The sequence below is a fragment of the Schistocerca serialis genome, chromosome 4 (assembly GCF_023864345.2).
Source record: "Schistocerca serialis cubense isolate TAMUIC-IGC-003099 chromosome 4, iqSchSeri2.2, whole genome shotgun sequence".
NCBI lineage: Eukaryota > Metazoa > Arthropoda > Insecta > Orthoptera > Acrididae > Schistocerca > Schistocerca serialis.
Window position 1 is genome coordinate 910,974,973 of NC_064641.1, and position 72,089 is coordinate 911,047,061.

Genomic DNA, 72,089 nt, shown 5'->3' on the forward strand with positions numbered 1-72,089 from the left:
GTTAATACAATGCTTTTGTGAAATCGTATCAAGAGAAATGGCAGTTTATAAATTGTGGATGTGCTGCACATGAAAAATATACACATGCTTCATCTGCATCTCTATCAGAAACCTAGCTTATGAATGGCAAATATTTCCCATTTGTTATACTTTAAATTCAAACTTAGTTAGCTTTACATTCCGTAGACCAACTGAGCGAATCGTTTAACGTAATGAAGTGGAATACGTCAATTTCTAAGATGTGTATACAACATTAGTGTTAACATTAATGAACGCCTTATTTTCGTCCTTGGAATAGAAGGAGTTGCCCAGGAGAAATAATTTGAGGTCTATTAGATATTTTTTTTGTGCAAATGACCAAAATATTTGTTACTGCTTACTAAATTTCTTTCTGACCCACTGACATATTTAATTATGGGCAATAAACGTTATTACTTCCGATAGAGTTGTACGTATGGAGATGACTATTCTTCTCAAACTCTTATAGAATATTTTAGACGAATATCAACAGCGAATGTATTTACTGTGACGGTGCAGCTAAAATGCGTATCTCCTACAAGAGATACCTCCGTAACAACTTCCGGTGAACACAACATATCATTGATACTGTTCGCGTTTCCGGAACCAATCCTTTCCCGGTAGTGAGTTAGCACAGAAAATAACTCCATACCACATTATTCAGTGGAATACTGCTGAATGTGTCAGCAGGTTGGTATGTTTATCTCCAAGACTAGCCGTCACATAATGTGCAGAAGTAGATGGACTTAATTGATTAAAATTTTCAGGAATATTTTTCCTCCATTTCAACTTTTTATCAGTATGTATAAACAAAATTGTGGATCATTACACCTTATTTACTCATTCCTTCTCACGTGTTACATCAGGCGCAGGTATGGCTACATTTTTGTGCAGAACTGAGCAAACTGTGTTGTCTCAAAATTCTTGGATGGCCCATTTTCAGGGCATATTTAATAATTCTTAGATAAACATCATTAAAAATTTCTTATGTTGCTTTCTCTGTAATGGGAATTACTTTTATACTAGCATTGTCTCCAAATAGCACCAACTCTGGTTGATGAATGTTAAGCAGAAGGTCGCTTAACATATATAAGGATGAGAAGTGGACCAAAAATTGGTGCCTCAGTGATTTACATTGTTATTTTTTCCAAATCAGCAAAATTTTCTACTTACTCAATATTTTTTGAATTGTTCAGCACAATTTTTAGCTTTATGCTTGTTAAGGGTAGTTAAAATCAGTAGTGTGAAAAGCCATGTGTTCCACAAAACTTGAGTTTCTCCGATAGAGTGATATGATCTGCACAGACAGCTTGGAAAGATCACAAAAGATACCAATTGGCGATATTTTATTCAGTGTTTACATTATTTTTAGGAGTTTAAATTGGTTAACGTAGGGAAAAATGGGTGAGTTTCCGATAATTGAATAATTGATAGACAATTTTAGAGAATAGTGACTCAATGGTGATGACATTTGTCCTAAAATCACGAGAGAGTAAAAGTTATAAAACATTTTAGTTGGATCTGAAACTGTTGTACTGAATGTGCATTTTGTACACCAGAATAGTAAGTGACAGGTACGAAAGACAGTAATTATGCCAAAACGGTTCATGCAACGCAGGAACGAAAGTTAACTCCACCAATTATAGAACACAATCAATGTTATGAGATGCCTTAAAAATACACATTAATACAATTAAAAGCAGGATAAAAAAAGGACTAGATGTAAAAGCATGCTGGAGAAGATCTGTTTTTATATAGGGATAGCAGAGGAACAAGAGAAACAGTTTTGGCCCAGCATGTACTATTGGCGAGAATAATGGCTATGAATGGATGGACTTTTCTTACATTCGCTCAGTTAGAAAAATATTTTTGCAATGTGAACAGGCAGCTATTTTTTAGAGCTATGAAGAAAACAGAAGTGGACAGGAAGAATACAAGAATGATTAATCAACTGTATCAGAGCTTTATCACAAGAAAACATTAATAGGATATAGGGACAGGCCAAAATTCGGATAGGTGCTTAAGAAAGAAATGTCTCCCACTTCCGTATTTATTTAATGTGTTCATTGAGGAATCGCCACAGGAAAAGGTAAATGGAATAATAGTCAGTTGTGGTGGGATACGTTGTATCAGATTTACTGATGTTATTGTAATAGCTGCAGTCTCCGAAAATGGAATGAATAAAATGCTGGAAGTCCTGTCAGACAATTGTAAGCAATGGAAATCAGAAAAGAACAAAAGCAAAACGAAAGTAATTGAACTATGGCAAAATATGTAAGAAATTTAAAGCGATTAAAAATTGATTACGACAGGACTGATCAGGTGAAACAATTATGTTATCATGATAGTTTAACAAAAACATAATAGACGCTTGAAGGAAGTGGACTGAATTGGCAAAACAGAAATTTATGATTGAGAAAAACATCTGTATGAATATAGATATCAGATAATCGTTTGCAAAGTCTTATGTATGGAATACACTGCCATAAGGAAGTGTAACTAGGACTTTGGGTAAATTGGAACAGAATCTGAGATATAGATACGGCAGAAAACGTCAATAAAGAGCTGGATGGAGGGAAAACTAACCTGAAAGTTTTGAGGGAAGTCAGTAAAGAGAGAAGATTATTAAAAGGAAGTGGAGAAGAGAAAAATAAAATTTATGGAACATGTTATCACGTACATTTTCGATAGCGAAAGTACTGGGGAAAGAAGGCAGAGGACGACATAGGAAAACGTATTTGGAAGAACAGGATAACATGTGAACATTTGCGTGGAACTGAAACAAAGAACCAATTACAGAAGAGGGTTGGTACATCGGCATTAGGACTGATCCCAAAAATATTAATTAGGAATAGTTTTACACTTCAACATCGATACGAATGACGATGGTTAACAGAAACATCGGCAAAGACAGTACTGTTTATATCGCAAAGTTATTACATCATTCGAAGGAAATTTTGTTTCCGCTTCATAAATATCTCATAGTAATCATCGCTAGGGACTATTAATACCTCCTCTCAGAAGCACAACGAACATCTAAGTTTTGAAGATTGCTATGTTTATGTAATTCTTGTCGTCGACCTCTCTCTCACATAACGCTACCTCTCAGACGACAATCGCATCCCACAATTCACCGTTCCGACCTGAGGCCGCTTGTTGCTGTATTTTAGTCACGGAGCGCGACGCTAAATGACTATCTGTGTGCCTCGGCGGTCGCTGCAATCTCTTCATCTCATTTCATTTAAGGTAAAATGGGTGGCATCGATCGCCTCGGGAACGGCGTTCAGGGTCTGCTGCTAGTTGTGGGAGAAAGGCCTTAGGCGATTCTATCGCGTCTCCCCCCTCAGACTCATAAATGGAACGTTGCACCCACCTGTGGCAATGCCAACTAAAGTAACAGCCCTTTTTGTGTGTAAAGATTGTGGTTATAGCTTAGTAATATGATATCCAGCTTCATGGATAGATGGTACACAATGGAAAGCCACAAATTTGTCTAACATTTTTTTACGTCTTCATGCTTTGGAAAAAAAGTATTTTGGATCAATATTAGATTCACAACAGTAAAGTAGATGATAACTGTGACTCATGAGAAGTATTTTATGGAAAAAAAAATTGACAAATGCCTGAAAGAAAAATGAGAAAGATAGTTAAAAACTAAGAACTTGAAATGTTCGAAGTAAATTAAAAACATTAGTGGTTTCGGTCACTCCTTCAATGATAGTTTTACAGATAGTACGAGAACTTCATACTAACTTGATACTACAAAAACGTGCCACATTTCTGCATACAGCTGATCGAAACTAGTATATTTCTAATTACTAACATTTAATGTAAACTGTGTTTCGAATTACAAGGAATATTTCGAAACAGACGTAAAAGCGAAATGGAGATATTAAAAACATGTGAGAGCGTCACATGTCCCCAAAGAATAACACTGTTGAGAATAATACGTAATCTGCGTAAATGTGAACTGCATCATCATTACCAGTACGTAGATAAAAACGTCAATACAAATGGATGAATAAACGTCTGCAGGAAAGTCGAAGAGAACACTCATATACCTGTAGCGAACGTGAAAGTGGACCCTTCTTACAAATATAAGCTTACAGCTTTGAAAACAAAATTTCTGTATTTCTGCGGTCGTTTCCCTGTAAAAATTTCAACAACAATATTTAAAAGTGGTGAGATCTACAAATAGTTTTTCTGAAATGGCATTAATGATAATCCCCACTAAGAACGTAGAACGCTAAATTCCGTACCCCTGTATCTATACCTACGCTGTGGGTGTTTGTAGTTCAGGAGATGACTGAAGAGTCCTTGACTTTAAAAAATAAGTACGAAGACATTGATCAATATTTTGTTGTTTTGCCTCGAAAATGAAAACTAATGAGATTCACACAGCTGCGCCAATTCACCTCCTGGAAAAACATTTTTCTGGTTGACCTGATGGACTGAGAATATGTTTCTCTATGACACATTTACTGGAACACTTTACACGTTGCTTGCCGACCTTGTATTTTCGAAAGGAATGATGCTCTAGCAGGCAACCTCAATATGGCATAATCTTTGACTGATCCAGTTTTCAAATACTACTGAATGTAGATGCCAAGGAAAAGAAATTATTTCCCATATAGTAAGTCAGGATGTTTAGTCTATAACCAGAGACCTGCCTGTGTTATGAGCAACAATATCGAGCCGTATGAAAGGGCGACAAAATTTTAATTTCGTCTCCGACTAGAAGTTTTCTTTATGGTTCGTTGCTGATGTTCTCAGTTGAACATAATTTCTAGATGTAAGAACAATGATGAACGGTAAGTTGTTGTAAACAAGACAAATTACCGAAACACTTTGTTGCTTAACCTATGATTCGGCAAACGAGAGCAGTGAGTCAGAGCAACACAACAAAGCGATGATTAATAAAATTTTATGTCTGATTTCGTTTAGATGCAACAAACCGAAATGATTAAAATTAAAAAAGTATATTTTTGTATCATATTGGCGTTTGCTTCCTCCCACAGACGTTGGTCACACTGAGACACTCTAATTGCTATACGCCGTACTGTGCATTTACCTCTCGCTATGTTGATGTAATGGTAAAACAGTATTTCTCAACTTTATTCAAACGTAGAATGAACTCTAATTGGCAATAAGTAAAATACTTTCCGCGCTATTGACTACTTCAGAGTTGTAATGAAATTTTGTTTATGATCTGTTCCTCAACAAATTTGGTGAATATGTATGAAAAGTCGTTTTGGGCAGGTCATTTTCTTTCAAGAAAAGAACAACAAATATATATAGTCAGTGCGTCTGTATACGTAATGAACGATAGTGATACTAGTGCCGATTGGATGACAGATATTTCACAACAAAGGGAAGGCAATTTATAATGGAATGTGGAATATATTTTGCAAGTCAAAATGGCGGTTGAAATGTACGAAGGAGGATAACTAGCTTTTTAGCATCAAAGTACTTTCAGAACTTGGAAAAAGGTCTTAATTACTAGGGAACAAGACTGGACAAGCATACTGGAGAGCAGTAATACGATAAGGAATAAGTGTGGTATCCAAGAGTATCATGGTCTACGACAAAATGGTGTTAAAATTTTGTGGACATGCAAGATACATAACGTAGAAGTAACAGAATTTTACAGCATCGTTCATACCAGTCTGAAACGGTGTGCTCTATATGTTGGTTACAATACTGAAGGATGGCCATTCCTGATAGCTTCCTCCCTTTCATTTTTGTAGCTGTTAGGATGTTTAATGAAATTGGTTCAGAGAGATTGCGTACTACGAGTATACGGCTCACCATCTAGTTGCAATATACACTACTGGCCATTAAAATTGCTACACCAAAAAGAAATGCCGATGATAAACGAGTATTCATTGGACAAATACATTATACTAGAATTGACATGTGGTTACATTTTCACGCAATTTGGATGCATGGATCCTGAGAAATCAGCACCCAGAACAAGGACATCTGGCCGAAATTACGGCCTTGATACGCCTGGGCATTGAGTCAAACAGAGCTTGGATGGCGTGTACAGGTACAGCTGCCCATGCAGCTTCAACACGATACCACAGATCGTCAAGAGTAGTGACTGGCGTATTGTGACGAGCCAGTTGCTAGGCCACCATTGACCAGAAGTTTTCAATTGGTGAGAGATCTAGAGTATGTGCTGGCCAGGGCAGTAGTCGAACATTTTCTGTATCCAGAAAGGCCCGTACAGGACCTAGAACATGCGGTCGTGCATTATCCTGCTGAAATGTAGGGTTTCGCAGGGATCGAATGATGGGTAGAGCCACGGGTCGTAACACATCTGAAATGTAACGTCCACTGTTCAAAGTGCCGTCAATGCGAACAAGAGGTGACCGAGACGTGTAACCAATGACACCCCATACCATCACGCCGGGTGATACGCCACTATGACGTTGACGACTACACGCTTCCAATGTGAGTTCACCGTGATGTCGCCAAAAACGGATACGACCATCTTGATGCTGTAAACAGAACCTTGATTCATCCGAAAAAGTGACGTTTTGCCATTCGTGCACCCAGGTTCGTCGTTGAGTACACCATCGCAGGCGTTCCTGTGCTTGATGCAGCGTGAATGGTAACCGCAGCCATGGTCTCCGAGCTGATAGTACATGCTTCTGTAAACGTCGTCGAACTGTTCGTGCAGGTGGTTGTTGTCTTGCAAACGTCCCGATCTGTTGAGTCAGCGATCGAGACGTGGCTGCAAGATCCGTTACAGTCATGCGGATAAGATGCCTGTCATCTCGACTGCTAGTGATACGAGGCTGTTTGGATCCAATACGACGTTCCGTATTACCCTCCTGAACCCACCGATTCCATATTCTGCTAACAGTCATTGGATCTCGACTAACGCGAGCAGCAATGTCGTGATACGATAAACCGCAATCGCGATAAGCTACAATTACACCTTTTTAAAAGTCGTAAACGTGATGGTACGCATTTCTCCTCCATTCACGAGGCATCAAAACAACGTTTCACCAGGCAGCGCCGGTCAACTGCTGTTTGTGTGTGAGAAATCGGTTGGAAACTTTCCTTATGTCAGCACGTTGTAGGTGTCGCCACCGGCGCCAACCCTGTGTGAATTCTCTGAAAAGCTAATCATTTGCATATTACAGCTACTTCTTCTTGTCGGTTAAATTTCGCGTCTGTAACATGTCATCTTCATGGTGTAGCCATTTTAATGGCCAGTAGTGTATTAAATACTTTCTGCGCTATTAACTAAATCAGAGGTGACGGGTCTTCCCTTCTGATGACTAAGATTTTGTGATGTGTGCTGCGGTAAGGGGAAGAGACGCGCTGGTCGTAGTGCAGGACCGACTAAATGGGCAGGAGTTCTGCGAAGCCGGAAGCGGCTGGTTGCAGGTGGAATGGTACGCAGTGTGCAGGGACTGGTGGCTGCTATTACTCACAGGGCGAGGTTTGTGCAAGGGCCGAGTCGACGAGGAGTCGCAAGTCACCAGCTGTGGCCGTCTGTTAACACAGTACGGTATATTGTTCCCATCGAATTTTACAGCCCTCAGGCCCTCTCTCTGGATGGAGCGGCACTCTACAAATTGTTCCCTGTTGAGAGAAAAATCTTTTTCAGCATATGCAGGTTCTTTTTGGGCCAAATGACCGAGGACCTTTTTCAGAGAACCGTATCTGCTATCATTGTAAAATGGTTCTCAGTCACAGATGGTCCCACACCACTGGCTGTTCGACAGTTTGTTGCAGGAGTATTGTTTGAGATATTTTGGTTCACATGCTAAATGATTTCCTTGCACACTGAAAATAAGCTTTATGACTGGAAATAAGATAGTAACTTTACAAGATGTACCAAGGATGTTACCTATGGCGGCAAGTCTCTTCAGGGGGAAGGTTTTTCTGCCGTCTCCTGGAAGGAGACGAAGCACAGACTTTCGACTACAAAATTTGCCTTAAGGAACTCCTGCCACGTGCAGTTAGCGGTTTCAGATTTTTCGAGATGCTTCACGGCAAGTGTTTTTTAGGAGATGTGGGGATGCCGATCTAGGGGGAGCTTTTTTCAGTTACGGCCTGGAATATAGACCACAGAGTTCACCTGGAAGCAGAGACTGAGCTTGAGTGCGACGTTCGAGTCTGAGGGCAAGCGCCTGGGTCGCAGACTGTCAGATTTCTGCACCACTGAGCACGGGGTTCATTAATGATAGCAGCTGTTTATGGTGAGCATATTTGTAGCTTCAGCACATCGGTAAGTTCCTGTGTTACTTTACACCTTCAGCAGCGTGTTATTTCCACCTGCAGAACCAGTTGTTTACTTAATGCACATAGAACAGCCGTACAATTTAGTGGTGCACCGTCACTGTCATATAAGATAGAGTCATTGAGATAGCATTGACCTCCATACTCACAGAGGGACACAGCACATAGAGAAATCCAAACCTTAAAGCCAACTTTTCCAGTTAACAACAACTACTAACGTACTTGTGATTTATTGGTGTTTTATTTGATATATGCTTCTTTTGAATTATCATGTTGGAACATCATACTCCATTCACGTCTATATTATAATAAATCGAGCTTTTCCATGAATAATCTTTCTCATTCAAATGGATTCCTTGACAGTCTTGTGGGGTACTTCATTTGTTTATTGTTTTATTACAACTTGACCATTTGTGTTTGACTCTTAGGGCTACATAGTATTAACGTGTATTCAGATAATTCACTGCACGTAGATTTTAGTAGTGCAGGATGGTTCTTTGTCAGTGGTCAATCAGGGCAGAAATTAATCACAGGTATTTACCACGTTACCTTACAACTGGGTCCTCCTGTAATACATTTAACAGACTTGTGAACCATATGTTTCATGGAATGTGCTGCAAAAGGGAGAAAACAAAATTCACCTCACAATATTTCAAGTAAGTAGTGTCGAAAAGACGTCACAAAACGGAATATCTAGTGCCTCAAAAGGTGTTTTTTTCCTATCTTGCACTGTTGATATGGATATCTATACTTATAAATCATCCATTTCATTATATTCAATTATATAGGATTTGCACATTGTTTATACAAAAAACTTAAATAATTTCGTCTGTATACAAATCATACAGATAATTAATACATAAACAGAAACAAATCATATAGACACAGTTACAAATAATGCAGGTAACGAAATAGATTAGGCAAAGAAATTATGAGCTTACATTGTGCCCAGTATATCCCAAAACACATGGCTACCTTTAACTTGTCTTATGAATGACCTTGAATTTATAAAATTCATGTTCTCATCAACATTGTAAAAGGTTGACTTATAAGCTGATATCTTCTTAATTCTTAAGGAAAGGATACTAAAAAGGATATTGGGATAGTATAGTATATTACACTACTATGTAACTGGGCTTCTTCTGTTCTGCGTCTAGTCTTGTACTCATGTTCACCACTGTTCTAAGAAATGAAATGATGGGATTTCAAAAGTGTATACTTTCATAGATGTATACAGATGGAAGACTCATAACATGCAGTTTTTGGAAAATTTCCCTACAGGACTTCCTAGGTGTATCCCTTTTATAATTCTTATTGCTCATTTTTGAATAGTAAAAGAGTGTTTTGCTAGACTTGAAATACTCCAAAATAAGACACCACACAGCAGTAGACTATGCATGAATGCATAATAGACACTCAGCACTGTTATTTCACTGCAGGAATTTTTGGGCATTCAAAATATGTAACAGAGTTTACAAGATACCTCGTGTGGGAGGGAGAAAGAGGTGTGAATCTTATTTAGATTTTATAAATGAAATGCAAGGAGTGCTCTTGAACATATACGTGGTTTATTCAGTGAAACTGCATAAAACTGCATATGCAACCATTAATGAAATTTTAACAAATTCGTTAAACATACACTCACAAATCATTCAAATAATGATAAACAAAAATAAAAAAATTTGGGTCGCCAGATACGTAGAACTATATATATATATATATAGGAGGGTGGTTCAGAAAGTAACCTCCGATTGGTCACAGTGCGGGTTGTGGGGTGAGTAGCGACGCCATCTGTGCGTCCACGCACTCAACAGGTCAGTCGGCATCAAGCCGTTGTCGAGTGAACGTCGTACCTGCGCTAGTTTAGTTTTTGTGGCAGTTTGAAATGTGTGCTGCAATAGAAAACCCCGCCAAATGTGAAGTGCGTGCTGTCATAAGGTTTTTTACAGCCAAGGGATATTCTGCAGCAGCTATTCATCGTGAGCTTTGTGCCGTGTACGGACCAAGAGTTATGAGTGAAGGAGTTGTCTGTGAATGGGTACGTTTATTTAAAAGTGGGCGAGAAAACGTTCATGATGAAGAGAGGAGTGGTAGACCATCATTGGTGACTGACGAACTCGTTGAGACAGTTGATGCAAAAGTTCGTGAAAATCGACGTTTCTCAATGTCGGAGTTGTCTACTGGTTTTCCGCAGATTTCTAAGACTCTCTTGTACGAGATAGTGACAGCAAGATTGGGTTACCGTAAGTTCTGTGCACAATGGGTGCCCAAAATTCTTACCGACCACCACAAAACTCAAAGAATGGACTCTGCGTTAGACTTTCTGTCACGTTATGAGGACGAAGGAGAACCATTGTTAAACAGAATCGTGACCGGTGACGAAACCTGGATTAAGTACGTGAACCCTAAGACAAAAGAACAATCAAAGATGTGGGCACATTCAAATTCGCCTACCAAACCAAGAAAAGCCTCGCAAGATTTTTCTGCCAGAAAACTGATGGCAACGGTGTTTTGGGATGCCAAAGGGGTGTTGTTGGTTGAATTCATGGAACGTGGTACGACCATTAATCAAGACGTGTACTGTGAAACAATAAAAAAGTTACGACGGGCTATACAGAACAAACGCCGTGGTATGATGACTTCCGGTATCGTTTTTTTGCACGATAACGCCCGTCCTCACTCTGCTCGCAGAACAACGGCCCTTCTTGAGTCCTTCAAGTGGGACGTTGCCAACCATCCACCTTACAGCCCAGACCTGGCGCCAAGTGATTATCACCTCTTCATGCATTTGAAGAAATGGCTCGGGTCACAGCGGTTTGATGACGACGAAGAGCTGAAAGATGCGGTCACAGGCTGGCTCCAGGCGCAAGCGGGTGATTTTTATGCAGAAGGAATATCAAAGCTTGTGAAGAGATATGATAAGTGCCTCAATCGCTATGGAGACTATGTAGAAAAATAGTGCAAAGATATAGTTGTAAGATGTATATATTAAAATATTTTTATTTTACTTTGTGTATTTTTTTAAATCAACCGGAGGTTACTTTCTGAACGGCCCTCGTATATATATATATATATATATATATATATATATATATATATATATATATATAAATTTAATTGACACCATTAGCTCTTAACAAGTGAATTATAAAAGCTGCCTGCCCTGGTATTTGCCTTTTAACATGAGCATTGTATGACTTCATTCAAATTTAACATAAATAAATTACATGAGACGGGTTGACCTGTTGTAATAAATGAGGAAGGAATAAAAAGAAAAACAACAGCTGAACATATGACTCTCTTAGCGGGCAAATGGTGAATACTGTGGCTTGCGTCTTTATGAGCATCTAACACATTGCAAGGAAATTGAAGAAAGCGAAAGAAGAATGCGAAGCTAGGAAAGGGGGCGTTTTCTGTGTTACCATGTTCATAGCGTGGTCGGTGTGGCGGTGGAGTCGGCTCATTGCGTACGGCTGCAACAAGACTCTGCCTGCGACGTACTTGATAGCGTCTAACATGCCCTACACTGAAAATAATGACCGAAACCTGCTACTGGAAGTTATCGTTACTGGACGACGGTATGCGTCCACCTGCAATTGCAAACCTACTTGAAACTCCATTAAACTAAGCTCAAAACTGTTCTAACAGTACTACTGTCATCGGTCATGTAGTAAATCAAAATGTGATCCTGAGTGAAGCTCTTGGTAACGTACACAGTGAGTGGAGCTCGCCTGCTTGAATCCTACATACTTTGCTCTCTACGCTGTTTGCGTCGAATGCAAAGTGCATTGTCTCATGGCAAGCGAGAAGAGAACCCTTGCGACACATCGGAAGCAGTCAAGAGTGAACAACAGCCTCCTCAGAAGCAATATTCGAAATACCCCATACTAGAGCACTCCTCGCACCTGGAGGGAGAGAGCCGCTCCCCTCCAGCGTCCTGTGTCCACCCTTCCGCAAAGTACGTAGTTCGTATTATTTTTCAAAGCTAATGTGGTGTCACCGCCAGACACCACACTTGCTAGGTGGTAGATTAAATCGACCGTGGTCCATTTAGTACATGTCGGACCCGCGTGTCGCCACTGTGTGATCGCAGACCTAGCGCCACCACAAGGCAGGTCTCGTGATACGAACAAGCACTCGTCCCCAGTTGTACGGACGACCTAGCTAGCGACTAGATGTACGAAGCCTTTCTCTCTCATTAGCCGAGAGACAGAATAGCCTTCAGCTAAGTTAATGGCTACGAACTAGCAAGGCGCCATTAGCCTTACAGTGATTGTAATTAAAGTCTCCTGTGTATCGTCAAGAGCAATGTACCACAATGATTGATTAAAGATAAGTATTAATCCAGCTACGTACTTTTCTTCATAGCATTAATTACGTAGCCTGTTCCAGTACTTCACGCCCGTCTGCGTTAGTCTAGCGTGCATTTTCGGCCATCTCGATCTACAAGGTGTTGGCCCAGCTGCCGACACATCACATGGCGACGAGTAGAAAGGTTTTTTCTGATTGCTCTGATTTATTTGTGTCATGGCTTCGCCACAATCTCCAGATGTACTGTCCGAATTTTATCGCTTGCAGAATCAGCAGACGCAAGCGTTATTGGATGCTCTTGGACAGCTCGTCCAGGGTCAACGTGCGCTGCACACCGATGCGGCCGCCGCCGCTTCATCGCTACCGCAGCCACAACATGCTCTTGCACCTCAATTCCGACCATTTGATGCAACCCACGAGTCCTGGCAAGAGTGGTCCCGTCAATTCGCCTTCCACCTCGCCGCCTACAGAATTCAAGGTAATGAGCGGCAGCCGTTTTTGCTTTCTTGTGTCGGTGTGTCAACATACCGTGTGATAGTGAAATTGTTCCTCCGGCGCGACGTAGCAACTCTGTCCTACGAGGAAATTTTGTCTGCTTTAGATGCCTATTTCAAAGAAACAGTTAATGTGGTTGCCAAATGGTATACGTGTTTTCGTACAAAACGTACGGCCGGTCAAACTAATAGGGAGTGGGTAGCAACATTGCAAGTACTTACTAGGGACTGTGCCTTTGACTGTGACTGTGGCCTTTCTTATTCAGATACAATGGTGCGTGATGCAATTGCACAGAACGTTTCTGATGTTCACATACGGGAGCAAATTTTGAAACTAGTTAATCCCTCCCTTCAACAAGTGATAGACATATTGGATAGACAAGACACACTTGACTGTGCTCAGGAATCTTTTGAAACTTCGCCAGCCGTGTGTAACATTAACTGGCCCGCCGGGCGAGCTGCGCGGCCCGGTCAACTGCCCTCGCGCAAACAAACGCAGCTGCCGCCGTGCGCTAAACCCGGTGTGCCGCGCCAGCCCACCAATGCAGTGAAATCATGCCCGCGGTGTGCTACTAGACATTCGCGTGAACATTGCCCGTCACGCCAAGCTATTTGCTTTTTCTGCAATAGGAAAGGACATGTTCAAAGTATTTGCCAGAAAAAGCTCCGATCAGACAATCACAATCATTCCAGGCCCTTTGCTTCGCGCCGGAATCGAACCAAGGACACTCAGGATCGTGGACCTTCGCCCATGGACATTCATATAGTTAATTCCGATTCGTCCAGTGCCACTTTCTCTAACAGTGACTGTGTTCGTCCCACAAAAACTGTGCGTCGACGTCGCAGGAAATCACGTCAATTAGCAAGTGATTCTGTACCAGTGTCTATTCCTACTGCACAAAACAGTCGCTCTTGTCGTCAGCAGGACAATAAACTTTTTGTGGACTTAGACTTTGCAGGCAAAGTGATACCATTCCAGCTCGATACCGGAGCTGCAGTTTCATTGCTCAATCACGACACGTACAAACAACTGGGCGCACCTCCATTGCGTGCCGCAAATGTTAAGTTACATAGTTATTCAGGACAGACAATACCTGTGTTGGGACAGTGCACTCTTTTTGCAACATATAAAGGACAATCAAAACTTGTGTCATTTTACGTTCTTCGTTCTTCTACTGCAGTGAACTTGTTTGGCTTAGATTTATTTCAGTTGTTTAACATGTCTATTGTAAATCAGGTCCTATCAGTGAATCAAACTGTGCCTTCAGACAGTGTTTCTCGCTTATGTGACGAATTTGCGGACATTTTTGCACCGGGCTTAGGTTGCGCTAAAAACTATGAAGCACATTTGGAACTGAAGGTCAATGCGCAACCGAAATTTTTCAGGGCGCGCAATGTTCCCCACGCATTGCGTGATGAGGTCGCAAGAACATTAATCGATCTAGAATCACAGGGTGTAATTGAACGTGTGCAAGCTTCTCTCTGGGCCTCACCCTTAGTAATTTTGCCAAAACCTTCCGGCAAATTGAGACTTTGCGTGGACTTCAAGGCCACAGTGAATCCACAACTAGTGACTGCTACTTTTCCTTTGCCCCGCCCGAAAGATCTTTTTGCTAAACTGTGCCCGGGAAAATATTTTTCGAAGTTGGATCTAGCCGATGCGTACTTGCAAATACCTGTGGGCGACGAATCCCAGCGTATTGGTGGTTAACACGCATCTTGGATTGTACCGATTCAAAAGACTGCCATTCGGGTGTGCCTCCGCCCCTGCATTGTTTCAGCAATATTTACAAACTATTTGTGCGTCGGTCCTTACTGCAGCAAACTATCTGGACGATATAGTGATCTCCGGACAGACAGAAGAAGATCATCTTGCGAACCTACGAACATTATTTCAGGTCTTGCGGCAAAATGGTCTTCGCTTGCGGAAGGACAAATGTGTGTTTTTTGCTCGTGACTTACCATACCTGGGCCATGTCATCAATGCCCAAGGCATACATCCGAGTCCAGAGCACCTCCGTGCCATACAAGATTTGCCTTCCCCTCACAATGTGAAGCAGCTACGGAGTGTGTTGGGTAAAATTAATTATTATCATAAATATGTGCGCAATGCCTCTTCCATTTCAGCTCCGCTTCATCGCTTACGCCGTAAAGGTGTTCCGTTCGTCTGGACGACGGAATGCGAACGCGCCTTTCGCCAGTTGAAATCGGCGTTGCTTTCTAATACTTGCCTTACGCCTTTCGATCCCCAGAAACCCCTTTTGTTGATGGTAGATGCATCGGATTTCGGGATCGGTGCTGTGCTTGCGCACAAAGTTGGCTTGCATGATCGCCCTATTGCCTTTGCGTCCAAATTGCTCTCGTCTGCGCAAAGAAATTATTCCCAGATAGAGAAAGAAGCTTTGTCTCTCGTGTTTGGTGTTACTAAGTTCCATGATTTCTTGTATGGTCGTCACTTTACCATCATCACAGACCACAAACCTTTGACATCGCTTTTTCATCTGACCAAGCCTGTACCTCCACGTACAGCGCAGAAATTCATTCGCTGGTCTATTTTCCTCTCGCAGTACCGCTACGGTATCTTGTATCGGTCCACTGCTAAGCACGGAAACGCCGATGCGTTGTCCCGTTTGCCTGTTGCTGAGGATAAAGCATTCGATTCTTCCGAACTTGCTTGCATGTTCATTGATTCGGAAACCGATGAAGTGGTCGAATCGTTTCCGATTGATTTTCGTCGTGTAGCTACAGCCACAGCTGCTGACCCTGTCCTTGCTACTGTTTTACGTTTTGTTGCTACGCAATGGCCTTTGTCAAAGTCTCGGATCGAGGATCCGTTGGTTCGCCGATTTTTTGCTCACAAGGAGAGACTTTTTGTTCGACGTGGTGTTTTGTTATTGCGTTCTGATAATGATCAGTCCAGAGTCGTGGTCCCACGTTCGTTATAGTCCTCTGTTTTACGTCTTCTCCACCAAGGACATTGGGGTATAGTGCGAACGAAACAACTTGCTCGTCAGCACTGTACTTGGTTCGGAATAGATGCTGCGATTACGAATATGTGTTCTTCTTGCCCGGCGTGTGCCGAACACCAATCCGCACCGCCGCGGAAAGTCTTTGCATGGCCAAAAGCCACTTCCCCTTGGCAACGCTTGCACATTGATTTTGCTGGTCCATTCTGGAATGCTCAATGGTTGGTTCTGGTCGATGCCTTCAGTAATTTTCCTTTTGTTGTCCGGATGTCTTCCATAACGTTCTCTGCCACCATCCAAGCGTTGTCTGCTATCTTTTGCATAGAAGGTTTTCCGCAGACTATTGTTTCCGACAATGGCCCACAGTTCATGTCCGCAGAATTTCAGTCATTCTGCCAGGCCAATGGTATTCAACATCTGACATCCGCGCCGTTTTCGCCTCAGTCAAACGGTGCCGCTGAACGATTGGTCCGGACTTTCAAGTCACAGATGTTGAAATTGAAAGAGTCGCATTCTCGGGAGGACGCATTGTTGCTCTTATTGTCTTCGTATCGATCTCAGCCCCGAGATGGTCGCTCGCCGGCTGAGTTGCTCCATGGTCGTCCTCATCGCACCTTGATGTCTTTGCTGCATCCGCCGCATCAGGTTCCTTTGCAGCGGCAGACTCCTGCTTTTGCTCCAGGCGACGTTGTATTCTATCGCACCTATCGCGGTTCACGGCGTTGGCTCGCAGGGCGCATTCTTCGCTGCCTCGGCCGCGCGATGTATTTGGTTTTGGGGGCCTCTGGTGAGGTGTGTCGGCATCTCAATCAGCTGCGCCTCTGTCGTCGCACGGGTTCTGCCGCTCCCCGTCTGCTTTCAGCGACGGTGCCGTCCGGTCAGCGCCCTGGGGACCCATCTACTGGCTCGCCTCATCCCCAGGTGTTACCGACGATGCCTTCCATTTTGCCCCATGGCGACGCGCCGCCGCAGCAGCCGCCGCCGCCGCCGCCTGTTCTCCAGCCGGCGCCGCCCGCATTCGACGCTTCGCTGCAGCCGCCAAGCGCCTCCCTGGGTCACGCGCCGCCGATCGCTTCCCGTGACCAGCTGTCCTCCGCCATGGAACTCTTGCCCGCTCCGGACCACATGACGTCATCGCGCGTCGGCTACCCCGACGCAATGGAGGTCGACCCTTCGGCCCCTCCTGTCTCTTTACGGGCGCATATACCGCATGTTGACGTGCACCCTGAACTAGGTTTTCAGGCGTTTCCTAGATCCCCTCGGACCGAATGTACGGGTGCGGGTGGTAGAGCCTCGCCTGTTGTTAGGCTCCCCACCTCATCGCATACGTCAACATGGGGTCCTCCCCACGGCGGGCGGAAGCCTTATCACACGACCGTTCGCCGATTTGCGGGGGAGGAATGTGGTGTCACCGCCAGACACCACACTTGCTAGGTGGTAGATTAAATCGGCCGCGGTCCATTTAGTACATGTCGGACCCGCGTGTCGCCACTGTGTGATCGCAGACCTAGCGCCACCACAAGGCAGGTCTCGTGATACGAACAAGCATTCGTCCCCAGTTGTACGGACGACCTAGCTAGCGACTAGATGTACGAAGCCTTTCTCTCTCATTAGCCGAGAGACAGAATAGCCTTCAGCTAAGTTAATGGCTACGAACTAGCAAGGCGCCATTAGCCTTACAGTGATTGTAATTAAAGTCTCCTGTGTATCGTCAAGAGCGATGTACCACAATGATTGATTAAAGATAAGTATTAATCCAGCTACGTACTTTTCTTCATAGTATTAATTACGTAGCCTGTTCCAGTACTTCACGCCCGTCTGCATTAGTCTAGCGTGCATTTTCAGCCATCTCGATCTACAAGGTGTTGGCCCAGCTGCCGACACATCAGCTAACATTAGATTCTTGCCAATGAAGATGTCCCTTTCAAAGTTTTATTCCTCCTTGCCGTCGCATTCCGCGAGGAAAAGAGAGCGATACTCTGTGTGAGACGGAGTATACACATAAACCAAGACTTCTCCTTTTAAGTATTGCCGCTACGTTTCCAGGTGTTCTGCTCGCGGGAAACGGCCAAAATTCCCCGAGGCACTTGAGATTCTTGGACACCCAAGTCGTGCTGTTGCTATTCAACTCGCCGCTCTGTCTGTGTTACCCAGAATCGTGACAAAACTGTTTTTCGCTCTAAGTTTGTAGTTTCCGCTGCCTCGGGCAGAAGTGCAAATGTTCACGGCTTCCCTTCACAGCGTGTTGATGTATGCCTGTCGCTAATCCTCTGGGGGGAGAAGAATCTTAGCCCCTTACGGACGCTTAATGACACAATAATTCACCTATATCACACTTCATGTATTGCAATAAACTAATGACTGATTTTAAAAGCAAGTATCTCCTTTAATTATAAACATGGAAAGCTTTGACGCTTTTCATCACACTCCCGTTTAAAGAATTTTTATAGGGTTATGGCTTACTTCATGTGTAGTAAGTCATACGTACGAATAAAAATTTTAAACCACCTATCTTTTAGTGTGTAAGACGAATTTCTATCACAGAACTGCTTTTATTTGCGGATTTGGAAAGGATTTACACCTGGCCAACACCAGAATAAATAAATACCTACTCATCTCCCACTCAAATACCGCATTCATACCTTTACAATGACATCCTATCAAAATTTTATTATGTGCCTAAGTGATTCTATTGAATGTCTAACAGAAAAACATATGAAATTTCTTTAAAACTGGCAGAAATGCTTTCAAAAATGTGAGCATCTAAAGCTTACTTCCTATCGTCACCACGACATAAGGAACTTCTATCCATATTTACGTTTGTATTAAAAACTGAGTTTCTTGGCCAATGCCTTAAGGAAAAAATATGATATGAAAAGCATGTCTATTATTGACTGACCAGAAAACTTTACCTTCTGCAAAAACATTAAAATTCAAATTGCACTCTTCAGTGCTAATAAAGCCTAAATTGAAACTGAAGCAAACATAATAGAAATGCAGCAGAGCGCCTAATATTGTATTTAACAGATTACGAACATCGTTATTAGTATTTACATACGATGACATGAGCAACACTTGTTGTATGTCGTACGCTTACAGCATCCATACCAACTCTGCATTCTGTTTGCAGTAATTTATTAATTATAATTTTTTTCAGTGTAGACAATTAATCACATATACTACACCAAAACAAAAAACTTGAAAGGCCCCCTTTGAAAAATTGTACAAGACTTTGCTTAAACTGACACACAATATTTTTTAGCGCAACGCAATCTGACTTTCAAAAATCCCTACAAAAGCATGGCCCTGACTAACATTAACCTATACGTTTCACAAATCACTTACCCCATAAAAATCTTGGTTACTCGAACTACTGCAATACAGCGAGCGCCACTACTGCCAGCTAAATAAAAGATTCAAACTACGAAAGGCACTAACTACTGATAGGCATAGTTAGCAAATGAAAGATTTTAATAGAGAACAAACAATGTAGCTACCTTAATAGTCATCAAAAGTCATAATATATATAGCAGTTCATGACATACAGTCTTACAAATTTCAAAACTCCGTCATTTCTCTCCCCACATCCACCACTGCTGGCGGCTCACCTCCAACTGCGCAACGCTACGCGCTGTTAACAGCCAACAGCCCAACACTACAATAGCGAGTATTACAATAATGCCACCCAGCCACAGACTGCACATAGCACAGCCAGTGATTTTCATACAGAGCGCTACGTGGCGTTACCAACATAAAAACCTAGACAGCCTACTTACAAACTCTGCACCTCACTTTTAACTATCACTAGAACATACAAAAACATCATATTTATGAAAGAAAACTCTTAACTAAACACATAAAACATATGGAAAACATAGTAGGCATCAATTACATATAAACACATAATCGTCATACCAATATAAAAACTTAGACAGCCTACTTACATAGTCCCCATGCTCCCCACAAAAAATTTTACAAATTGTTTTGGGCAGTGGCTAATACATATTTGTTAAAAATTTTTTCACAATTACAATAACAAAGAAATCATATGCACACACTTATTGATACAATGTTGGTCAAATGCTAAAATTTTCTCACAGTCCATAAAGACAGTCCTGATCATTCATCACAGTGAAATAGCTGTGTTTTTCTGAAAATCTGAGCAGTAAAAGAAAATGCACATGGAAGTAGTGGATTTCCATGCAGTCATGAAGAAGTAGTGTTGTCCTTCCAACGGAAAGACAGTGCTGACTCTCGACATGCTGACAGGTAATGGGCCACAACAGAGCATACCCACAGCAGAGTCATTCGACGTTTTGAAGAATATTGGTAGGTAGGTCATCACAGAGCAGACCCACTGTAGTCCTGGTAGAGATTACCGTATTGGTGGCCACCAGAGGTGCAGACCCACTGCAGTCCTTGTAGAAATAATGGTATTGGTGGGTCATCAAAGATGCAGACCCACTGTAGTCCTTGTAGAGATGGCCAGCAGCCATCTGTTGTAACTGTGCAGGTGCACAATCACAATTGAAGAGTCTTGCGGATAATACAGCAAGTCCATAACCACCACTTGTGCACTCACAAAGTTTTTGGATTTGTCCTTAGAACCAGCAATGCTGTTATCCAGTCCCTTGCTGAATTATTAACACACGTGCAAACACTAACAGTCCCAATTTCTCATCTAATGTGCATATACTATGACCAACAGAAACAGTGTGCAGTGAAATGCAACTTAATTTGATGAACTGGTGTCTATAGAATTATAAATTTATAACATAAGGATACAATTACAAAGGTACAAAATACATAATTAAAAACAATAATACAGATAACATTTGTAGTACAGGCTTTACAAAAGAATCGAAATAACATATACATCAGTGTTACAGGAATTATGACATGAGTACATACATAAATGATCAGAATAACTTTCGAAACATCAACTTCACACATGAGCATTAAAACAGACCGGAATAAATAATGTCTAAACATCTTTAAAAAGAAAATAACAAATCAGAAAAATTCTACAACATAACTCTTATTAGCTAAACACGCTAAGACAGGAAAAAGACAAATACACAAGAGTACACAAACACGTAGGGGGTTTACATAAGGAAGGAAAGGACAGAGTTTGTTTTACTGCAGTATTTTGCTGACAAAACTTTCTTTACTTCTTGGAGATCTCCCTTCATTCTTCATTATTTCCAAAAAAGCCCTATCCAAACATGCTTTCTGTATTTTGTTCATATCCTCTTTCAAAAATAGTTTTTCTCCACTGTACAGTACTTTTTTTTGCCAAACCATTTTCTTATAGCTTCTCAATGCATTTCTTCCAGTTCATTATAGTTAGTTTCTTATATAGTCTACCCCCTCCTAAGCTAACTTAAATCTACTGAGCTCAGATATATATACCAAGGGACGAGGCAATGCAGCAGCACATAACCAATTAAAACAAACAGCAATGACAAGAAAATTCAAATTGGCAAAGCAAGCAGCACTAAAATAAATTAGCAGGGCAATTGCAATATTACAACTAATATAAGGCAATGTGCAGCAAACAATAAAAATAAATCAGTAGTAAAACTGGCTTAACAGAGTAATACAAAGTCAAATTCCGTGACACTATGCCTGGCAACCAGCAGCAGGAAATGAAATAACTTATACCTAAACATGATAAAGCTCAAGCAGAAAAAATATTACACAAAAATGGCCATGTCTAATACCTATGTTAAATCTTAGCACTAGAGTGATGCATCACAAAAACTTACTCCAAGAAAGTTACCAAGTCATTAAAATAATTATTAATGCAATTCCTGTGAAGGGAAATGTCTATTTGTGCTCTCTTTCCTAGGAAAGTACTTCATAAACGTATTCTTTACTGGGTCTGTAGACAGAAAATAGTGATATTAGTACATCTAATAAATTTTATGATAACCAATGCTGCAGTGCAGCTAGAAACTAGATATTAAAGAAAATGAGCAAATATGTACAAAGGAAGGCATGAAAGATCATTCATTAGCCATATGGCATTTCATAAGGTAGTAAAAAAATCTCTCAACTAGAAAGACAGTAGTCATAATCAGGTGTGTAGACATAAAAATATTTCTCGTCATTTCATTAGGCATTTCAGTAAATATCATAAATTAAGAGCTCCACAGTGTTATCAAATGTTTTCAAGTTTGAGCGTGTTGTATTTGCGATGCTTTCTACAAAGGAATGTCAATGGCGAGAATAATGGCCCCTTTTTTTCTCTCCACCTGTGCCTCTGAAAGGCACACACTAATGGCTTTTTTCCAGGCGACTGTTGCGCAGGTGGATGCTTACAGTTACCTACCTTCCTTACCGAAATATTTACAACACCAGTTTGCACTACAGTAACAGTCTCATATAAAAAATTTCAAAGGTCGAGAATTTGCGTTGCAAATGTGTAGAAACAAAATCCTATGAATATAACAGTGTTCAAAAAGTTTTTGTCGGCATTGAGATACATTCGCACATTTACACGCATTTGATAACTCTTGGTTTCCAACATCCTTTTCCACAAATCAGAGTCCCTAACCACTACTCATTATTCATATACATGTTTGTCGACACTTCTTCAATATTTCATCAAAATAAATACGTAGCATAATCAGATTCCCCATTTGCGGTAGCATCATCTTATTGATCATAAACATACCTCAACAGCATAATACACATGGTCGTTGTAAAAATAACATCATAACACCTCAGTCAAATCTCAAGAACATCGTAGCTTTCTGCAAAAATGTCAAAACTTAAAAATATTCTCTGCTCATTTCAATAGTGTCATCTACCTCAAACGTACTTTAAAATCATGCTCCCTTACCAAATACATCATTCAAAGCTCTCATAGTATCACAGTGGCTCTGAAAAAATATGAACAGTTCACAAAGTACAGACAAAATACAATTTCGTAAGTGTAAAGTTACCCAACTGTGTAATTGCGTAAACATGTGTCACTGATGTAGTAAAAAAATGTTTATCTCTCAGTTAAATGATCAGATAGTTGCGTAATTTGTGTGTTAGAGAAATATGGTACATATGTGTAAAGTTGTATACGCAAATACCACATTAGCTAGGGCTCGTTGTGCTTGCCAAACACATGGTACACAAAGTAAGCGTGTACCCCCTGAGGATTAATGTAATTATACCCTCAGGTGTTATAGATTACAGCAATGGAATAAAATGTATCACGGAAAACTTTCTTTGTAATTCAAAAATCTTTAAAAGTAAATGTCTTAAGTACAAAATTAATCACTCAAATGCGTCTTCTGTAGCGCTAAACTGTGCTCTTGTTGTAAGATAATCTCTGTGGAAGTGTTGTAGTTATCGTCCTCCGAAAGGTAAGTTCTGCAGAAGTCAATGTACTTACCTCATGATAAACAAAAGTGAAATGCTTTGCAAATAGATATCGTAGTTATTACGTACCTTACCGTGATCAAGAAAGTACTATAATGTAATGTATTGTTGTGCTATGGAAAAGGCTGTCTCACTGTAGCTATACCACAAAAGTTACTACTAAAACATGTTTTACTTTCCAAAAGAATTCAGAAAAACTAAGGAGATATAAAACAAATACACCGCAAAATCAACAATGTAAATCGTATCACATATTAGTAGCGTCGTGATATAATCGTGTAGCTGTCAAAGACACCAAATACTAAGTCATTGGTAATCTCACATAAAGTAGTTCAAATAAAGAATGTCTTTTCAAGTAAACCAAAATGTTGCATTAAAATCTCATTAACAGTGTATGTTCTAAGTATGTAAGCCACATATTCGTTACATAATCATGCAACTAACAAGGAAGAATGTACAAATAACAACACTGTGTCGTCTGTTCACTATAACAATGCATTTGTAATTACTTGTCTAATTTCCCTAGGTTCTTGACTGGATATTTAACTTCAAACATTTTTGCATGTTAACAGATTCTAAGTCTGACAAAGCATACTAGTAACGTAAAGTGAAAAGTTATATGGCAAAGACAAAGTTAAAAAGCAGATTATCTTTCAATAAACGGTTTTACATGTGAAATGTGGTGCAATCCTTTACTCTTCACAGTACTCAGAGTTTCAACTTGAACGTAATTATCATGCAGTATACGTCGGTAAAGAATATTGGAATTTTTCTCAAGGTTAGCTATGTTATTTTTCTCTGAGCCAGCCGGCGCACGCGGCTGGCTGGGATGCGAGTCATTGTCTGTTCCTTTGTTGGCGCGCGTCGTTACTGGGATTAGGAGACCTAACTTCTACAAATTCACCTTGTCGAGAGTGCCCTGCTCTGTTTGAATCTCGCAAGTTCTGATGCAATTCAGGTCTGTCGTTACGATTATATCGTCTGTCGTCATGTCGGTAGATTCCATAATTTCTTTCTTGTTGGTCACATGGTGGAGAATGTCTCCCTGAATCGTAACTGCACTCTGAACTGTTGCGTCTGAAGTTATTCTGTCTCCCATGATAATAATTGTTTAGGTTCCCATATTGTCTGTTTCTGTGGTTACCTCTGTCATATGAATTACTACGGAAATGCTATCTTTCTCTGTAACTATTATTCTGCCAACGGTTGTCATACGGGTAGTGTCTGTTTTGGTCACGATTTACGTTGTAAGAATAGCTTTGTCGTGTCCAGTTATTATTTCTTTCGTCATGGAATTGTCACGGATGTGACCTGTAATTGTTGTGTTCCTGTTTTCGCGTCCTGCGATTGTCAGTGTCGATTTCCAATTCTTGTAAGAGCCCCTGAAAAGCTTCAATGTCATCTTTGCAACGTCCTGCCAAAATAATATGTCGTAAATGTTCAGGTAGTTTGATTAAGCAAATGTGGATGAGTTCTGAGGGGCTGTATGGGTTTGACAGGTACTGATTCCTGTGCAACATGTCTTCAAAATATTTCACAAGAGTGGAAAATTCAGATAGTTCGAAATGTTTCATCATTATGATGCTATGTTTTACCCGGTTTTGTGTAGCTTGAGACCAATATGCTGAGAGGAAGGCATGATAAAGTTCTCCTTCACTGTGGCAATCATGAATGACCGATCGCATTATTACAGCTGGTTCATCTCTAAATAGCCACACATAAATTCTAATCTGTGCCCTAATGACCAGTTGGGAGGAAAACAATGAGAGAATTGATGAAGCCACGCTTGTGGATGAATTTTGTTGCCGGAATTCTTAAATGTTTTGAATTTACATGTAGTAATGAACAGCTTATAGTCAAAATCATCGTGTCGGCGAGTAGGATATCGGTCATTGTTACGTCGTGTCGGCGGTTCCATCTCAAAATTCGGTGCACCTTGCCAATTTCTTTCATAATTTCGGAAATGCCCTGTGTTATTATTTTGTAGCTTTTCCGTATTTCTAAGTTCCTCTTCCCGTGTTGAAGCGCAAGTGTCCTCTGAAATATGTAATTTTTTTATTACTTGTGCCAACTGATCTTGTACTTCCCGGATTTCTCTTTTGTACTGTGTATTGATTTGGTTTTGATTTTGTTTGAATTTTCTAATTTGTTCATACTCTTCAATGTCAGTGAAGGCTACAGGTCTTGTGTCATTCAGATCATCATCTACCTTTGTGGATAAGTTAGTGAGCTGAACTGAAAGTTCGGCCACTTTTTCTGATAGTGAATTAATTTCCTCCATGTGTCTTTTTGAACCAATTTTCAGAGTATCTACTGTGTCCTTTAAGTTTTCCTGAGTTTTTGCAAGTTGCGTGACCGAATCAGTATATGGAACTGAGTCAATTTTAGCTTGCAAGGGCTCATGATTTTCATGAACAATAGTTTGCAGTTCTTTTATGGCTGCTTCGTGGTTCTCTAATGCATTTTCATGCCGCGAAAAAATAGTTTGAAAATACTCATAAATTTGTGTTTTTACGTCATTACAGACTTTTTGAAATTTCTATTCAATGTTATGTAACTCAGTAGTTATATCTTCACGTGTTTGTTCAAGCGTGGTGTCTAACTTCCGAAGATTTTGTTCCATTGTGTCTAACTATTGAAGATTTTGTTCTATTGTGTCTAACTTTTGAAGCTTTTGCTGTGTTTGTTTTTGATTTTGTTCCATTGTGTCTAACTTTTGAAACTTTTGTCCCATTTGTTGCATTAATTGTGATAACAATGCACTGGTGTCTGAAACATGTTCCTGAGTGCTTTTCGGCAGTGAATTTACACCGGCAACATTCACATTTTGACAAGCAGCAAATGTGTCTTGACTCATTTGAGAAAACGGTGAGAACCCGAAACTTGGGTCTACTGTATTTGCAATATTGTGTTCTGTCATTCCCGATTCCTGAGGCGAGCTGTTGCCGACCGATCGATCGATAATGTTTCCCTGTTCACTACCTGTTTCACTGTCTACACCATTATTTGACGCCCGCTCCATTTCCCTATGCATAGTTACCAAATTACTACTTTGAATGCCTGTTAATTCATTACACAGTGGTGTTGGTAAGCTACGCTCGTCGTCGCTATTATTTCTCAGTTTACTTTGGAGCCTAGTGTTACGTTTTTCACACGCCATTATTGTCACAATATTTCACAGGATAACATAGAAAAGCACAATTTGAAGAGAAAAATAAGAGAACACATTAACATAACATTGAAAATAGTATCTCGTTAGCTGCAAGCGCAGCTGCGAAATACTTTGTGCAAATCTACATGCATGCCACAACTGTTTTACTGTACAAGAGTGAAAAACTACAACTACAAAGGAAATTCTCTCTACAATTACGCGCTAGCAATAAACAAAGGCTGCACTAATTGCACAAACTACAAGAAAAAATCAGAAGATTCCAGTGAGGTGTCGTCGGCTAAGGGTCGACATATGAAACGTCCCCTTTGAACAATTATAAAAGACTGTGCTTAAACTGACACACAATATTTTTTAGCGCAACGCAATCTGACTTTCAAAAATCCCTACAAAAGAATGGCCCTGACTAACATTAACCTATACGTTTCACAAACCACTTACCTCACAAAAATCTTGGTTACTCGAACTACTGCAATATAGCGAGCGCCACTACTGCCAGGTAAATAAAAGATTCAAACTACGGAAGGCACTAACTACTGATAGGCATAGTTAGCAAATGAAATATTTTAATAGAGAACAAACAATGTATTTACCTTAATAGTCATCAAAAGTCATAATATATATAGCAGTTCATGACATCCAGTCTTACAAATTTCAAAATTCCGCCATTTCTCTCCCCACATCCACCACTGCTGGCGGCTCACCTCCAACTGCGCAACGCTACGCGCTGTTAACAGCCCAACACTACAATAGCGAGTATTTCAACAATGCCACCCAGCCACAGACTGCACACAGCACAACCAGTGATTTTCATACAGAGCGCTACGTGGCGTTACCAACATAAAAACCTAGACAGCCTACTTACAAACTCTGCACCTCACTTTTAACTATCACTAGAACATACAAAAACATCATATTTATGAAAGAAAACTCTTAACTAAACACATAAAACATATGGAAAACATAGTAGGCATCAATTACATATAAACACATAATCGTCATAAAAGGAACATCTTAACTAACACAGGAACACATAGAAAGAGAACACACAAACAAATTAATGCAAAACTCCATGTTGGCAGTCCTATTTGTTGCCTTAAGTGTAGTTCTTTGGGTTCTTTGATACCTCTGTGGGTAACTGTAGTGCACATATGAAAAAAAAATGTGTTCTCATATTTATTTCACTTTTAACGGTCACCTGGTGCTGCTGTTGCACTAATCAGGGATCACTGTTTAGAGGGAGAGGGCCATGAAGCAATCGCAGACTGCTAGGTAATGGTGCAGTTGGTTTTCTGCATCGATGGTACGCCACTCAACTCTCCTGTGGCTCGCTGAATGTTGAATTACTTTGCCTGGCCTCTTGATAGACAAGCCAAAAGCATGGTGACGTTGTGCTGCTATGATTGGCCTCTTGATAGACAAGTCAAGTCATTGGGACGTGCCCAGGGTGGCAAGCATACCAGTCTGTGCTGTCCGCAGCTGTACGACATCTAAGTGTCACCATCATGCCTGTTTTCCACGCTCTTCTTTTCTTCTTGTTGACGCCCATAGTATGGCGTGAATTGGGCGTTTTCTTGATGCGTGAGAGGACAATTTGGTAGGCGCCGATTGTTCCCACTTGCGCGGTATGGCGCGCGAAAGGTACATGGGATTTATCGCATGGTTCAAGATTTCCGATGGCAGATAGGAATACAGGTTGACAGACGGAATATTAGGTGAGGTTTTCGCTTTCCAGTTCTCCTGTGATGTTGTTCTGTGCCTTCGCCAAGAATTCCTTGGACAATGACGTGCGTCAGCTGTGTTTGTCTGTCTGGAGCGTTGAACTGGCTGCGCGTGGCTGGGCAATGCCCCCATCGGTGTCGCCCATTGTGCTATGCTGTCGCGGTAACCAGATTACAAGGTGTTTACTTGCCACCGCTCGACCCTTCTGCCCAGGCTCTGCGAAGTCCTCCTCGTTTGTCAGTCTCGTCCTTTGTGACCAGTAAGCTCCCCTTTCTCTCTCTATGTTGTGTTCAACCTCCCAAAGTTCCTTGTCGTTTCTGCGTACAGAACTTTAAAGTACATTTTAGAAACAAATACGAATCTCCCCTACTTACATTCATTTATATGTTATACAGTTAAGCCCTTGTTGCTGGTCACCTCCCGTGACCTTTCCATACATTACAATTTACTGTGGAACTTGTCAATCGTTTCATCGTTATTCTCATTTAAAAGGACTGAGTTACTTTACTCAGTTCAGTTATAAAAGTTACATCCACTGTTATTACATTAATAAACAAAACAATATAAGACACGAAGAAGAGGAGAAAAAAAACAGGAAAACATACAACCAATCCCAACCTAATTACGTAGGGCTTTGTATTACAAAACTAAATATCTTTCTATGAAAATATACATTTACACTCTTCTTTTTTTAACAATAATATTCCAGCTGGAATATCGTTTTACGTTATTTTCTATCTTACTTTTACGTTTGGGACAAGTGGGTGTGCTGACGAATGGAGGTTGTTGGTATTCTAATTACATACCATGGCATTCTTCCATCTAGCGCTAACTACAATTTACTTTCCCCCTGCATCTAACTGCCTTCTACTTACTACTTTCTACGTAAACCTGGTAGTTCCGTTGCCCTTATTCCATTTCTTCTGTGTTCTTCCCTATAAATTGGTGGAAATACATGTACGTTAGATGTCGCTTCCAGTCCACTGCAGACTGGTACGAAATTTTCGACTCTCCGTTTCTCGCTGCGATATGGGGCTGTTATTAAAAGACAATTACAACAATTGGCGCTGTTGTTTGGCTGCAGTACTCGGGTTAGTCTGTTACTAGATGTTCTTTGTCTCCCGGCTGTAACATTAGAATACATTCAATGGATAGTACCTCAGTGCGTCTTTTTACTTACATCCGTGTGTTTACACTCTGCAGTTTATGTTACCATTTTCTCTAGATTTAGGCTTTCTTTATCAGTCCTTCCTTATGTATCTTTTGGTCCGATTTTGTCTTCCTTTGATCTTCTTTGTCGTTAAATATCCCTTCTTTCGTTCCCTATCCTAGACATAAAAAAAAGAATATTTAATTATTAAAGGTAACTACTTTAACCTAGCATCAATTTTCCATCGCGTGACTTGGATGTTGTTACACATCCTAGAATTATTGTTCGCCACGTTGAAGGTTTGCCCTACAATCCATTTCTCCCCACACATTACGTGCTCCTGAAATCTATCTTTCGAGCCTCAAAACTCGCCCTTGGCGAACGTCACAGAGCCGTGACCAAAAATCTCTCTCTGTCGGCGACCGATAAAACTCACAAAACTTCGTCCTTCAACGCATGTCTGCGCGGACCACTCAAAAACGCGCCCCCTCAACGCCGCTAAAGCAAGGCTCCACTTCTTCTCGACTGAAAAAAAAAACAAAAACAAAAATAAGAAAAACAAACGATATTTCATTTCGGGAACGCATCATCCTTTACTTGGCTCAGTAGGACGCTTTCAACCACTCTACATCCCATAAGCTGACTCTGCATACGCTTAGGCGGTTAAATATCTTCCTTATCATTGCTCCTCCGTTTTCTTTGTCGGAACGTACTTTTCCGTTGCGGAACAATCTTTTACGAAACATGCCCTGTTACAAATTTACCATTGAACAATCTGCTGATCTCTTGTATCGAAGACAAGACACAAAATAAGACACTACGCAAAACATGATATACCTGATACACTAAATCCTAGTCATTTCAGAACTTATTACTAACGCAGCCGGCCGGAGTGGCCGTGCGGTTCTAGGCGCTACAGTCTGGAACCGCGTGGTCGCTACGGTCGTAGGTTCGAATCCTGCCTCGGGCATGGATGTGTGTGATGTCCTTAGGTTTGTTAGGTTTAATTAGTTCTAAGTTCTAGGCGACTGATGACCTCAGAAGTTAAGTCGCATAGTGCTCAGAGCCATTTTAACCATTTGAACTAACGCAACACAAGAAACACAAAGGCAAACAAATTACCATTTCTAACCAATAAAAGGTTTCATATGATGTAACCCTAATGATAGTTTACTCTTAATGTACTGTGACTGGTATGAGTTCGGGTGGGCCGCCCTTCTTACTCTGAATGGTCCATCACAAGCAGAGAAACATTGCTGGCAGAGCCCTTTTTGCTTGCATGACAGTCGTTGCGATTTCAATAGGACTTTCTGTCCAACCTCAAAGTGTCTGACCTTCGCCCCTCTGTCTGCGAACCTTTTGCGTTTTTCTGCCGCCGCTTTTATATTTTCCAGTGGCGTGCTTGATCACCCTTGTACCATTCGAAGGCTGCCTCTGCAACAGCCAAGAGCTGACTTCAGCTATCTACCGGGTGTAGGTCATTCGAGGTGTTTTGTTCGTTTCTGTAAGCAAATCTTCAATCACGTCCACATAGTCCAGCATGTGCGTGCACTTTGCACCGAGTTTCTGCGCGGCTGTTTTAGAGTTCTGTTCTGCGCGAGCCACCCGTCACTGTCGGGACGACTCCGGTTCTCTGTCCTGTGGTCTCGGATTCGCCGGTCGTACCTCGACAATTTCGATTTCCTGTTGTCTCCGGTCATTGTTTTCCATACGGCCGCCATTTCGACCATTATTACGATCGTCGTCGCCGTCTTACGACTGACGCCATTGCCTGCCGTTGTTCCGATACGATGGTCCGTTCCTACCATTGCCTCCATTGCCGTTGTAATTGCTATTACGCTTGTACGGCTGTTAGCGCGGACCTCCTCCGCTAGAATTATTAGAATTGTTGTTGTCACGCCCACGGTTCCTGCGCTGCTCTCTTCCCGTTTGCTCAGCCTGACTGTTCGCCTGTACTTGTTGCCTTCTGCGGTTTCTACCTATCTCACTCTCTAACGCAAACTCTAATTCTCTGAGAAGGTTTTTAAACTCCTCAATATCACTGCCGCATCGTTCTATCAGCTACTGTTGGTAATTCAATGGCAGTTATCACTACATGGTGCATCGAGGAAGACATTACTTTTAGTTAGAACCACGAAGAACTTGACCGGGCTTGTGAATCCCAAGTTCTCAAAGTCTTTACAGAGAATAATCTCCTGCTTGATACGTTCTTGGGTAGCCTTTGACCAATAAGTGCCTAAGAAGATCTCCTTAAATTCCTCACAGGAGGTGCAATTATCTGCGGCGCCTCGCGTTCGCTCGGCTACGCTACCCTTTAAAAATCCGCAAATAAAAGATAGTTTAAATTTGATGGGCCAATTTGATGGCATTGGCACTTCAAATTGCTGTAAAAAGGCCCGGGGATGCAGAACGTTTCCACTATCTTTATAGTGGTGAAAATTCTGCACAGAGAGCAGGTGTTGGTAATCCATGTCGGTGATCACTTGCGCTCCCGAATTCGATTTCGCGCTGACTACAGTGGTTTACTTTCCTTGTGGCGTGTTGCACGTTTGGCTTGCAATAACCAGATTGGCCATTTCGCCGACAGTCCGCCTACTATCATCGTTGCTGTCTGCTAATTCTTGCCTGCTTGGCGGCGCAGGTTGCAAACATGTCCCGCTCGCTGCTGGAACGACTTGCCATCTCCTTCTCGCTAAGGTGTTTACTAATTAATTCCTGCACGGTTTCCGTGGTTAAGCGATCGCGCACTTCTGTCGTCACTTCCACAGCCGCCTCAGTCGTCAAATTTGCCTCCTCCTGCTGGCGCTGCAGCTTCGTTTCGATCGACCTTTTATTGCTCTCTTTGAGCTTGACCTTTGCGTCTTTTTGTTCTTTTCTCGAGGTTTTTCTCGATTTCTTTTATTTTTGTACTCTCTCTTTCATGCCCTTGACGGTCTTAGTTACCTCCGCCTGCAATACCGGAAGTTGCTCTACGGATACCGCTAATTTAGAGATTTTTGCATTTTTCGTAGTCTGACCGGCGACCTACTCAATTTCCCCACGCAGTTTATTATACATGTTTTCCTGAGAGTCCTTGATCTCCTTTAACCGACTTTCCAGATCCTTCTTAATGCTTTCTATGCTTTCATTCTGTTCCTTCATTTGACGTTCATTACCTTCCTGGATGTTCTTTATATCGCTTTTGATTTTCCTTCCCAGGCTTTCGTTATTTTCCTTCATTTGACCTTCAATGCCTTCTCTCACATGCCTTATTTTGTTTTTGATTTGACTTGTTAGTTCATCTTTGATTTCCGGCATACATTTCAACAGCATTATAAATATATCTGTTTTTTTTCTGGCACTGCTCCAAGATTGTCTAATTGGACACCTATGTGGTGCTGTTGCGGCGACACTGCCCTATTTCTTTCGTCCTCGCTGTCTTCTTCCTCGTAATTCACAAAATTAACGACAGCCTCAACGTGTTGTGGGGCCCCCGTTTCAACGTCTTCATTCTGAAGTTGCGGAGCGCCTATCGGAGCCGAGATGTCGACATTCGTGTTTTGTACGTTTTGATTTTTCATTTGTTCGAGCTCAGCCGTCGTTAGCGGCTCATGACCTATTAATATGATTTAATTTACGTCACCCGTTTCTGACATATCGAAAGAAGAATTTGTTACGTTATTAGCCAGAAGTTTAGCCTTGCCTCTAGTGAACATTGACTAATTTCCGCTTGCATTTACCCCCAAAATACGAAACAAAACCTATCTGGAATATATGAAAGTTGCCTGATTTGCACACAGTGAAACAACTTACTTACAACCTCAACGCTGGAAAACAACGAATTGTAGGACAGAACCTACAACAGTTCAGACTGAAAGAGAAGATTTTAGAGTTATCACACAGCGCTAAGAGATTAACAGAGAGAGAGTAATTCACCGTTGTCGCTGAATTAATTTCTTTAGAATGAATGATAACTCACGTAAAAACAAACAATTTGTGGATAACAAAATCCGACTACTTCACAATGGAACCACGTAATTTCGTATCCTCGCAGGGTCGTACATTTTCTTGCAAGATACCACGTATGGGAGGGAAAAAGAGGTGTGATTTCAATTTAGATTTTTATAAATGTAATGCAAGGAGTGCTGTTCAACATATAAGTGGTTTATTCAGTGAAACTGCATTAAACTGCATATGCAATAATTATTGAAATATTATCAAATTTATTAAACATTAACTCACAAATTATTCAAATAATGATCAACAAAAAAAAAAAAAAATTTCGGGTCGCCAGATACTGTAGAAAGTATAAAAAAAACTAACAACAAATAGAACTGAATTGACACCAAGAGCTCACAACAAGTGAATTATTTAAGGTGCCTGCCCTGGGATTTGCCTTTTAACATGAGCGTTGTATGACATCATTCTCCTTTAACATATAAATAAATTACACGAGACGGGTTGACCTGGTGCAATAAATGAGGAAGGAATAAAAAGGAAAAAAAAACAAGTGAACATATGACTCTCTTAGTGGGCAAACGGTGAATACTGTGCCTTGCGTCTTTATGAGCACCTACACATTGCAAAGAAATTGAAGAAAGCGAAAGAAGAATGCGCAGCTAGGACTGTGGGCGTTTTCTGTGTTACCATGTTCATAGTGTGCTCAGCGTGGCGGTGGAGTCGGCTGATTGCGTGCGGCTGCATCAAGACTCTGCCGGCGAGGTAGTTGATGGCGTCTAACATGCCCTACACTGAAAATAATGACCGAAACCTGCTACTGGAAGTTATCGTTACTGGACGACGGTATGCGTCCACCTACAATTGCAAACCTACGTGAAACAGCATTAAACTAAGCTCAAAACTGTTCTAACAGTACTACTGTCATCGGTCATGTAGTAAATCAAAATGTGATCCTGAGCTCTTGGTAACGCACACAGTAAGTGGAGCTCGCCTGCTTGAATCCCACATACCTTGCTCTCTACGCTGTTTGCGTCGAATGCAAAGAGCATTGTCTCATGGCAAGCGAGAAGAGAACCCTTGCGACACATCGGAAGCAGTCAAGAGTGCACTCCTGCCTCCTCAGAACCAATATTCGGAATGACCAATACTTGTGCGCTCCTTGCACCTGGAGAGAGAGAGCTGCTCCCCTCCAGCGTCTTGTCTCCACCCTTCCGTAAAGTACGAAGCTCGTGCTATTTTTCAAAGCCTACGTTAGATTCTTGCCAATGAAGAAGTCCCTTTGAAAGTTTACTCCCTCGTTGCCGTCTCATTCCGCGAGGAAAAGAGATCCATACCCTGCGTGAGACAGAGTATAAAAATAAACCGAGACTCCTCCCTTTGAGTATTGCCGCTACGTTCCCAGGTGTTCTGCTCGCGGGAAACGGCCAAAATTCCCCGAGGCACTTGAGATTCTTGGCCAGCCAAGTCGTGCTGTTGCTATTCAACTCGCTGCTCTGTCCGTGTTACATACACTCGCGGCAAAGCTGTTTTTTCGCTCTAAGTTTATAGTCTCCGCTGCCTCCGGCACACGTGCGAATGTCCACAGCTTCCCTTGGCAGCGTGTTGACGTATGCAGCGTCTTCGCCTGTCGCTAATCCTCTGGGGGCCTGCCCTCTGTGAAGCGTGCCGACATGGGCGCGCGACCGCCGCTCGCCCGTGGGCGCACTACCTGTGTCACCTGGTCGCCGGGCTTCCCAGCTAGGAACGAGTGAGAAGAATTCCCTTCATGCACAAAGTGTACCAAGTTTGCAAAAAGAAGAATCTTCGCCCTTTACCGGCGCTTTACGACACAATAATTCACCTACATCACACTTCATATTTTGCAATAACTAATGACTGATTTTAAAAGCAATTATCTCCCTTAATTTTAAACATGAAAAGCTTTGTCGCTTATAATTGCATATTTTAAATTAATGGAGTTCATATGACATGCACACGTAGTATTACATTCACATGTTTACTCATAGTAGGGATGCATGACAGCGAGAGCGAGGAGATTGTCGGCCACATGGATGACTCTGGCATTAAATGCAACATTTCATCCGAAGTAATGGAAAGAAAAAGCAAGTGAATGGAGCTGTCGGGTACTGTGTTTGGCCGTAATAGTTATTGTTTTAATACTGAAAAAGATGTGAGTAGAAACGTCACAACAAATTCTCAGACTTGTGCAAAAAGCAAACGCAGAGAATCTCATGACTACGACCCTACAATGACGAGGCCCCTGCCCTTCTGCGCTCGGTGAACCACAGTTCCACTACGCATGATCACATAACTTCCTTTGCAGACTGTATCGCCGAAAACAATGAGAAAAGTGGGAGGCATTCATCTCTACTTCCAAAAAAAAAAAAAAAAAAAATAAATAAATAAATAAAAAATACGAAAAGAACTTTTCGTTTTGGAAACGAAGTCAGAAACGGAAGATCTAAAGTGTTGTGCCATTGCATCCCTAGCTGCCTGCCAGATCCAAACAATAGCAAACCGTTCCTCCTGTGCTTCAAATTAACAGATAAGCTTGTTGATCTGGTGATTCTTTAATTTTTTCTTAACGTTAAGCTTTCTTTTATTTATGATTTATCATTACGGCTACACGTGTTGTGAATACCGAAATGAAACATACTTTCTTCCGCATTCTTGACCTGTTTATTGTAAATATTCTGAATCTACCAAACGTTTTGTTCTCCACGGTGAGTCTTGTAAGGAATGTTAGCTGGTTTTCAGCCAGATATTAGCTGACAGTTTTAAACTGCATCCTCGCTGCAGCACATTGCCAGCACATCTGGTTCTGATGCTTTTAGAACAACACTACCGATCCCACACGCATTTCACCTACAACCGGAGCTGCGCCCAAGCCAGCAGCGATCACTTTCGCAAGGCAGAAAGTTCCATGGGCGAGCCTGCAGCATGAACACACGCCTTTAATTTAATCTTTCAGGGATTTCATCACAGCCTCATGCATATCTGTGTGCATTAAAATTCGCCTTTTGTGTTCAATTTTTGTAATGACTGAAGTCTGCAGAGACTTTTACGAGTTTTAGATTTTGAATATCAAGTGCTGAGAGTGGCGCAGCTACTTTTCTTAGGTGAATATTACTTGTAGGAGCAGTACTGTTTGACTTAAATACACTTGCCTATTCTCACAATAAAATATAAAATAGTTAACCAAAAACCGTACTTTATAAAAGTCTAGCTTTTTTTATAAGTAGCGTTACGCAAATTTGTCTTCCCAGGCTACACGTTCGTTATCAGAAGTAAGGTAATTCACACAGTTTTCTCGGAAAGTTCTTGCATCAGAACTGGCGTTTCATGGAGTTCTTTGTAGACCGAGAACTCGCAAGATACTCCCAACACCTGTTCTCCATTTTCCTGATATTACTCTTCTTTCTCCGGAATTTTCACAGGAAGGTAGTAGAGATGTGACGAACCTACACTTCTTCGAAGGAATTTGTGTAGAGAAACATAGCTATCGATATGTCCAGGATACAGGTGACTAAGCTACATTTCTTCGAAATAAGTTATGTGGGGAAACACATACGCGCGAAATAAGCTCTGTTGTATCAGTATTCACATTCCTTGGTTTTATAAAAGCTCTCCATTCAGATGATAAAACGCCATACGTGTTCGCTTCTATACACCGTGCTCTTGACTGTAACTGTACACACGCCATGGCGACCCTGCATTCAATTCACCTGACAAAATGGGTCGCGGAAAGGTATCACCTACGATGAATACATATGGTACTGAGTCAGTACGTCCTGGAAGAGACTCTTTCTCAGGGATATTTAACTATCCACTTTCAAAAGCGGTGGGTAGTGACGCCTGGAAAATTATCCCACCATCAGACCTTCGGCCTGGAAACGTACGTTTACGTACCGAAACAAGCAGTTTGCGTCGAAGAAAGGAAAAAAAATTCTAAAATGTTGCTTATAGCTGAAATAGCAGACTCCAGCATTATGTGGGGACTATAGACCCACATGTTTGCCGTCCAAAGCCCCAAAGAGCGTGGAAAATTAAAAAATAAATGGTTCAAATGGCTCTGAGCACCATGGGACTCAACTGCTGTGGTCATAAGTCCCCTTGAACTTAGAACTACTTAAACCTAACTAACCTAAGGACATCACACAGATCCATGCCCGAGGCAGGATTCGAACCTGCGACCGTAGCGGTCGTGCGGTTCCAGACTGTAGCGCCTTTAACCGCTCGGCCACTCCGGCCGGCCGTGTGGAAAATTACACATTTCAAAATCTGACACGTCTTCCAACCGCTCATCTGCGTTTGGAAGCTGAAAGTTAAGAAGCAAAAAAGACAACCGTTCCTCCCTCCACACACACATACACACACTCACAGAGACACACCCACACACACACACACACACACACACACAAACAAACAAACAAAAACGCGCGCGCGCGCATCCCACCACTACTGATGGAATTTTACTGATAAATATACACTCCCAGAAATTGAAATAAGAACACCGTGAATTCATTGTCCCAGGAAGGGAAAACTTTATTGACACATTCCTGGGGTCAGATACATCACATGATCACACTGACAGAACCACAGGCACATAGACACAGGCAACAGAGCATGCACAATGTCGGCACTAGTACAGTGTATATCCACCTTTCGCAGCAATGCAGGCTGCTATTCTCCCATGGAGACGATCGTAGAGATGCTGGATGTAGTCCTGTGGAACGGCTTGCCATGCCATTTCCACCTGGCGCCTCAGTTGGACCAGCGTTCGTGCTGGACGTGCAGACCGCGTGAGACGACGCTTCATCCAGTCCCAAACATGCTCAATGGGGGACAGATCCGGAGATCTTGCTGGCCTGGGTAGTTGACTTACACCTTCTAGAGCACGTTGGGTGGCACGGTATACATGCGGACGTGCATTGTCCTGTTGGAACAGTAAGTTCCCTTGCCGGTCTAGGAATGGTAGAACGATGGGTTCGATGACGGTTTGGATGTACCGTGCACTATTCAGTGTCCCCTCGACGATCACCAGTGGTGTACGGGCAGTGTAGGAGATCGCTCCCCACACCATGATGCCGGGTGTTGGCCCTGTGTGCCTCGGTCGTATGCAGTCCTGATTGTGGCGCTCACCTGCACGGCGCCAAACACGCATACGACCATCATTGGCACCAAGGCAGAAGCGACTCTCATCGCTGAAGACGACACGTCTCCATTCGTCCCTCCATTCACGCCTGTCGCGACACCACAAGAGGCGGGCTGCACGATGTTTGGGCGTGAGCGGAAGACGGCCTAACGGTGTGCGGGACCGTAGCCCAGCTTCATGGAGACGGTTGCGAGTGGTCCTCGCCGATACCCCAGGAGCAACAGTGTCCCTAATTTGCTGGGAAGTGGCGGTGCGGTCCCCTACGGCACAGCGTAGGATCCTACGGTCTTGGCGTGCATCCGTGCGTCGCTGCGGTCCGGTCCCAGGTCGACGGGCACGTGCACCTTCCGCCGACCACTGGCGACAACATCGATGTACTGTGGAGACCTCACGCCCCACGTGTTGAGCAATTCGGCGGTACGTCCACCCGACCTCCCGCATGCCCACTATACGCCCTCGCTCAAAGTCCGTCAACTGCACATACGGTTCACGTCCACGCTGTCGCGGCATGCTACCAGTGTTAAAGACTGCGATGGAGGTCCGTATGCCACGGCAAACTGGCTGACACTGACGGCGGCGGTGCACAAATGCTGCGCAGCTAGCGCCATTCGACGGCCAACATCGCGGTTCCTGGTGTGTCCGATGTGCCGTGCGTGTGATCATTGCTTGTACAGCCCTCTCGCAGTGTCCGGAGCAAGTATGGTGGGTCTGACACACCGGTGTCAATGTGTTCTTTTTTCCATTTCCAGGAGTGTATAAATAGAAGTGTATAATCCTTTCATCAGAAATAATAACATATTGGCGTTTTCTTATCAGTAGACGTTAAGCATCAACTAAATTGTTCGTTTTTCAGCGAAACAAACGTGAAGTAGCCGTCAACTTACCTTAATGTATCTTTCTAGCGATTTCACCTGAGCCTTGCAAACGTCTGGTATTACGCTACAGATGGATGCAGTAGAGATCTTCAACTGGAACATTAAACTGGGATAATTGTCCCCAGTAGCAAGAAACCGAATGTTGTGGCTATTGGTATAGCCTCTCTATATTTCGTACAGTCCTTCGCAATGAATGGCCCAACAAAACGTAGTATTACCTCTAAGTCACTCGATGACATAACACTGAAGTTTTTAAACGTGACATAACTTGTCACTTGTATTTATTCCACCCACACTTAAGCAAACATTGCGACGCAAAACGTAGTCGTTAATCCAACATTTGCACTTATTTCTGCGGTTTCGTTGTTTTGTCAAAATTATTCCGGCTGCGGCGGTAGCTGCTCCTAGCAAAGCACACATCTTGTCACGCCAGTAGCGTGTGAAAGCAATCACGCATCAGCATGTGTCCAGAAAGAGGTTTGCACCAACAGCTGTCTGTTTCACGTATTTTAACTTACAGTCCATCTGGCTTACAAGAACTCTGTAGAAATCGGATTTTTGTAACTTTTTAAGTTTATTGTACTTGACGTTCAAAAGCAAACATCAGTTTTCCAAAGCAGTTCGATGCAATTCTGAAAAATTCTGGAGAAAATAGACTTTGAAGTTTTCCGAAGACCTTCAGCTTTAATTCTCTAAAATGAACGTGGTACGCATGACAGACACCGTAGCTCATTCGCTAGCGTCGGATAGTGGTAAACTGGTAACCCGTGGATCGGTGGTTTGAATTTTACTGAGGTTCTCTTCCCATTTTATTGTTTTTCCCCATTCACGTCGAATACCTCCATCGTTTTTTATAAAATTCATCAAATATGTGCTTAATAGCAAATATATCTTCATTATTTTTATGAATAATGTCCTTCTTCTTTTTATATCGCACGCAAAATTCTAATTTTAATTACCGTTATAAAATCTTAATTAGTATGTAAAAGATTCTTTATAAATGTTGTCAGAATAAAAAAAAAACACAATTTTTTTTTCACAATCTTTCATAAAATGTCGATAATTAAGAATTTGTCTTTGCATTGAAATCTGAAATTTTGTATTTGAAATCTAATTAGAAAGAAGAAGACGTTCATTTTTCATAAGAGTGACGATTATATCTGTGTTAATTAGCATATGTTTGATGACCTGTATACAAAATTATTAAGATATTCGAACTGAACGAAAAGAAAATCCTGTAAAAAGCTGTATACTTACATATGATGCTGTGTATATCAGTTTCGCATATTAACGACGTTCCAAAAGACTCTTCTTTTTTTGTGCTGCTTTTGCCCAAAATTCGTTTTGATATCTTGAACCATTTATGAAATATGTTGGATTTATGAATGATTCACTACAGTTGTGTCGTTCCTTGGATAGGCATAAGTAAGTGTTTTTTGGACAACATGGTTGTGGAGAGAAGCAGCGATTAGTATGATTAATCAATAATTCAAGAACAGTCTTAATCGCATTTATTATTATTATTATACCACCAACCGGTTTAAGCCAGACGTAGGGGTCATCCTCTGGGCGTTTATACCGTGAAATTATAGATATCCGTCAGAAAGGCTCTATTATACAACAGCTAAAATTCCGTTACCCATTGGTCGACTGCTGGTGGTGTCACTCCTGTCTACATAACGGCAGCAAACTATGCGAGTCTAACCCTTCGTATGGGCTTAAATAGCGTACTGAGATCATGTAATAATTTTTAAGCCTATAAAGAACAGAATAATTACTGAGTAGTTTCCGTAATATCGTTTGAGAAAGATTTTCGAGCAGCCGATGTGCGCTCGCCTTCATTCTGCGAGAGTGGCCCGCCGAAGGGAGCAAAGAATCTAGACGTGAGTGTGGTCACTCGTGCACACAGACTTAAGAGACAGGCACGCGCCTACACGCTTGCCTCTGCTTGCCTGTTTGGCAAGCACAGGCGCACCGGGACTAGCTGTAATGGCGCGTTACGACACTCGTGCGGCTTCCTTCCTCAGCGCTGTGGGGACAGGAAGATTAGTGCTTACGTCTACTGCAGAATGACAGTTTTCCCAAAGATGAATTTTAGATGTTATAACAGCAGTAAAAAAACCATAATACAACGAAATATTTTCACACACAAACACATACACATATACAAAGATCTTTATTGTAACTCTGTACTCCTTGTGAATGAGCGATCACTCAAAACCAATAGCAGAAAACAAAATACAAGAAAGTGCCCTGACGGATATTATAAGCATTGTTTGCATTTTATCGGGTGTTTGAAGCATTCTTCGTATCAGTGAAATGACAAATGCGAAGGCACGTAATTTGGACGATTCTGAGGCCCTCGCACAAAGCCTAATTTATGTGGTGCCCACAGCTTATACTGGTCACCAAGTTTATTTCGGCAGTATGAGAGGTACACTATCTCTTCTATATCTGTATTGTTCCTATTCTTTCTTAACAACAAAGAAGCAACAAACGTAAATATAAAATTTTAAAAAAGTATTTGGTACTGTGTGAATTAAGTTTTGTTCATAATATTAGGGTTGAACACACTACAATCACAAAAATGACACTGTTTTATCTGAGCAGTTTTTCCATCGCCGACTCGTGTAGTCATTGTTTCTCTTCAGTACTAAAACTAACGCATCAACAGTAATGTCTACATAAAATTTCGAACTTTTTTTATGTTTTAGGCAGCGCTTTGGCTTACTACACCATTTTTCTCTTACTGAAATATACCGTTTATTTTGCTTATTTCTTAATAAGTAACTCCTAGTCTTCAAGAACATCATATACCTTGTTTTTAGTTCTGGTTTCGTTACGTTTCTGTGGTCCTACACTGAAGTGCCCAATAAACTAGTATGGCACATTCAAATAGAAAGAAATGTAAAGAGGCAGAATACGGCGCTGCGGTCGGCATAACCTATATAAGACAAGTGTGTGGTGTAGTTGTTAGATCGGTTACTGCTGCTGCTACGGTAAGATCTGAAGATCTGAATTTGAACGTGGTTTTACAGTCGACGCACGAGCGATGGGACAGAGCATCTCCGAGGTAGCGATGAGGTGGGGATTATCCCGTACGACCATTTCACGAGTGTTCTGAGAATATCAGGAATCCGATAAAACATCAAATCTCAGACATCGCTGCGGCCGGAAAGAGATCTAGCAAAGAACGGGACCAACGACGACCGCATAGAATCGTTCGAAGTGATAGAACTGCAATCCTCCGCAAATTGCTACAGATTTAAATGCTGGGCCGTCAACAAAATGTAGGGTGCGAACCATTCAACGAAACATCATCGATATGATCTTTCGGAACCGAAGGCCCACTCGTGAACCCTTGTCGAGTGCACGACACAAAGCTATGCTCCTCGCCTGGGTCCTTCAACACCGACATTGGGCTTTTGACGACTGGAAATACGTTCCTGGTCGGACGAGTCTCTTTTCTTATTCTATCGAGCAGATGGACGTGTACGGGTATCGAGACAACCTCATGAATCCATGGACCCTGCATGTCATCATCGACTCTTTAAGCTGGTGGAGGCTCTGTAATTGTGTAATACGTCTAGATACCCTCTGACTGGTGATATATACGTAAGCGTGCTGCATCTATTCATGTCCATTGTGCATTCCGGCAGACTTGGACAAATTCAGCGGGATAATGCGATACCCCTCACGTTCATAATTGCTACAGAGGGCTCCAGGAACACTCTTCTGTGTTTGAACAATTTCTCTGGCCACCAACTACCCAGACGTGAACATTACTGGTTATCTCTGGGACGCCTTGCAACGAGCTGTTCAGAAGAGATCTCCACCTCTTCATACTCTTGCGGGTTTATGGACAGCCCTGCAGGATAGCCAACCGGAGTTGCCGAGCGGTTCTAGGCGCTGCAGTCTGGAACCGCGCGACCGCTAAGGTCGCAGGTTCGAATCCTGCCTCGGGAATGAATGTGTGTGATGTACTTACGTTAGTTAGGTTTAAGTAGTTCTAAGTTCTAGGGGACTGATGACCTCAGAAGCTAAGTCCCATAGTGCTCAGAGCCATTTGAACCATTTTTGAACCCTGCAGGATTCATGGTGTCATATCCCTCCATTTCTGCTTCAGTCATCAGTCGAGTCCATGCCACGTCGTTTTGTAGCACTTCTGCGTGCTCGCAATTGCCTGTACGGTACTAGGCAGGTACACCAGTTTCTTCACTCTTCAGTGTTTAAAATGATGGCCAGGTAAATTATCAGTCGAAGATCTATCGTTGCACAATAACATCTTTTCCTTCACATTTTTTTTCTGTAAAACTTTGTTTCATTCTAACTAAACAGATATATTTATAGCAAGTCTCTCCTTTCCACTATTGACAGAAGCAAGTTTTTCTTTTCTTTTTTTGGTTTCATATATCTCGTGCACTTAACGCGAGTGAATTACGCGTCTAGTGTATTCCAGAAAAGAATGTTAACGCAAAGAGAACTATCGCTGGAAATTCCTGGGGTGCAGATCCTCGTATTCTTTTGATCATGTACTATTATGCACAACAAAACCCGAACGACCCGATCTGCGTTCCGCCTATTTTGTATGCAACCCACATAACGGAACATGCTTGAAGGTCCTCTGATCTCATTTCGGTAGAGCTGTTTGATCCTAAGAAATAGTAAGGGAAGGAACACTACGGCTTAATGTCCCGTCGACTTCGAGAACATTAGAGACGAAGCCCAAGCTGGAAATATTCGAAAAGTGGGGTAGGAAATCGGCCGGGCTCTTTAGTGGAAACATCACGGCATTTATCTGGGACCATGTAGAAAACTCACGAGAAACTTAAGTGTGGTAATGTTCTGACAAGAGAGCGCTGAGTAATAACGCTCCGTATTGGTGTCAGTGTACATGAAAATTAAAACCACAATATTGCAGTATCAGGAAGCACGTTATTAGAGACGACACAGTCTTCAGCGCTTGTAAACGCAACGTAATAGCAATAAACTATTTTTCAGGAAGGTGGCACATACTTGAAATTACTTGGTACAGATTTTTGTACTAGACCACGACCCAGGACTCCTGTCCAGCATCTATTCTCCACGTCAAATTTCGCTTGTATATAAACTTGAAAAGGCATGACGTGAAGTTTGTGTTGGACGGGGATTCGACCCAGTACCTAATGTAACTATTAAATAAACACAGTCGATTGATAGATATCGAATTTACTGACCAGTAGTCAGATGACTGAAACTAATATGACGAGACGAAAAAGTTTCGCCTTACCAGCATTCGAATCCAGCAGTATTCGTCATTGTTTCTAGTCACGAATATAAATTAAAAATCGGTTTAATTCACCAACAGCGAGATTTGTTAATGTCTAAACAGGAAACAACGAACCGCAAACTTCTGTGCTGGATGGGGATCAAACCCCATCATTGTGCACATGATGGACTTTAACTATGGAATTCAGTGTCACCAGTAACAGGAAGTGAAATGTTTGGCACCTGTCAGTATTGATCACAGCGCTCGAAGTCATTTTAAAAAATTATAATGACTTTTATGTATGTAGCTTGGTGTGAAGAGACATTCTAAAGCATGAAATGACATGGCGAAAATAACTGTGCAGGACTAGGATTCAAACCCAGACATTCACCTTTCGTGGAGCCCCAGACGGGTATGGAATCATTGAATAAAGCAGAACGATGCTCGTCTCGAAGCTGTCCGATCTAGCGAAACGGGAAATTTGTTTTGAATCAAATACCAGCATTAATGTTTTCAACATCTCAGGTTTCGGATACAACAAGAAATATGTCCCCCTGCTACCTTATCGAAGACTGGTTCAGTAATAAAATGAGATTTGTGATGAAATACAGCTTACTAGTGATAGAGTTTGTTTGCCGCGAGTACCGCCTGTGTCATGTCGTAGCCTACAGGTCCTCTCCTTCAGTCAGTAGAGGAGAGACGTCACGTTTAGTGTGGACGTGGAAGCACAAAGAAACCCTGTTGCTCAGTTGACGTTACCAGTAGTGAAGAAGGTCTCTTCAGGTTTCTTAAAATAGTCGCCGAAAATGTGAGTTAAACACCGACCTTAAGCCTTTGGAATTAGAATCTTTCTAACAGACCACCAAACTGCATATATGACTAGTTCCTCATGTTGTCGTAGGAAGGATGCTCTAGGCTGAGAATTCTATGTTCCTTGGGGTAGATTACAATGCCGCCATTCATCGGCTTCCTCGGCTATCAATGTTTACTTTTTACCTGATTTTGTAGCCACGCAAATAAAATCACATAACGGCCATCAGCACGAATTGGTACCAATCTGGGATGCAGAAGTTTCTACAGGAACCATTGCATTGATGTTAGGGTGTTGCGGTGCTGTGTATACAGTGTATAATGACTACTCGTGCAGGTTGGTAGTACCAAAGAGGAATTATAGAAAAATTTGTACTGCTCTAATACAAGTGAATTACATATTACTATGATAACTTTACTATAAGACCCTATCTCAACAAACAAAATGTGTCCATAATACGAGCCTGTCCAAAACATCATGTATTACGCTGGTTGAACCTTAATACGGTCTTTGTCTGTGCGAAGTCCTGCGTCATACCCAAGAAGCATCACGGTACTACCATGAAAAGGTATAAATCTGACAGTTGGAGTTGTGTCGGAAACCAACCCATCTAGATTAGTCAGTGCCACACATAACTCTATCAAACGTTACATTGACAAGAAACCGAAAATTCTTTGGTTATAAACATAAAAATATTAGTTTTAATAATAGTGGAATGTCACAATATCTTACAGTTTCACATTTATATTTAGTGTGTACTAAATAAAGAGCGTGACGAGAGTTAGACTTAAGATGGAGAAATCAAGATTGACTTACTGGTTTTTAAATCTGGAAGGATGCAGCCCGGTAAGCATATAACAAAGCCTGTGCGTTTGCAGCAATATTAGAACCAAGAAGTAATACAACTTCTGTGTCACAAAAGAGACACATTTCCTCCCAGCTAGCGAGCTATCACAGCACACTCTCACTGCCATAGTAATAAATAACACCGGTTATTCGCAACGTCAATTATGAGAGAGTATAGTTATATTTATTGGAAATAACAAGAAATTATAGGTAGCGAAATTAGCAGGATAATTCTAAACGACTCCAGGAAGTAAACCGACGCTTATATAGCTGCCAAATCTAGTTTACAACTTTACCGATTTCCCGTTGCACTAATGACAGGAAGAACTGGTTTTCTCAGCCACTGGCTAGCAACTGGGAAACTCACGCATCGAAGACATAGCGCCTTCAGCTGCGACTGTGTCGACTGAGAGCCAATACTATACTGAAGTCTAGGCCATTGAGTTTTATTTTCATTTCAGTAAATATGATCTGGATCTGTAGTCACGAATAACATCCAGCTGAACCAACTGCAACCCAAACATCGGAAGCAAATAGCAAGTCGATCAGTTTGACAGCCTTCTACATCAGTAGCTGCGGCAACTATCTTCCTTTCCTGTCTTAAGTGTACTTCAAACCAAAAAGGCCGTTCACTGGACGTTAGGCGCTTGTTTAGCATCACCGGACGCTACTAATTCTAGCAATAAACAACATTGTTTTCAATATTACGCATTTAAAACAGATTTTTCTTAAGAATGGCTTTATTGTCACCATCGCTAATATTTAATATTACAATGAAAAGACAGTCAATTTCCTTAACCACCCTTCCCAATCTTATTTTCTGCCTCATCGCGGATGGTATTTTCATTCAATCTTCATTCCTTTCATTTTTTACCAAACACTGCACATTGACAGCAAGTATCTCAGGAAGGGTAGAAGACCACAGTTCATCACTATTCGCCACTTTTGTTGGTAGGCCACTAATATACATGGTGAATCACCTAAAATTTGCAGCGCGAATATTGCGGAAATGAAAAAAGCTATTGATGTATGGTTTTCACAGAATGGGATGGTAGTCAGAGGCTTGTTTTGTTAGCCTATCAGTGGATTATAATCCTACTCAGAGACTGTAGTTTTTGTGTAAACATACGCTTTTGTAAGTGAAACAATGTCTAATGACATCAACAAGAGAAACGTACGATAAACTAGAACGTCAGTGGTGTTTGGTGCAGAATAGTATTTCGAGTTGTTTACGAGACATTGTATTTTGAGAAGCTCCCAAGCCGACACTTCGACAATACATGTGGTAACTATAGAGCAACACAAGTGCGTACACTAGTTATGTAGATTCTGATCAGTAACGAGACAACCGACCATCACAGGTTTCGTTCAAAACGACCACCGGCAGCGGCAATACACTGTTCGAGTCCGGACGTGCTAGCATTTCAGCGGAGATGTCCGAGAAGGACATACGTTGTTGCGTGTCATCGGATGTAGATGGTATGACCTTTTAGACATCACCTTTCAGCTTCCTTAATAGAAAAAAATGTCTACCGGCGTCATATCTGAGGAACGGGCCTGCCAATGTATAGGTCCTCTGTATCCAATTCCACAATTTGGTAACAATTCGTGAAGACTGAAACGTCCCCTTGGAAAAATTAGTGAATTACTGTTCTGGTCAATCCCTTACGTTATTTGATTTTCAAACAGCTGAGCAGAACTGGAGGCACTCTGACATTTCGCTCTTTACCTATTCTGGACAACACTAAACTGACACACAATATTTTTAGCGCAGCGCAATCTGACTTTCAAAAATCCCTACAAAAGAATGGCCCTGACTAACATTAACCTGTACCTTTCATAAATCACTTACCTCACAGAAATCTTCGTTACTCGAACTACTGCAATACAGCGAGCGCCACTACTGCCAGCTAAATAAAAGATTCAAACTACTAAAGGCACTATCTACTGATAGGTATAGTTAGCAAATGAAAGATTTTGATAGAGAACAAACAATTTATTTACCATAATAGTGTTGAAAAGTCATAATATACATAGCAGTACATGACATCCATTCTTACAAATGTACTGTTTCTGATGGACACACGTCCAGATCATCCGCTCTCAAATATCCGCCATCTCACTTCCCCACATCCACCACTGCTGGTGGCTCACCTCCAACTGCGCAACGCTATGCGCTGTTAACAGCCAACTGCCCAACACTACAATAGCCAACAATAATGCAAACCAGCCACAGACTGCACGCAGCACAGCCAGTGATTTTCATACAGAACGCTAAGTGGCGGTAGCGTTACCAATATAAGAACCTAAACAGCCTACTTACATAGTAAAATTGCAGTCTCTTTCTCAAAGTCTGAGTAGTAAAAGAAAATGCACACGGAATTAGTGGATTTCATTGCAGTCTTGAAGAAGTAGTGTTGTCCTTCTAACGGAAAAACAGTGCTGACTCTTGACATGGACACAGGTAATGTTCCACAACAGAGCAAACCCACAGCAGAGTCATTCGGTTTTCAAGATTATTGGTAGGTAGGTCATCACAGAGCAGACCATTGTAGTCTTGTTAGAGATTACGGTATTGGTGGGCCACCAGAGGTGCAGACCCACTGCAGTCCTTGTAGAAATAATGGTATTGGTGAGTCATCAAAGATGTAGACCCACTGCAGTCCTTGTAGAGATGGCCAGCAGCCATCTGCTGTGACTGTGCAGGTGCACATTCTTCATCGAAGAGTCTTGCGGACAATATAGTAGGTCCATAAACCACCACTTGTGTACTCACCAAACTTTTTGAAATGTCCTTAGAACCAGCAATACTGTTAACCAGTCCCTTGCTGAATTATCAACACACGTGCAAACACTAACGATCCCAACTCCTCACATATTGTGCATATACTATGACCAACAGAAACGTGTGCACTGAAATGAATGCTTACAAGTTACTTAATTTGCTGAACTGGTGTCCATTACAATTTTATAAAATGAGAATACAATTACAGAGATACAGAAAACATCATGAAAACATAATAGTACAGATAACATTTGTAGTAATGCAGGCTTTACAAAAGAATAGAAATAAACATGTACATCAGTGTTACAGCAATTATGACATAAGTAAATATATAAAATAATGAGAATAGTTTTCGAAACATTAACTTCACACATGAGCATTAAAACAGAACAGAATAAATAATGTCTAAACATCTTTACAAAGGAAATAACATATTATAAATGCAAATTATATTTGAGGATAACAGTATTCCTGATCATAGTGAATGTAGCATAGTACTAGAAAAATTCTACAACATAAATCTTATTAGCTAAACATACAAAGACAGGAAAAACACAAATACACAAGAGTACACAAACACATAGCAGAATAACACAGGAGGAAAGGACAGGGTTTGTTTTCAGTGTAACATTTGGCACTGCAGTCCAACCGAAAACTTCATTCCATAGATCTTTCGTCTTATTTCAACATTTGTTTCCATCAAAAAAATCCTATCCAAGCATGCTTTCTGTATTTATATGTTCACATATTTCTTACCTCATTATTTATTTTCCATTATCTTACCTCATCATTTATTTCCAAGAAAATCCTACCTAAACCTGTTGTCCCTAAACCCTACTTTTTTGTTCATATCCTCTTTCAAAATACTTTTTTGACCAAACCAATTTCTTATAGCTTCTCATTGCATTTCTTCCAATTCTTCACCACTCGTTCTCTTATACAGCTTACCCCATCTTAAGCTATCTTAAATCTACTGAACTCAGATGCGTAAACTAACGGACGAGGCAATGCAGCAGCACAAAACAATTAACACAAACAGCAATGAAAAAAATGCAAATTGGCAAGGCTAGCAGCAGTAAATTTAAATAAGCAAAGCAAATCCAACATTACAACTAATATGAGCCAATGTGCTGCAACGAGAAAAATAAATCAGTAGTAAAACTGGCTTAACAGAGTAATACAAAGTGAAACAGTAGCACTATGCCCGGCAAACAGCAGCAGCTAATGCGATAACTTATATCTAAACATGACATAGCTCAAGCAAAAAAAAATATTACACTAAAGACAACAATGCAGATAAGGGAAATATATATTCACACCTTAATGTCTATGTAATTAAAGTGGTGCACAACAAGAAGTTATTCTACCAAAAAAATTACAAAGTAGTTGAAAAGAAGATTATGTATGCAGTAACTGTTATTAATCCCTTCTTATTGTTCTTTCCTTTCCAAGTGCTCCTTTTTCGAAGTATGGGGATCATAATATTATTATTTAATAGATCTCTTGATAGAAAGTGTTCACATTAGCAAATGCATTTAATATTATTTTATAAAACCAATGCTGCAACACAGCTAGAAACCAGATATCAAACGAAATAAGCAACCATGAAAAGCAAAGCATAAAAATATCATTCAATAGTCATGTGACATTTCATAAGTTAGTAGAAATTCTGTCAACTCTCGTAGAAAGACACTTGTCATAATCAGGTGTGCAGATGTAAGAATATATCCCATCAACTCATAAGCATATCAGCAAGTAGCACAAAGTACATGCTCCACAGTATAGTCATATGTTTCCAAGTAATAGCGTGTCATATTTGCGATGCTTTCTACAAAGAAATGTCAGTAGCAATGTTAATGGCCTCTCTTTTTTTCTCCACCTAATGGCTTTTTCTCCAGGCAGGTGGCACAGCTGGGCGTCCATGACGCATTACACGAAGATCACTTAACTTTCTTACCGAAATATTTAGACAGCAGTAACAGTCTCATACAAAAAAATTTCACAGGTCGAGAATTTGCGTTACGAATGTGTAGAAACAAAATCCTATAAATATAACAGCGTCCAAAACATTTTTGCCGGCATTGTGATACATTACGCATATACACACATTTCATAACTCTTAATGTACGATTCTTGGTTTCCAACATCCTTTTTCACAAACCAGAGTCCCTAACCACTACTCATTATTCCTTACCTTATTACACATATACATATTCGTCGACACGTCAATCTTGCGTCGACAGTTCAATATTTCATCCTAATAAATACGTAGCATAATCAGGTTCCTCATATAGCATCAGCTTATTGTTCATAAACATATCTCAACAGCATAATACACATCCTCGTCATAATAATAACATCATAACACCTTAGTCAAATCTCAAAAACGTCGTAGCTTTCTGTAATAATTTCAAAACCTAAAAAAAATTGTCTGCTCATTTAAATACTGTCATCTACCTCAAACGTACTTTAAAAATCATGATCCCATACCAAATACATCATTCAAAACTCTCATAGTATCACAATGGTTCCGAAAAATATGAATAGTTCACGAAGTACAGACAAAATACAATTTCGTAAGTGTGAAGTTATCCAACTGTGTAATTACGTAAACATCTGTCACTGGTGTAGTAGAAAAAATGTTTGTCTCTCTCAGTTAAATGATCAGATAGCTGTGTAATTATGTGTTAGAGAAATATGGTACCGATGTGTAAAGTTGTATAAGCAAATACCATATTAGCTAGGGCTCCTTGTGCTTGCCAAACACATAGTACACAAAGTATGCGTGTACCCTCTGAGGATTAATGTAATTATACCCTCAGGTGTTAAAGATTACAGCAGTGGAATGAAATGTATCACGGAAAACTTTCTTTGTAATTCAAAAATCTTTAAAAATAAATGTTTTAAGTACAAAATTAATCACTCAAATGCGTGTCCTGTAACGCTAAATGTGCGTCTTACTGTAAGATAATTATGTGGAAGTGTCGTAGTTATCGTCCTCTGTAAGCAAAGTTCTGCTGAAGTCAATGTACTCACCTCATCATAAACAAAAGTGAAACGCTTTGCGTATAGATATCGTAGTTATTATACTTATTGCTGTGATGAAGAAAGTACTGTAATGTAACGTATTGTTGTGCTATGAAAAAGGCTGTCACATTGTAGCTACGCTACAAAAGTTACTACTAAAATATGTTTTACTTTCCAGAAGAATTCAGAAAAACAGATGCACTGCAAGAGCAACAATGTAAACTGTGTCACACTTTGGTAGCGTCGTGATATAATTGTGTAGCAGTCAAAGAAACCAAATACTAAGTTATCTTTAATCTCACAGAAAGTACTTCAAATAAAGAATGTCTTTTCAAGTAAACCAAAATGTTGCATTAAAATCTCGTCAGCAGTACTGGTATATGCTCTAAGTATGTGGGCCTTATAGTCGTTACATAATCATAGAATTAACAAGCAAGAATGTACACGCACAATAATACTGTGTCATTTGTCCACTATAACAATGCATTCATAATTACTGTCAAAATATGTTCCTTAGGTTCTAGACTGGATAGTTAACTTTAAAACATAGTTGCATGTTAACAGTTTCTAAGTCTGAGGAAGCGTGCTACTAACGTGAAGTGAAAAATTTTATGGCAAAGACAAAGTTAAAAAGCAGATTACCTTTCAATAAACGTTTTTACTTGTGAAATGTGGTGCAGTCCTTTACTCTTCCTACTATGCAGAGCTCCAGCTTCAACGGAAATATCATGTGGTATATGGTACATAGGTAAAGAATGCTCAAATTTTTCTCAAGGTTAGCGTCTATGTTATTTTTCTCTGAGCCAGCCGGCGCACGTGGCTGCCTGCGGTCTCAGTCTCTTTGTTGGCGCTCGTCGTTATTGGGATTTGGAGATCTAAATTCTATAAATTCACCTTGTCGAGAGTGCCCTGCTCTGTTTGAATCCCGCCACTTCTGATGAAATTCAGGTCTGTCGTTTTGTCGGTGGTTTACACAGTTGCTTTTTTGTCGGTCATGTGGAGGAGAATTTCTCCCGGAATCGTAACTGCGCGGTGGACCGTTGCGTCTGACGTAATTCTGCCTCCCTTGATAATAATTATTTTGGTTTCCATATTGTCTGTGTCTCTGATTGTCTCTGTGATAGTCATTACTGCGGAAAGGTGATCTTCCCTGTAATTATTACTACTCTGCCAACGGTTATCATATGGGTGGGGTCTGTTTTGCTCACGATTTACGTTGTAAGAATAGCCTTGTTGTGTCCAGTTATTGTCGTCTCGGAATTGTGGCGGATGTGATCTGTAATGACTGTTTTCCTGTTTTCGCGTCCCGCGATTGTCCGTGTCAATTTCGAATTATTGTAAGAGTCCCTGAAAAGCTTCAATGTCGTCTTTGCAACGTCCTGCCAAAATAATGTGCCGTATATGTTCAGGCAATTTGATTAAGCAAATGCGGATGAGTTCTGAGGGGCTGTAAGGGTTTGACAGGTACTGACTCATGTGCAACATGTCTTCAAAATATTTCACAAGACTGGAAAATTGAGATTGTTTTACTCAGTCTTCTGTGACTTGAGACCAATATGCTGAGAGGAAGGCATGGTAAAATTCTCCTTCACTGTGGCAATCGTGAATGACCGATAGCATTCTTACAGCTGGTTCATTCTCTAAGTAGCCACACATAAATTCTAATCTGTGCTCTGATGACCAGTTGGGAGGATAACAATGAGAGAATTGATGAAGCCGCGCTTGTGGATGAATGTCGTTGCCGGAATTCTTAAATGTTTTGAATTTACGTGAAGTAGTAAACAGTTTATAGTCAAAATCATCATGTCGGCGAGTCGCATATCGGTCATTGTTACGTCGTTTCGGCGGTTCCATCTCAAAATTCGGTGTACCTTGACAATTTCTTTCATAATTTCCGAAGTGCCCTGTGTTATTATTTAGTGGCTTTTCCGTATTTCTATGTCCCTCTTCCCGTATTGGAGCGCGAGTGTCCTCTGAAATATGTAATTCTTGTATTACCTGTGTCAACTGATCTTGTACTTCCTGGCTTTCTCTTTGGAGATGCGTATTAATGTTGAATCTGATTTTGTTTGAATTTCCTAATTTGTCCGTACTCTTCTGTGTCAGTGAAAGCTATATGTCTTGTGTCATTCAGATCATCATCCACCTTTGTAGATAAGTTAGTGAACTGATCCGAAAGTTCGGCTAGTTTCTCTGATAGTGAACTTATTTCCTGAGTGTGTTTTTCTGAACCAAGTTTCAGAGTGTCCATTTGTGTTCAAATCGTATCTACTGTGTCCTTTAGGTTTTCTTGAGATTTTTGCAAGTTGCGTAACCGAATCGATAGATGCCAGTGGGTCAAGGTCTCATGATTTTCATGAACAATAGTTTGCAGTTCTTTTATGGCTGCTTCATGATTCTGTAATGTATTTTCATGCCGCGAAAAAATAGGTTGGAAATGCCTACAAATTTGTGTTTTTACGTCATTACAGACTTTCTGACATTTCGATTCGATTTTATGTAACTCAGTAGTTAAATCTTCACATGTTTGTTCAAGTGTGGTGACTAACCATTGAAGATTTTGTTCCATTGTGTCTAACTTTTGAAGATTTTGTTACATTGTGTCTAACGTTTGAACATTTTGTTCCATTGTGTCTAACTTTCGAAGATTTTGTTCCGTTGTGACTAACTTTTGAAGCTTTTGCTGTGTTTGTCCCATTTGTTGTATTAATTGTGATGACTATGCACTGGTGTCTGAAGCATGTTCCTCAGTGCTTTTCGGCAGTGAATTAGCACCGGCAACATTCACATTTTGACGAGCAGAAAATGTGTCTTGACTTATTTGAGAAAACGGTGAGGACCCAAAACCTGAATCTACAGTATTTGCGAGATTGTGTCCTGTCATTTCGGATTCCTGAGGCGAGCTGTTGCCGACCGATCGATCGATAACGCTTCCCTGTTCACTAATTCTTTCACTGTCTACGCCATAATTTGCCGCCCGCTCCATTTCCCTATGCACAATTACCAAATTACTACATTGAATGTCTGTAACATTCATTACGCAGTGGTGCTGATAAGCTACACTCGTCGTCAATATTATTTCTCAGTTTACTTTGGAGCCTAGTGATACGTTTTTCACACGCCATTATTGTCACAATATTTCACACGATAACACAGAAAAGCACAATTTGAAGAGCAAAAATAAGAGAACACATTAACATAGTACTGAAAAAAAATCTAGTTAATTGCAAGCGCAGCTGCGAAATACTTGGTGCAAATCTACATGCATGCCACAACTGTTTTACTATACGAGAATGAAAGACTGCAACTACAAAGGAAATTCTCACTATGATTATGCGCTAGCAATAAACAATAGCTACACTAATTACACAAGCTACAAGAAAAACATCAGAAGATTCCAGTGAGGTATCCTCGGCTAAGGGTCGACATATGAAACGTCCCCGTAGAAAAATTATTGAATTACTGTGCTGATAAATCTCTTACATTATTTGATTTTCAAACAGCTGAGCAGAACTGAACGTACTCAGACATTTCGCTCTTTACCTATTCTGATCAACACTAAACTGACACACAGTATTTTTAGCGCAACGCAATCTGACTTTCAAAAATCCCTACAAAAGAATGGCCCTGACTAACATTAACCTATACCTTTCACAAATCACTTACCTCACAGAAATCTTCGTTACTCGAACTACTGCAATACAGCGAGCGCCACTACTGCCAGCTAAATAAAAGATTCAAACTACTGAAGGCACTAACTACTGATAGGCATAGTTAGCAAATGAAAGATTTTGATAGAGAACAAACAATTTATTTACCTTAATAGTGTTGAAAAGTCATAATATATATAGCAGCTCATGACATCCATTCTTACAAATGTACTGTTTCTGATGGGCACATATCCAGATCATCCGCTCTCAAAAATCCGCCATCTCGCTTCCCCACATCCACCACTGCTGGCGGCTCACCTCCAACTGCGCAACGCTACGCGCTGTTAACAGCCAACTGCCCAACACTACAGTAGCCAACAACAATGCAAACCAGCCACAGACTACACGCAGCACAGCCAGTGATTTGCATACAGAGCGCTACGTGGCGCGGGCGTTACCAATATAAGAACTTAAACAGCCTCCTTACAAGACGTGCTGTAATAATTCGTTCACCATGGGCTGGATAACCATCATGTTGGTACCACAGGTTCCTCCTAGTCTGCACTGGAACGTGTGTGGAAGATTTTCTTTTTGGAGGCTGCGATACTTATGCGCGTTCATTGTTTTGACCTTGGAAAACGGGTCTTTGAGATGAGGCTTCACCGTCCCATAGTATACGTTTACACTTTGTGGACGCTGACATTCCACCTGAAGAAGTCATGGGGATTGTCAACAGACCAATAGTGCATGTTCCGTATTTTACATGACCGTAATTGCGAAATGTGGCTTTATCACTAACCAAGATACATTATATATCTATCGCAACACCAATCTACAGGAGTTAACGTGATTCTCATACTCGCTTCCATATCGCTCTTGATAGAGGGAGACGTGATAGGGACGGAACCGACTTCGGTGGAAAAATTGACTCCTGCCACTTCCCCGTGCGACTCTGCGGGAGCTAACGTGCGGATCAACTGCAACAGAAACAAGACCGTTAAATTTCCCCTCTCCTGTCATTGTTTCCTTTTGTTACTTTGCCTAGTCGTTGTACTACCACTTTCACTTAACTGGTTAAAGAAGTTGATAAATAATTACCGAGATGATTAACCTCTGTTGGGATATCTTGAAGCAAACACCGTACAAGATCGAACTGCTTTCTTCTTACACTCTTCATACACCATGAGCATCATGAATTTTTCTGCATTGATAAATCCCACCCTCCACTCACGACCTTTTACTTGGATTTTCCCGCCCTAATTGACAAGTAAGTCACAGTGCACTCGAAAACACACAAGACTTTACAAGCAAATGTAACGACATCGAATCTAGCAACTACGCAGCTTGAATGCCACAGTCAAGAGTCGCTATGGAAACTTGTCATAATACGATATTTCACAAATGACTTGTTATAGAATCCTGCAACAAACAACTCTGACGTTCTAATTCAGCCTACTTTTAGTTGTTAGTGTCAATAGACATCGTTTCATGTAAAAACTGTAAGTTTGAGCAAAATTGCACTATCTATGTATTATTGCAGTCTGTTGATTGGCTAACAATGCAAGCCCCTGACTGCCAATCCATTCTGTGAAAACCACACATCAATAGCATTTTCCGGTTCCGCCATGTTCGCGGTGTAAGGTTTAGGTGATTCGCCCTGTACGTAGCACCACAACAGCTTAACTTGAGAGCTATAGTTCCCGTAGCAACTTCCGCATCATACTGCATTCCTAGTTCATAAAGACGCCAGTTGTGAGATTTTTGTGATCACTAGGTCAAGCAGAAAGTACGCATTATGGTAGCCTTCTGTACTGTCTGGAGGAGAGTCAGTGTGGGTTAGGAACCAAGAGAGGCAGCAGTCGCGGCAGGAAGAAACTCTGTAACCAGTAAGCTGTATTACATCATAAATTCCATTTTATTACTGAACCAAGCCTCATGTTAGCTCAGAGGACACTTATTTATTATTCTATATGAAAGTGAGGTGTTAAAAATATTGGTGCTGGACTGCGATTCGAACTCAGATTTCCACTTCATTGGTATTTGAACCCGCCGGGAATACAGTTGAGTCACTTCGTTGTTTTCCCAAGATTCCAATCTCTAAAACGTCTCCACGAAAGGTGCGTGTCTGTGTTCAATTCCTAATCAAGCGCAAGTATTTTAGTCGTCTCATCTGAAGCTCTAGCAGGTCTCTTCGTGCATTTTCAGGAATAACGACAGCTGTTTCGACACAGATATTTTATTCACATTACGTCTCAGGTCCAGGAGTGACATACCTAGCTATGATGAAATTACGGGGTTCCTCTCCCTGTCACCATAGGACCTTTCGTCGTGTCATTTCCTGTTCAGACATGGCACACATCTCGCTATTCGTGGAACAAACCGGTATTTAATTTCTATTTGTCGCTATGAACAGAGGCGATAGGTGACAGGTTCGAATCCCGTAAAGGAAATAACTTTTTAAACTCGTCATTTCACTGTTCATGCTGTCATCTCGCTACCGGTGAACTTGCGCTACATCTAACATTTTATTATTATTTTTTTAACAGTTCTGTCTGGTACGGGGCCGAATCTCCGTTATATACAAACTCTGCGTCACGTCATGTTAAGTTAAAACATGTGAAAACTTTGTTACTTGTAATTGGAACTGTATTTAAGGTTTTATGAGGTTAGGTAACAAGAAGTATAGTTGATGGATAGGAGTAGCATATCTTGATCGAATAAAAATTTTCGTCATGTAATTTTGAATATAAACTCGGTTTTTGAAATTTCATTTATTGTAATGAAATTGCGTTTGTAAACGTTAAAGACTGTTTGATCTGTAATAAAGTGTTTCCTCTTACGTGAATTACTCGTGTCATGTTGTCAGTGTGCGTCTGGGCTGATTGCCGTACAGAGCATTATTCTCTATTGCTCTCTTGTGGTAACCATTTTGTATAGTGAAACGGCTGTACCGAGACGAGATTAGAGGACCTGCATGAAACTTACACTATGCGAGTTACTTACAAATCATTTGGAATGCAGTTCATGTCGTTAGGGTACTTCTGAGTGTCACAGTACAAAACCTTGTTCTCCCAGTGATCTATTATAGACGCTTCTTATATCACAACCCTGTTAAATGTGCAGTGCATAAACTTGATATGCTACAACTCCGATGCCTTGGTGTATGCCTTGGAGCAAAGCGATCGACTCTGACAAGCACCTCATTAGCAGTGGCTGCGGAAACTCCGTAATACGTTTCCATTCAGTACTTGGTTTGCCACAACAATTAGCAGCGTAATAATAGATTTATCAACTTCCTACTCCGAATGAGAGATAATCTCCAGAGCATAAGGTCTGCATTGGACATACGAAACCTTTGCCATCTGCTAGTCGCAACATTAGTCTCACTGCGTAGCATCGACACTTCGATTCAAACAGAAATCTGCACACCTCCGTCTGGCATCCCATTCCGTTATCGGTTGCAAAAACTCGACATTCACTATAGCAGTCTTATAAGAAAAAACTTCGGCACACTCGCCTTAAATTTCAGAGCATTATTCTCTATTGCTCTCTCGTGGTAACCATTTGTATAGTGAAACGGCTGTACCGAGACGAGATTAGAGGACCTGCATGAAACTTACATTATGCGAGTTACTTACAAATAATTTGGAATGCACCATTTATTCGTCCCACTTTGTTCGTGTGTATAATTAGACTAGGAAACGAGACACTTAAGGAGTAGATGATTTTTGTTATTTTGGCTGCAAAATAGCGGACGATGACAGAAGTAGAAAAGATATAAAATGTGGACTGGCAATGGCGAGAAAATCGTCTGTGAAGAAGTTGAATTTGTTAACATCTAATACAGATTTAAATATTAGGAAATCTTTTTCCGAATGTTTTGTGCGGAGTCCGGCCGTGTATGGAAGTGGGAAGTGAAACGTAGACGATACACAGTTTAGTCAGGAAAGAACAGAAGCTTTTCCGACTTGGTGCTACAGAAGGATGCTCAGGATTAGATGCGTAGATCACGTAACTAATGAGAAGGTACTGACAGAATTGGGGAGAAAAGAAATTTGTAGCACAATCTGACTAGAAGAAGGGATCGCATTCTGAGACACTACCTATCACGAATTTAGTACTGGAGGGAAGTGTGGTCAGTGAAAATTGTAGAGGGATACCAAGAGATAAATACAGCAAGCTTATTCAGAAGGATATAAGTGGCAGTAGTTATTCGGAGGTGAAGAGGCTTGCATCGGATGGAGTAGCATGGAGAGCTGCATCTAACAAGCCCTCGGATTGAAAACTACAATAATAATACATTTCTAACTCTCGATATTAGAACACTTCACAAGTAGGATACGCATTTCATGTCTCCAAGCACAAATGTTCCAAGCAATTTCTATGCCACCATATTGGTAGTGTTTTACCGTGGAACCTATATTGATTCGATTGGTGCTCAAATTCGGTCCCTATACTGCAGAAACTACCCGTATTATCGCACTCAGAAATGTATGTTCAGATACTGGAAATTATTCAATCATAATAGCTAAGTAAATGAGATGGTACGAGAATCTGGTTTCTATGTGCTCCGGCCCATTTAGGATTGTTTTACAATGACAGGATCGACCTGCTGGGATAGAAGGCCAAAGATTCTGGCCCTGTAGTGAATTTCAGTCTAGCATCCTCCGACTTCTAGTTATGGATTCAGAAACTGAACGAGGAAGAACGGGCGTGGATTAGTACCTTTGAATCTGCCATAATGACTACGCGGCTAGCCAACATATAATTCGAAAATTTCTGGTGGGCAGGAAGCTGATAACTGTCTATTTTATAGATAATATGTAAAGATTCCTTAGCTATAAGAATTCAACATGTGTGGGAATTGTATAATAATTTAAAATCATTATTGAAACTATGTATGTTGTGATTCCTCTGTAAAGATAATTTTAAATTTGTTCCAAGTTGTTTGCATTGAGGCTCAGTAAACTGAAGCCAAATTAGAAGAAGCAAATATATTTACCTTGCGACACAAGGTTAATACATTCACTGTTTCCATCAAACTCGCACTTCATGGATTAGGCATACTGTCTTACGAGGATAAATTGAGCATCCAATGCAAAGAATTTTTCTTTCAAATCGCGTATTGTTAATTCAACAAACAAATATTATCGTTAATTGCTAGGAAATCCAAACAGCTAATGATACCATTTATGTGCCCTTGAGACAAATTTATGTATACTTTCATTATTCCTGAAATATTATCTGAGACTTTTTATATTACTCACTAAAAACATATAGATATAATGTTAAAATTATTTTCTTCTCCATTAAGTTCTTCAAACTCGATTCCAGTATAATGGGAAAACATTTCTAACACTCATATCACAAATATCTGTTAATTTTTTGTTATATTTCACAACACGAATTGTTAGTAATTAGAAGGCTCACTTTTCAAACTACCGCTCTTCGTTAGGAAGTATTTGGAACAACAATATGGCGTCTACAGCGCCAGTATGATTACTAAATGTATTCGTACATATATTTATCACCTCTAACCGTGTCACCTGTACTCATAAGGAGAAAAAGTACTATTTACCACAGATGCTATAAAAGTCGGTACCATATATACTAATTACATTCGTCCGTAATAATGTATTTAGTACTATGACACTTCTCTTACTAGGACAAAAAAATTGTCTGTCTAGAATACTAGAGGTCACACTCTTAGTGTACAAACACGCATTTATAACAGTTTATCAATGATGTTGTAGCAATGTTACTCCACAAGGCATTTAGTACTTTAATCTGCATGTCCTAAGATTGACACAACTAATAACCTTTATCCATTTACTTAATATGATACTCTGTAATTTCACAATAGAGAGTATAATCTGTGTACAGTTAAATTTCTACATTCACTTAAGGAAAAATAATAATTCTACAGTCAAAATACAACGAAAATTACTATGACTGTTACTATATGCATTATTACCGCCATGAATGTCAGTATTAGTACTGCAACTACTGCATCTGCTGCTACTCTTATTACTACTTCTACTACTACAAGCGTCATACAGAAAGTAAGTTACACATCACTATGGCAGGGCAAGTACCTTGTACCGAGCGTATGCTCAAATTCAAAGTGAGAAACGCAGATATCTGCTTGATAATATGGCCTTTAGCTTAATGGAATTTATTCCTTCAACGTATAGAATTTACTAACTGTAAAGCTGATCGCATTGCGTGAATTGTATGTCGCGTCCTCTTATTAATAAGTCAAAAACCATTGACACCGGCTAACCCCACACAAGATTAACATAGGACTGTATATAAAAAATAGAAACCTTTAGTGCCCAATAGCATGTCAATTTCACTGGGAAAACTACTTACATAAACTTTTTGCTTCTCGTCTATTAAATCAAGTGAAAATTACGCTCTTTTGGTCTAGCACTTTGACACAGTTTAAGCTACAAGCTAGATTAGCGATGTAATTTACTACCTATGCTGACTTCATTTAACTTGCGTTTATGGAAATAAATTTGACTTTCTCTGCATTTCATACCTCTCCAGTATGCAACTCACTTGTAATATTAGTGATTTGATAATGTGAAGCTATGCTTTTTTTACTTAATTTATATTAATAATAATTTCCTTGCTCTTTCCTAGAATGTAATCGTAATTAAACTCTTTATGTCAACATCATAGCAGTTACGCCTATCAACCAAATATTCAGTATCTTTGCTTCATTTGATATGAATTTTTCATGTTCTTATATTCTTAAGACTTCACTCTTTTTTTTTTCAAAACACAGGTCAAGAAGGGCGATTTGTTTGAAATTATAAGGCGGGATTTGTTTTATTTTCGAATATTTTGACTTTCACCTTTTACTTCGAAATCAGTACAGCCAATCAGCGTAGGTGAACGAGTGCCGCCACAAGTCTAAATTCCCTCCAACTGACACCAATTATAAATATAAAGTAACGGAAAACCTAGGTACCACAGCCACTTTAATCCATACAATTAAATATTTTGAACGAACACATGGACTTTTAGTCTGTTGGCATAAGGTGTCGCACGAAAATTACTAATTTAAATTGTCACTCGACACAATTAATGATAAGCTATAGCATCGTTGAACGTTTGCCTTTCTACAATGGTTCCTTAAACTATCGTGGCATATCTTTAATAATGTCAGGGAAGTTCTTTACTAAAACATGGGTAAAACGCCACTGTATCCCTTTCAGCCTGAATTTTATTTGTAGAGGAAGGAAAATTTTTCCATATGTGGTAATGCTGTTGGATGATTTTTTAATGATTTTATATGCCAGATTTATACAAAAATATGTACTCATTTAAAAACATACTTTGTACACTTGGCTTCATTTTATGAACTAAAACAATTAATCACAAAAACTACTGTGTTTTAATAAACAGTAAGATGGCCATTAATAACTATCATGCGAATTAACCATAGCAATATTTAATTATATAGTAAAATGTAGCGAAACAAGCACTTGTGTGTATTCTGGAGGTCACGAGCTGCTGCACAGTGCTGGACACTGCTGTGCATTGTTGCACTGATTTGCTGATATTTTCATTGTCATGCCAAACAATAGGCAACAATTGCAAGTTCAAAAATGTGTACTTCAGAATTCCATCTCAAAAAATACTTTTGTCTCAGAGAAGTTACAGTAAGTAAAAGTTCATGTATAAAATTGTAGCCAGAGGGTCTGAAGGGGGTAGGAACACGTAGTATCATGTTTTACAGTAAATAAAACGGTCTTGAAGTCTTGGAGTCCTCGCTCAAGGGCCAGATCTACTAATCCATCATCTGAGGGTGTAACAGGTAACAAAATCGCCACGACTACATTCCCTCTGAGTGTACTTACTAAACTATTAGATGTAAACCATGGAACCATATGGGTATGCGTCTGAAATCATCAGACAAAACTCACAACCGCAATCACCAAGCCTTGTTGTTCATAGCTCATTAAAACAATTTCTTACCACTAAGTAATTGCAAATAACTACAAGCCCAGCAAGCTATTACTCGCAATCAAAGATCACCCTGTATAATTCTGAGTACCTAACTTGTCAACCACGAAACTGATGAACCAGATCCCGCCAAAAAGAAAAAAAAGACTATCACATTAAGTAAATGGATAAAGGTTATTAATTGTGCCAACCTTAGGACATACACATTAACGTAGTAAATGTCTTGTGGAGTAACATTGCTAAAACAGCGTTGATAAACTCTTATAAATGCGTGTTTGTATACTAATAGTGTGACCTATAGTGTTCTAGACAGACAATTCTTTGCCCTAATAAGACTGTCAATTTCATCATGATTATCATCTACCTTCGTAGATAAATTATTTAGCTGATCCGAAAGTTCAACTACTTTCTCTCATAATGAACTAATTTCCTCCATGTGTCTTTCTGAACCAATTTGCAGAGTATCTACTGTGTCCTTTAAGTTTTCCTGAGTTTTTGCAACTTGCATAACCGAATCGGTAGACGCTACTGAGTCAATTTTAGCTTGCAAGGTGTCATGATTTTCATGAACTATAGTTTGCAGTTCCCTTATGGCTGCTTCGTGATTCTGTAATGCGTTTTCATGACGCGAAAAAATAGGTTGAAAATGCTCACAAATCTGTGTTTTTACATCATTACAGACTTTTTGACATTTCGATTCAATGTTATGTAACTCAGTAGTTAAATCTTCACGTGTTTGTTCAAGTGTGGTGTCTAACTTTTGAAGCTTTTGCTGTGTTTATCTCAGATTTTGTTCCATTGTGTCAAACTGTTGCTGTGTTTGTCTCTGATTTTGTTCCATTTTGTCTAACTTTTGAAGCATTTGCTGTGTTTGTCTCTTTGTTCCATTGTTCCTAACTTTTGAAGATTTTGTTCCATTGTGTCCAACTGTTGCTGTGTTTGTCTCTGATTTTGTTCCATTGTGTCTAACATTTGAAGCATTTGCTGTGTTTGTCTCTGATTTTGTTCCATTGTTTCTAACTTTTGAAGATTTTGTTCCATTGTCTCTAACTATTGAAGTTCTTGTCCCATCTTTTGCATTAATTGTAATAACAATGCACTGGTGTCGGAAACATGTATCTCAGTGCAATTCGGCAATGCATTTGAACCGGCTATATTCGAAGTTTGAAAAGCAGAAAATGTGTCTTGACTTATTTGAGAAAACGGTGAGGACGCAAAACCTGAATCTACAGTATTTGCAAGATTGTGTCCTGTCATTTCGGATTCCTGAGGCAAGCTGTTGCCGACCGATCGATCGATAATGCTTCCCTGTTCACTAATTGTTTCACTGTCTACACCACTGTTTGCAGCCCGCTCCATTTCCGTATGCACAATTACCAAATTACTACTTTGAACATTAGTTAATTCATTACATGGTGGCGCTAACACACTGCTTTCGTCTTCACTGTCATTTCTCAGTTTACTTTGGATCCTAGTATTACGTTTTTCACACGCCATTATTATCACAATATTTCACACGACAACACAGAAAAACACAATTTGAAGAGGAAAAATAAGAAAACACATTAACATAGCACTGAAAATAATATCTAGTTAATCGCAAGCGCAGCTGCGAAATACTTGGTGCAAATCTACATACATGCCACAACTGTTTTACTGTACAACAATGAAAGACTGCAACTACAAAGGAGATTCTCTCTACAATTACATGCTAGCAATAAACAAAAGCTGTACTAATTACACAAACTACAAGGAAAAATCAAAAGATTCCAGTGAGGTATCCTCGGCTAAGGGTCGACATATGAAACGTCCCCTTTGAACAATTATACAAGACTGTGCTTAAACTGACACACAATATTTTTAGCGCAACGCTATCTGACTTTCAAAAATCCCTACAAAAAAAATGGCCCTGACTAACATTAACCTATACGTTTCACAAATCGCTTACCTCACAAAAATCTTGGTTACTCGAACTACTGCAATACAGCAAGCGCCACTACTGCCGGCTAAATAAAGGATTCGAACTATGGAAGGCACTAACTACCGATAGGGATAGTTAGCAAATGAAAGATTTTAATAGGGAACAAACAATGTATTTACCTTAATAGTCATAATATATATCGCAGTTCATGACATCCAGTCTTACAAATTTCAAAACTCCGCCATTTCTCTCCCCACATCCACCACTGCTGGTGGCTTACCTCCAACTGTTTGTATACTAACAGTGTGACCTCTAGTATTCTAGACAGACAATTCTTTGCTACGCGCTGTTCACATCCATCTGCCCAACACTACAATGGCAGACAACAATGCAAACTTGCCACGGAGTGCACACAGCACAGCCAGTGATTTTCATACAGAGCGCTACGTAACGTTGCCAACAAGAAAACATAAACATCCTACTTACAATGTCAATGGGTTACAATGTACGTGATGGGAAACAAGCAAACCTTCCTGATGCGTGTCAGACTTGACGATACATATCCCTGCAGTCACGTTACTATTCAGTCCAACGTAAGGCTATTGTCATATCCAAACATCCCTCATGAATCGACCTCCCACCAAAGTGGAGACAGACAATGAGGACCGTTTCGAACTCTGCATGAGCTGATTCAAGTACCCTGTTTATATGTTTTTATGTTGGCAGCGCTGTAGACTGCATTAATATCACTGACAGTGCTGTGCGCACTCGCTAAGAGACTCTGTGGTTGGACGGTCTCGCAGTAGGACGTTAGTAACAGTGATGGAGGTTAGCAGTGTTACCGCGAGCGGATCATTCGATCGTGTGTCCTTCATGGAGATTTAGTGTTGGTGGGAAATGTATTGTAAAATGAAGATTGATGTATCTGCTAATGTTTGGATAATGGAATAATTGATGATTATATAATTTTAGGAACTGGGTGTCACATGATTAAGGTAAAATTTGTTAAACACATTGTTTGCTCTGCAACAAAATGTTTCCTTTCCTAACCACATGCCTCTTAGTAGTTAGCACCAACAGTAGTTAGAATCTTTTATTTAGCCAGCTATAGTTGCTGCTTTTTGTTAACGCCATAATTCGTGTCATGAAAATTTTTTGTGAGGTAAGTGACTTAGGAAATATATGGCCTATTGTTACGAGTTCTTCTAATTCACGGCCATTCTTTGGTATTAATTATTTGCAGTCAGATTGCGTTCCCTTGTACACTGTGGATCGTAAATGAATAGGATAAGTTTGTGTTGTATTTGTCAGGGAAAATTCTGCAGTCCCGTGTGCAGTGTTACGTGGCTTTATGCTTAATTACAGACTTACTATTTTATCATTTGATTTGTTTTCACCACGTAACGCCCTCTGTGTACGTCCTTCTTCGTTTCTGAGCGATGTATCACTTTTCGTTCTGGCGCCGCAACTCTTCCTTTCCTATATCTTTACCACTTTTTATCCATATAAATGATGAACTATTGGTTTTGCCGTTTAACAACTTTTAATAACTGTGGAAGTATTACAGGCTTCGGGTCCCACCTAATGTCTCACCCGCCTATACGTTTTACATGAACCTTTCAAGACTCCATCGATCTGTTTACAAAGAGAAAACAGAATATCTCTTCCTTTGACGTCGTCCAACAACGACCTAGGAAGCTCGACGCCCTCGCGGCCCAGGCTCTTCCATGGCTCGCGGTAGTTTGCAGCATTCGTTTTATTCCTTGCCCACTTACTGCTTCGTCGAACTTTCGTGGTGATCGTTGGGTAACGTCTTCCACGTTATATGCAACATAAATAAACTCTCCTCCCACAGTATTTCTGAAAACCCAAAAACAAACTTAAAGAACATAATAAAAATAACTGTTCTTACAATCATTCGTATAAGTGTTGGTCGATTTAATGAGGGGTGGGACAGGCCTAAGCCTTGTGACACCACACATGTTGAAATGATAAAAACAGTAAAGCATTCAGCAGTTTCAGCAGGTTCAGTTTAATTCAGGAGTTTCAGACTTAAACATTGTAGTTTCACTGATAACGCTGTCTCACGCTGGTACACAGAATCTCCGTATCTTCCAGAGTGACCACTCAAAATCTGGGGGTATTTACGCCCCTTATACACCAGGGTTAGTAACAGCGCTAAGCATGAACAACACTTGTGCACAGTGGTGGCCGTTCCATTTCCTACGGGGAATCTCCTATCATTTACATAACCGCTGATGGAGCATATGTTTATGAAGTTAAAATACCCCCTAGTCGTCCACATTCTTCCCTTTTTCCTGCCATGTAGCGCACATACAAACTGAAATCGCCAAAGTTTTGTATACAGCATTGTCACTGTTAACACGGTGATTACTGTTAACTGTGGTGACACCAGTTCCCTCCAGAGTACCGAATTGAAGCCCAATCAGGCATACCTAGCACTTTGCAGAATGACCGTCCGGGTCTCCCGAGTGCTATGGGAAAGTGGGGTGCCGCTTGAGAGGACAACTGAGGAGCTAGTTGACTGGAAGTAACGGCAGCGGTCACGAAAGCTGACAATGGCCGGGAGAGTGGCGAGCTGTCAACATGGCCCTTCGTAATCGCTTCTGGTGACACTTAAGAGCTGATGATGACACGGCTGCCGGTCGGTACCGATGGGTCGTCACGGCCTGAACAGATTCATTGAATTTAAAGTTTTGAGTATGACAACACATTCTGCATTAACTTACATGTAATTTGAAATTAATATTTTTGTTACATACTAATCTTCCCTGTGTTAACTTTCGTCATTCAGTTTTACGGTACGAGTATGTCAATAATATAATGTAAGTTCTTCAGTCCTCTTCAGTTACAGGGCTGCCAACGCCAATGGTTAATTATTTTGTAGAAAGAACTGGATTTAAAAACATTCCGAAGATTGTATGCTTGTTGTTGTTGTTGTGGTTTCAGTCCTGAGACTGGTTTGATGCAGCTCTCCATGCTACCCAATCCTGTGCAAGCTTCTTCATTTCCCAGTACTTGGCTACAACCTACATCCTTCTTAATCGGCTTAGTGTATTTATCTCTTGGTCTCACTCAACGATTTTTACCCTCCACGCTGCCCTCCAATGCTAAATTTGTGATCCCTTGATGCCTCAGAATATATCCTACACAACCGGTCCCTTCTTCTTGTCAAGTTGTGCCACAAACTCCTTTTCTCCCAAATTCTATTCAGTACCTCCTCATTAGTCATGTGATCTACCCATCTAATCTTCAGCATTCTTCTGTAGCACCACATTTAGAAACCTTCTATTCTCTTCTTGTCCAAACTATTTATCGTCCATGTTTCACTTCCATACATGGCTACACTCCATACAAATACTTTCAGAAACGACTTCCTGACACTTAAATCTATACCCAATGTTAACAAATTTCTCTTCTTCAGAAACGCTTTCCTTGCCATTGCCATAGATTTAATATCTTCTCTAGTTCGACCATCATCAGTTATTTTGCTCCCCATATAGCAAAACTCCTTTACTACTTTAAATGTCTCATTTCCTAATCTAATTCCCTCAGCATTACCTGACTTCATTCGACTACATTCCATTATCCTCGTTTTGCTTTTGTTGATGTTCATCTTATATCCTCCTTTCAAGACACTGCGTACTAAATCATTTTTACATGATGAACATTTGGCTACATGATTTCACAGTGGATTTTAGTAACTTCCATTGAAACACTCTCCGTATTTTCTACAAAGTTTGAGTTACATGAACACTTGACTGGAGCTTGGGCATGTGACAGTCTCGAAGAGCTCACACAGTATGTAGGGCTGCACGATCAGAAGTCCTCCAGTGCTTTGGACATACAGTAACGCTGAAGAAACTTGCACCCTACGTCTAACGACAGTTTAGTTAATTTCTGCCCTAATAATCACAACTTCTGCAACTATGGTATTTAAGGTTTAACATTCATCCCCTCAGAATTTGTATTTAAAAGTCTTGAAATGATTGAACATGAACACGTAATCACAAAATTTCTGGTCGTACCGAATGTTAATACTGTATATGTAAAGAGGTTATAACCGTTTCTAGTATTATCTATAAATTGCTTCAATTTCTATTAAACGATAATTATTGTGTCTGAGAGACAGAAATACGATCGTAAAGTACACAACATAATAAACATTACAATGTACGGTACCCTTAAATTGAAACGTCTATAGGCTACCGCTGTATGAAAATTTAGAGCTGTTACTTTACAGAAGGAATTTCGCTAAGAGGTGAAGTTATAAGTTTCAAAGCTATTGTTGTGTATTTAAGAGACGCATCATATTTAAGGTATTTCTGGCAGAAATATAACGTGGATTTCATTCTCCATCTGCTGCCATCTAAAAGGCCACGAATCTTCTTGTAGTTTGTGTCTGTACACGTATGTAAATTAACGTGTCATGTTATCTCAAAGTTGACGAGAGGAACGTACTTTGATCCCGGTGAGTTCTAGTTCAAATACTATGCGATCCGACCATGTGTTGCGCGTCCGACCTGCGTGTCATTCCCTGAAAATGACGTCGTTCGGATGGGCTGTGAAGGGGTATGGTGTCAGTACAACACTCTCTCTCATTCTCTGTCAGCTTTCCTGAACTTAGAGCCGCTACTTATCACTCAAGTAGCTCCTGAGATGGCAACACGAAGCCGTCTGCAGACCAGATCCTCCAAAGATAAATCCCTAAGGATACCTGATTTCCTCCACACGTCAGGCAGACAATCTCACCGCCCCATTGCGGAGGCGGACGAGTTCTAGTAAAGAGAAATTTAATGAGATGTTAATTCATTATCAATACTATTTCGTAGTTATCACAACGCAAACAATTGCCTGGGAAATTATAGAGCTATACCGTTTTTTTATCGTTGCCTACGTCGCCAAAGCGTGACTGGAGAGAAATTCGATGCGGTAGCTTAGGCCATTAGCCAATTACGCGCTGGAAATAAGTGACAGCGCGGCTGTCTGTCAGCGATGATTAATCATCATGGTGGGCGAGTTACAGCGTACGGAAGTCCAAAAGGTATATTACAAGTTGCCAAGAACACAGCCGCATAGGTTAGTCACACAGTTTACAATATTGGTAACGATTATGTTGCTGATAACAACATTGTCATTATGGTTTTCTGTTTTTTCTTTCTACGATTTCTTCCCCATAGAAATATTCAACTGCGTTCCGCACAAACAGTTACATATTCGTTTGTACATTGCGTTCGGAAAATCTCCTAAAGCAATGTGAAACTAATAAGTTGTACATCAGCAGTTAAAAGCTATCTACTTCTCTAAAGTAAACTAACTACAAGTTATGGCTAGCATTAATCAACCCAAACTAACAACAGTGCCAAGTATTTCTAGATTACGTTTAACGAATAATTTCAAACCTCTTCTTTTCCCGACGGCAACAAAACGTTATACACGACCGAGAAACCCTTTTCAAACCTATTAATTTCTTTATTCTGAAGCGAAATATTCTATCTTAAAAATTTGTACAACGTAACATTTTTTCATGTAACTTTCATTTTTCACAAAAACGGATTTTTTTTTTTTTCAAGATGGAATACGCGTTGCCCACATTAGGCTTTTCAGTGCGCTACTGTGTCAAATTGGCTGATAGTTGCTCTAAGGATACATCACCAATATACTAACTAGAATAACTCCGAAAGTATGACAGTAGCCGAAAAGTTTGTGGGGAAAACGATGCATAGGACAACGGGGGCCACAATATGAGGTTGGTTTTTTGTTGCTAGGTGGGGCCGCGTCAGAGATATGAACGTCAACTTTGTTTTCTTAAATGGGATGCTATAGTTTGGTACTTATTTTCTGATACTGGCTATCGAGACGAATTCAGTGACGTGTAACAGTAAGGTCTTTGAAGGTCAATGAAGGTCAAAAAGGTGGCATGAACGTCTATTTACAGAAGGTGTTCGAAATGACGACCATTGGTATCAACGCAGTACTGCAATCTTCTTACCATGGGCTAAGTGGTTTTCTTTATCATTTCGGCACTTAGCGAAGCACATGCTCTGATAATTCTCCCACATATATCGTGCAAATAGTAAATATACACCGAATACGGCGTATCCATCTAACGTGCCATTGGCATGTAAACACCATCCAACGGTTTCGCGGTACAACACTAATAGGAACGGTAAGACTAGTATCGTCGAGGCAACCGAATTTGAATGATGTATTCCTCCGAACAACAAGTCAATATGCTTCTCATTTATGGAGAATACCAACGAAATTCAGTGAGAGCTAGAGACTTATACGCTGAAAGATATCCTCAACATAGTCATCCTACACGTTGTACATTTCAGCATATGTGCGATAAATTGAGAACAACT